Below are 71,795 nucleotides of genomic sequence, written 5' to 3'. Positions count from 1 at the left end.
ATTGAAATAAGTATTTGCTCTTTATTTTTGTTCCTCTCATTAAAACTCTTCGTTATTTCTTGTAGACCTGGTTCACTTTTTCATGGTCTAGGCATGGCAGATCTATTAAAATACACCTGCTGCTTTAGGATGTCACTCAAAATTACTTGTTCCTTGTCAGATACAACAATAAAATCCACTTCTTGTGAACATGAAATTTACTGTATCATAAGTCTGCTTAATTGGGTTGTATAAATATTGCAAGTTCCAAAACTGTAAAATTCATGTCTGTGTATCAGGACATCAGTATACTGTGTGTCCATGTTTAACTCCAGGCTGGGAGCATGGATTCCTAACTAGAAAGCAAATTTCTACCATTGCTACTTTTTCTATAAAGCAACATAGATTATTCAAAAGTACAGGGCCATTTTATTTGGATAATCTGTAAAAGTGGACAGATAATTCTGTGTGTTTAATCTAAACAGATGTTATCTTGTCATATGTAAAGATTACATACAGATTCTAATGTGTCTTCCTCATATAAAGCCCACGAACAAGGGACCCCGTGGGGTAGGCGAGAAACCAGCGACCCTGGAATTAGACCCACATGTGTCCTGGTCCCATGACCTACAACTGTGAAACCTTTTGGCACGTGAGTTGTCTGAGCATCAGTTTCTTCATCTGTGAGATGTAATTAATAACACACATACATCAGTGAGTTTAGGTTTCAGTACATTCTGGGGGCCTCCTGAATAATCCTTTATTGATACTGTTTACTTCTGTCCCCTGTGCAAGTCTCAGGCTGAAAGGAAATTAACACTTTGTAGGATTTCACCACTGTATGCTTAGCGAGTTCTCGTCACATGTTGTCAGCGAATGTAAGAGAACCAGGCTCCTGCCTTCTGTATCCCTGGCCCTTTTCCGCCAAATGTCACATTCACCAGCACAGGTACAACTCAGCTAAATTTCCCCACAGATCACGAATATTGCCTTCAGTGATAATCGTTCTCAAGGGTGCTTCCCACCACATCCTGTACATATTCACACACACGGTAACTGGAACGTACCAGGGGAGGGATGAATGGGGGACGGATAAGTGACCCCCTGTGCTATCGGATGTCTTTCTGAGTATCAACTACTAGAGTTCTAACTCCTTCACTCTGCTTTGGATGATAGGCACACAAGCTAACTAAAACCAGAAGCTTGAGCTCCAGCTCAGCGGATGCTTTCAAAGACTTAGATGACCACATGCCATTTTAATAACAGTGTCTACTAACTAAATAGAGGTCCATGTGGCCTTTTCACATTCAAGATTATTTGCTTTCCCACAAAAGCATCAACTAACTTAATTATGGCTACAGGAAAAATTACAGTGGGTTAAAGGAAGAGCTTAAAATAGGATTTCAATCAACCTGAGAACTGAAATGGAAGATAGTTATTATATAAAGAATATCTAAATATTCAGTTCTGTACTCTTTTTTTTTTATAAAGCAAAGTGCTTTTTTTTTTTTTTTTTAAAGCTTATTTATTTAAGAGAGACAGAGACAGCATGATGGGGGAGGAACAGAGAGGAAGGCAGACAGGAAGTTCCACGCTGCCAATACAGAGCCTGATGTGGGGCTTGATCTCGTGAGATCACGATCTAAGCCAAAATCAAGGGTTGGATGCTTAACAAACTGAGCTACCCAGGTGCCCCTGTCCTGTACTTGTCTGAATTTTAAGCGGGGGGAGGGGAAGAGACCTATTTATATCAAATAAGAAACATTGGGGTTTTTTTTAAGCTAAACATAAGCTTTATGTAATGAATCCAGATTTTAACTATGGAATAGCTTGTCAGCAGTTGGCCCTCTAATTCAAATTAATATGTTGATGAACCTAAAATATGTGGCTTGGAGGTTGAAATAAACATTCAATACCAAAGGAAAAAGGAGATCTTTGAAACCCATTTTTTCAAACACTAGCATGTATCGTGAGAAATTGTAGCAAAGAGAGAGGAGATGGGTAGATAAAGAGATTTCTCTTCAGTTTGCATGCATCAAAAGAAGAAATGATGGTTTGCATATAACCCAAACTAGAAATAAAATAGTTTGGAGAATCTTCTCTCATAATGGCTCTTTTAAAGAATTTTAAATAAAAAAAATATTTCCTGCCTGTTGCTAGCTAGAAACCTGTCAAATTAATTTGTTCCGAGAATGGCCTACGTGCTTTATTACCGCAGCAAGAGACATTAGAGTTTCAGACAACTTATTATTGAAACGGATATCTATAATGCTAATAGGATTATGCCTGCCCCCCCTTTTTTTTAGACTAAAGTGTTCGTAAGTCAAATAACTTAAGGCTGGGGAATATCCAGAACATTTTCTAAATACCAAAAAGGGAAAATTGGTGCGATTAGGCACACTTCCCGAGATTAAATTTATCCCCTCCAAGTTTGATTATTTCACTCCCAGAAAACCTGAATGACTCTTCTCCAGTTCCTTAGAAAGATATAATTATCAAAACTCCACATAAGAATAGATTTTTTTTTCCCAAATAAGGGTAATTACTCCCAGAAACTTTTCTGGTTTTCTTTTATTCAGATTTGATTCAAAATGATATTTGTAAAGGTAACACAGCCATCTAGTGGACAGATTTTTAACAGCTGATTATTTTACTTTTGAGACGTTTTAAGTTTGTGACCGAAAAACTGAAGCCAAATAAAATACTTGTTTTATGACACGTGGTTATATTTGTCATGCATCATACGGTGGTTGAACATGATTATAAGAAGTAGAGGGATACTTGTAGGGGCAGTGGTGTTTTTTTAGACAAGTGTTGTGTAACATTTCCAGACACAGATTTCTAACCACCGTTGCCATCCCCACACACTCATTTAAAACCAAGTTGTTTTACCAAAATGTGTACATAAAAGTGATAAGGTTGAACTCAAGGGTTTGACTATAACTGTTTTTATGCGAGAAATTATAGATGGCATATGGTTGCTGCACCCCCCTACCTTCTGGTGCCATTTTTTCTTCCCTTTCTTGTCTTTGCTAAGCAATGCATCACTGCCTTCTCCTTTCTGCACTGCCTTCTCACAGTTACTCTGCCGATGTGAGCAAGTTGTGCCCCCAGAAGGTTCTTTGCAAGAGCAGCACCTGGTCCACAGTCATGGGCGGCATCTTCTCTTCTCCTCCTCGTCTAGGCTTTGCTTTGAAAATGCTCTGTGACAACTCCTTCCTGGTAATCTCAAATTCCAGGGAATTGAAAAGTTGCTTTCTGCCAGTATCTACCGCACAGTCAGCCCTCTGGTAGCCGAGGGGACAAGGCTTACAGAGGACACATGTGAACTCAGTCAACTGGTTTATGATAAGACTTTTCCCTTTTCCAAACCCGTGCAGAGCAGTCTATCTTTGTGAACAACTAAAAAGCTAAAAATACCACAGTTAATTCTTTTATATAAAGAAAAGTGGCATTGAATAGTGAAGATGAACACGAGACCAGAAGTCGAAAGACGTGAGTTCAACGCCAGCCCTGATACGGTTTACGTGTGGGAATGGTGTAAATCAACCGTGGCGACTGCTTGCTCTTAAATAAAATGGGAATGACTAATAACCAATGCCCTGCTGACCTTACGGGACTGTTGTGAGGAAGAAGTAGCAAGGTAATGTGTGAGGAAGTGTTTTACAATAATGGCAAAGTATAAGGCTTTATTTCCTCTCAAGTCGAAATTAAAAGCTCTTTGGTAAACGTGGATTTGTCATTTTAATATGCAGCTAATTTGCCCTTCCATTTAATTAATTAGCATGTAGGATAATTGCTTTTCTGTCTCAAGTTTTTAGTCTTTGCTTTACAACCTTGTATAGTGCGTCTTCACATTATCCCCATTACGAATGTAGGAAAATACAGCTCAGGAAACCAAAACCATCGTGAAGGAGGGATATTCTGCATTGGGTCTGCCTGGCCCATTATATAAGCAAACCTCCGCACCTGTTCTGATGTGTGGCTCCCTCCCTGACACATCCAATCTGCCCGTTTTGGCCTACGTTTATGTCACGACTTTTTACAACTCTCAGCCTCTCAGGTGTGACATCCCCCTCTGCTTGGATTTCCCTTTGTCCAAGTCTCCATCTGAAACCCCTGCTCTTTGTTCTTCTCAGTCTAATGATCACCTCCTCTGCTAAGCCTCTCTCAAGACTCGCCTGCAAGAGTGTAGATACCGTAACTACCTAAGGAGCAGTGGGTGCATACACTCTTAGCTCTTGTGCTTGTTTACCTGTCAGAGCTTTTCAGTTTCAGAGACTCTGTCTTATTCATCTTCAATTTCCAACCCAGGCACCATTGCGGGGACCAGGTGTCTCATACATATTTATAATTGCTGTTGATTCCCAAATAAAGCTGTAGTATTATTTTACCATGGTATTTTTACTGAGGGAAAAAAATGAAACATTTAAAGAATAACCTACCACTTCTTTTTCAGAACCTGAAGGATGTTGATTCCAATTTGCACTGGAAAATGGGAGGCAGAAGCTGTTAAATAAAAAAGAAAAATGGATTTAATGTGAAAATATTAAAATATTGAGTAGTATCTGCAGTTAGTGATTACAGTGGATTTGTCTTGAGCCTTGATGTTCATAGTGAATTAAATTCAAGCATCATATTGATTCTTCCGTTGAGTTTTTGTGTAAATATACATGGTTTTGTGATCAGCCTGTATCCTAGAGTTACCATGGATACTGCAAAGTTTTCATTTATTTGCAACCATTTCAGGGGCCCTCCCGAAGAACCAATTGTTTTTCTTACAAAAGTAGACTGTCTTCCAGAAGAGGCTCTCCACATGTCCATGAATCAGTAGGTAGGCTCTATACTGGACAGTTGGTAATGTTTTCTGCACCCCATTAGACCAACTCCCCTGTAAACAAACAAAAATACACACACACAAAGAAGATATTTTCTGAGATATACCAGATGTGTTTCTTGCTTCTCAAAAATCACCATCCGAGAACATTTCTAATGGGATCTTAAATGCTTATTTCAGTGGGGAGCCTGGGTGGCTCAGTTGGTTAAGTGTCCGACTTCTGCTCAGGTCATGATCTTGCAGCTCGTAAGTTCCAGCCCAGAATCAGGTTCTGTGCTGTCAGCACAGAGCCTGGTGCCTACTTAGATTCTGTGTCTCGCTCTCTGTCTGCCCCTCCCCTGCTTGTGCTGTCTCTCTCTTTCAAAAAATAAGTAAACATTAAAAAAAATTAATTCAATGCTAATTTTAGTATACTTAGCCTAGATTATTAGCACTATAAAATAGTCTATAAAATACTTAGACTTTGATCAAGACCCCCACAGTGAGCACTGTGCATTCTATTATCTTTATGGCTTTAGTTGTTTAAAAGACAGAAATAAACGTTAGTTAAGAATGTTACAAACATTGTAAAAGTGGGGAAAAATGTCTCCACATGACCCCTCAGAACTGTTCAGCTTGATTTACTTTTAGAGCTTCTCTTATTAAGCACATGTACTATGTATATGTTGATCTAGAGCAAATATTTCCGGTCCTTTATTACCCTAAAAAGAAAACAAAAAAGCCTCTTCTGTATTACTTTGAGCAAGACCAAGTGAGAGTCAGGACAGACGTTAGTCATTCCTAAGACAGATGGCACACGGTCTAGTACCAGCTCCTTTATCATTTTGTCCATTTCTCTTCATCATAAAGTGGCATTATCAGTGGTTCTTGATCATCGGAACTTTGAAGCCAACTTTTTAAGAATAGTTGTAAAGGAAAGTCAATTAAAAGGATACTTGACAATTGCCAAATGTCAATTTCTTTCTACAGAGCAATGTTGATCCAATATTAGATTTAAAAAAAAAAACCAGCAAGCGGTGAACAGTGAAGCACTTATTGAACATCTATTATAAGCAGTTTTAGTACAAATGTGTGTCCATATTTTACCATCTGCAGAAATGAAAGATAAAAACAACCCAGTATTTCATGATGATCGCTCTAATATGGTGGCATTGGGATGTTTGTAAATATCACAGAAACAGATAGAAGAGCCAGAATTCATGTTCAGAAACTTGTGAGTCATGCCTGCGGATTCCAGATTTGTTACTCCTACAGCAAAGAGGCATGGAGAACAAATCTTTTTCCTAAGATGTGTGTAAAGTTAAGCTGCATTTGTGCACACTCTGGGCCACTGGAAACATAACGCATAAATTCTCAGGCAGTTTATTATTTAACCAGTGAAAGCGCGCTCATTTTCTGATCTGTTATGGTGTGTGCATGCACAAATAGGCTCCGTAAAGCTTGGCAGAATGAGTATTAATCTCCTGTTTAAATATGGTCTTTTTAGAACTTAAGAATCTTGCCTATTTTATATGTTTGGCATCCTGAATTTCTCCCAGGAAATTTCACAGAACATTGTCAATAGCGTATTCCTACCTCCCCCCCCCCTGATTTCCCATTAATTACTGGAAACATGTCAAATTCCATAGAAGCACTCCTCCTCAAAGATGCTTTGAGAAGTTAATGGATCTCCTCTCAGACGCATCCCTGACCTATGCGTGTTAGCACACCCAGGGCTGAGGGTTCTAGGCTACCTCAAGCTGTAGACACATTGACAGAACCCACAGGCAGAGACCTGAACGACTATGCTGCCCTCTTGCGGAATCCCACCTCGTCGTTTTCCCCGCGCTGCCCTCCACTGAAGGCTTTGAGGGTTCTCACCCTGGAGCTACTGCCTCCCTGCAGAGTGCCAGTCAGGTCGCTGGGTGTCTGAGCAGCAATCGGTTCTAGTTTCTGCTTCCCAGAATCCTTTGCAACTCCTACTGCGTTCTTTTCTCCAGGTAGTCTGCTTTCCCAAATAGATGTTCTCCTCTAGTCTCTTTCAGTTGCAGGTTGGTGCCTCTGCCACAGATTCTCCCCTTCCCAACGTTCTCTCTATCCTTACCCTTGCCCAGGCAGAATGAATGAGTTAGTGAGACAGTGTCTCCACTTCTGTTACCAAATTTACCAGATTAACAGTAACGGCTTGTTGTAATCCTCCTCCCACTAACCCCCTTCTTTCCACCACAACCGTATTTAGTGCCCCTTTTCTGCATTCACACAAGTAGCATATTGCCTCAGTGCCTATCAGAGAGCATTTTTTTTTAGTTTTTTAAAATATTTTTTTTATTTTTGAGAGAGTGAGAGAGAGACAGAGCACAAGTAGGGGAGGAGCAGAGAGAGAGGGAAACACAGAATCTGAAGCGGGCTCCAGGCCCTGAGCTGTCAGCACAGAGCCCGACACGGGACTTGAACTCACGAACCACGAGATCATGACCTGAGCCGAAATCGAGCACTTAATCATGACCTGGGTCAGAGTGGGACTGAGCCACCCAGGCACTCTAAGCATAGTTTTTAATAGGTACTCAAAAAAGATTGTAGAGTTGTGCGTGGGAATTGGATTCAAATTCCATCCATACAACATATGTAGTGTGTGACGTTGGGGCCAACCTAGTAGACTGCTCTGTGGCTCACTTTGCTCATCTTTAAAATGGGGATAATAAAACTAAAGAGAAAAGGACAGTGCGTGGCACATAATAGGAACTAGGAAATAATAGTTCCTGTTACACCTTGTGCAATAAATGTAGGGACAAATGAGAGACCTGTTATCTGAACTTTTACTCTCTGACGGGCTCCCATGAAGCTTCTTGACTTCCAGACAGAGGGGTCAGTTTGTTAATTCAGTAGCTTGACTTTCCGAGGACCCCAAGTCATCTCAACCACCCTGTCTCTTAGTATGACCCATAAGCTCCCTTGGTATGTCTAGGCTACGCCGAGGACCTTGAGTGTTCTACCCTACAGCGCTGCTGAGCGGCGGTTTATCTGAATGCTCTTGTTCTGGGTTACTGAAGCCCATGGGGTTATCCCCGCACCTGCAACGCTGCGATATTTTGAGACTGACGTCCCAGAGACGCAGAGGCCCCCCAACCCAAACCCTCAAAGCGAGCGCCTTGTCCCTCCCAAGACACCGAAGGTGGACTAAATGGGAGGAAAGGGCAATGACAAAGTCAAATGTAAATCCAGTAGTTCAAACTTGAGTGGATGGCGGATTGACAGTGTCAGGGACAGAAAACCTGGGAGGCAGAAAGTGATGATGTGACTTTAGCAAATTTTGTTTTAGATTCTGAAACATTTTATCTTTTTAGCTATTGGGGGGGGGAATCAATGGAAAACAAACTAGGAATAGAACTAAGCAAACGTCAAAATGACGTTATTCCGAAGAGTAACATGATATATATCAAACATTAAACCATAGAATCATGTGAGTACCTTAGAGATGTTATGTAATTCAGATGACATCAGGATGAAGTCAGAATGTAGAACAGTAACCATTTTTGAGATTATTATTTACTTCATTATTTTACTAAATCATTTCCATTCCTTTCGTCGACATAGGCTCACCCATCGTTTCAAAATGGTGTCACTCTTCTTGTACTTTATATATTCACACCGTTGACGATAAAATTCTTCTGCCAAATACTTTCCTGCCATTTTTTTTCTTTTCTTTACATAATTGGTCTTCTCTAGACACAATAAAGTGTTATGCTACCTTGCAGCCTCACTGTTAGGAATGAAGAAAGAGGAGAAAGTGCTGGAAGGCCCACACACACCACAAAAATGGAGAGCATCCAGATCCTAGAGGAAAGGTGAGTGGGGGTCACCTGTGATTGCGTCTTGTATTGGCACACTATTCACACCTACTCAGTGCTTCGGTGTGATCTCTTGAGTCCTGGCACTCCTCCACATGGTTTTGTGGAATGAAGGCCGTCTCAGCCTGGGAGATGTTATTTCGTGATGGTCATTCTTTTTCATCACGGTTTTCTATTAGCAGTGTTATCAGTGAGCACACTGCCTTGGTTTCTCTCTTTCAAAAAGTAATGATGAATAACGTGAATCAGCCCCCGCTTGGCCCTAATTCTTTACCTCCCTGTTCTGCAGATATTTTTTTCTAAGCTTTTTCTCTTTATCAGCAAAGAGTCTGAAGCAGACACAATAAAAGATATGTAGTTACCTAAGTTGGACAGAAAGGGCACCTAGCAGGTCCCTGGTTCCACTTCCATCAGAACAGACTCTAACCAAGTATTTTCTTCAAAATGAGAATCAACTTTTCATTGCAGTATCTACAGAATAAAATTAAAATGCAAATAGATTGATTCATTGTATAATTATAAGTGCTTTCTTTTTCTGCTTCTTAGGAGAAGATTTAATGTTGATGCTTCATGGTAATTTGAACACCTTTAATTGTTTTTTTAAACGAATGAGGAAGTTCAGACATTTTGGAGTAGTAGCAAATCAACCTAAAATACTTGGTCAGAAAAAATAAGAAAAATATAAAACACAAGTACTTCTCTGACCAAATTATTTTAGGTTGGAAATTTCTTTTTTTTTTCTTTTTTTTTTAAGTTTTTATTTAAATTCCACTTGGTTAACATACAGTATAGTATTAATTTCATGTGTACAGTATAATGATCAACCCAATGCTCATCAGTATTAGTGCATTCCTTAATCCCCACCACCTATTTTACCCATCTCCCACCACCTCCCTCTGGTAACCATCAGTTCATTCTCCATAGTTGAGTCTGTGTCTTAGTTTGCTCTCTCTCTTTTCTGCCCCTTTGCTCATTTGTTTTGTTTCTTAAATCCCATATTATGAGTTAAATTATATGGTTTTTATCTTTCTGACTTATCATATGTAGCATAATACTCTCTAGCTCCATCCATGCCATTGCAAATGGCAAGATTTCATTCTTTTTATGGCTGAGTAATAATCCATCGTATATGTATACCACATCTTCCTTATCCATTCCTCAAGTGATGGACAGTTGGGTTGTTTCCATAATTTGCTTATTGTAGATAATGCTGCTATAAACATCGGGGTACATGTATCCCTTTGAATTAGTATTTTTGTATTCTTTGGGTAAATACCTAGTAGTGCAATTGCTGGATCTTGATGTCGTTCTGTTTTCAATTTTTTGAGGAGGTTAGAAAGTTCTTAAATAAAGCAATAGGTTTTAGGTAGGAGAGCAAGATCAGGATCAATTTAACCGTAAGAATCTCCAAGCTGCTTCTTTTTATTTCTTTGATGTAAACCAAAGGAATAGTAACTGATGGTGTCTGCATGAACACAGTCACTGAAAACTTGAACGTAAGTATCTCGAAAGCCCTAAGTGTCATTATAAATACCCTGTGCTTTTTAACCCTAATAACTCCATTCATGGGTAATAATCCATTCATAATATTTAATAGAGTAATTATTAAAGCTTAGGAAAATGTGTGACAGGTGCACACAATATATTCTTACTTTAGATTTAGTGACAAATGAAATAGTAGCTACCAGAGAGGAAAAGAGAAACTGTACCTTATGGCTTTAAAATTAAAGTCTACATCAGATGCAAACAAAAAATTCAGTTTGTCCTTCAAAGTAACACACAGGCTGTCTTTATCAATTTGTAATATTTTGTTAAGATTTGAACATTTCCAGGCTTCATTAGGAATTTCTGATGATCACGTGCATAGTGTGTATAGCCCCCTTGCTATTTGAAAGCTTAGCTCTCTAACACGCACGTGTACCTAAATGAATTTTCCTTAATACCCAGAAATAACTAGCCTACTCCTGGCAGGTAATTGCCAGATCCGGCCGAACTGATTGGCAATGACCACTAGATGGCAGCAAGAGAATAGTAATTTCTATCTTCCTCCCCTTCCTGGGCTAAGCATTCTTAAGGTCAAACTTGCCTTTCATAATGGCCCAATTCTGTCTTTGCAGCCAAAACCCTACTTCAGATGAAGTCTTGTCCTGGTCTCAAAATTTTGATAAGATGATGAAGGCCCCGGCAGGAAGAAACCTTTTCAGAGAGTTTCTCCGAACAGAGTACAGCGAAGAGAACCTACTTTTCTGGCTAGCCTGTGAAGACTTGAAGAAAGAGCAGAACAAAAAAGTAATTGAAGAAAAGGCCAGAATGATATATGAAGATTACATTTCTATACTATCACCAAAAGAGGTAAAAATCTGGAAAATATTGATGTGGGCGTCTTAAAACCAAGGCTGAACCTGAAGGGACCTCTGTCCAAACTGGGTATTGCCTAGGGTGTGAACAGGCTTCGAGGTTTCCCTGGAGAGATCATTTAGATTCCACTCTGAGAATCCACCTACACATAGGTCTGAAGACTAGATTTCCCCTCTCTGCTCTGGTCATTCGCCTCTGGCTGAATCGTGTGGTAGGCCACTTGTTTTCAGAACTAACATTAGGAAGCCTGCCAAACACAGTCGGCCTAATACCGTCACTTATGCTAAAGTGGTAAAGAAGAACTCACGGTGGGGACGTGCTTCTCAAAGTGTGGTCCCCAGATCTCCTGTATGAAAATCATTTGGAGCATGTGTTTGAAAAGCAAGTTCTTGAGGCCTACCCAGGACCTTTGAATCCAAAGTTTTGGAACTAGAGCCCAGGAATCTGGACTTTGAACACGCTGTCCACATACGTACTAGTTTGAAGACTTCTGTAATAGGAACTTTTCAAACAAAACTAAACAAAAGCTGCCATGTTTGTTGATACTTATGATAGAACTGTTGCAGAATCCATGATGGGCCTTTGTGACCCTTTAATATTCTTAGCCGAGAGATGGGTAATGGGTATTCTAGTTATCCTATTTTTGCCATTGCCAAAATGTACCTAATACAGGGAACATTGCAAGCGACCAGATGAACACTTTTCAATTAACTTTGTAAAAATCAATTTGCTCCCAGGGTGCCTGGGTGGCTCAGTCGGTTAAAGCCTCCGACTTCAGCTCATGTCATGATCTCACTTTCGTGGGTTCGAGCTCCGTGTCGGGTTCTGTGCTGACAGCTCAGAGCCTGAAGCCTGCTTCCGATTCTGTGTCTCCCTCTCTTCCTGCTCCTCCCCGCTCATGCTCTGAATCTCTCTGTCTCAAAAATAAGTAAAACATTTAAAAAAATAAATTAAAAAAATTAATTTGCTCCTGAGAAATGCTTCAGTTTCCATTGTTAAAAGCAGAGAGGGATTGATGAGGGGTGTAGCCAGGCCTCAGGCCTCAGGAGTACACAGTGACAGAGTCCCGAGTGCGAATTTGAATGGAGAGGTTTCTAGAAGGCCTACTGCTCTCCACACCAGCTTCTCTCTTTCCTGTCTCTTTCCTGACCTGGTACCTTCTGCTCCACTCTCCTCTCCTGTGCGGTGTGCGTGCAGACATTTATAGAGTCCCTTAGAAATTGACTGTGCTCATCGATTCATCGATGCCTCATCCAGCCGGGGATGTGCCCTCCCCCTCCTCCCTCCACCTTCCATGCCTCACCTTGAAATCTATAAAATGAATTGGTGTCTACTTTACAGTCTCTATGTTTGGAGCACTATATAAACTGTTTCACTTCTAACGAGGTATATACCTAAGTTAAGTTCTTACAAATTTGTTACTTCAGTTACAATTTCCATTGGTATCCCAGAGGACTCCAAAATAGTACTTTGTAGAGACAAAATGAGAAACCTGGAATTGGATACACAAAGATTGTCCTATTTTTTTTTTATTTCCCGCATCAACATAGAAAAGTATTCACAGAAACAAGGTGGTGAGAAGTTTTTCTGTAGCCTCAATACATTTATTACTGACGCCACGTTTGTGGTTCTAACACCATTGCACTTCTATATTCCAGAAATACATTCCTCAGGTTTCTAGTCCATCTAAAACCCCAGCATCTAACCAGTTCTACCTGGATTTTATTAGCATATTAATTTCATTCTCATTTTTATTTTAATATTGCATTACATGGCAAATATCTCAAAGGATCCAAAAGTGCCTGAAAATGTGCTTCTTCTCTTGCCCATAATTAGTGTTTGGGAAGATGATCTAGCCCATTTCTGTCCCCAGAATAGATAATACAGATCATCTGAAAATGCTAAATGGCTTGATTATCTGGCTCATTTTTTGCACTATCTATGATGGTGTTGTATTTTAAAATAATGTTGGCAGAAAAAATATTCTCCATTATTAAGTACATGCAATTCTTTTACAGTCTCTATTTGCTAGTTTTTATAAGAAACACTTTCCCACTGTCTTCACACTTCTGATTTTCAGACGCCACCGATTAATGGAGCTTTGTAAAATACACAATTTTCACACAAAATTACTTCTTCTCTGGGCTGTAGTTGAAAGCTATCTTAGTTGTTGATTACTGACATATAAACTAAGAATGAGTTTTCATTCTTTTTTCAAAGATCATGGAGTTTTGTTTTAGCCTAATTTCTTTATTTTAAATATGAATTTCACCAAAAAGTCTAAACTATTATTTCCTGATCAAGATAATTTCCATAAATTAAGTGGACTGATATTTAGTATAACAGCCATATATTTTTTTCTCCTTTGTCTATCTCTATTTGGGGCATTCCCCACTCTTTAATATCCCCAAAATACTACACAGAAGGGCGGAAGTGAAATTCACATTTTTATCAATCTGGTACGTGTGTGCTGACTTATAAGTGAATCCTGACAGAGGATCTAAATTACTGGCGTGTGAGCCGTGCCTCCTCTAGCCACCAGATTGTTCCTCTCGTAACAAGACAATTACATTTAATCATTGTTTAGCAGCAAAAACAAACAAAGCAAAAGTAGCTACCTGCAGTTATAAAAGACAGTTGTGTAAAGGTTATATGTCAAGCCACGGTGCGGATACATTTAGTCTCGAACCGTGACCTGGCTCACTGACACACCTAGAATATCACATGCCCTTTCTAGCGGCTGCACAGCCCTTTCTAAACTATCACGTCTCACTGGCCTTTCTGCGCAAAAACTTCTCAGTCTCTAATCAGCCACAAAACATTAATAACGGATGATACTGAGTTATCACCCTTCAAGTTTTGTTTTCCAACGCTGGAGAGAACACATGTCTATCAAGGGAGCCGTATAGTAGTAAGGACACTGAACTCCTCATTCGAGTGCATGGGATTCTGTTTCTGGCTCTGCTTCAACCTAATTGTGTGGCCTGGGATAAATTAGTTCACTTCAGAGATTCATGATTCAACAGATTTGTTTGCCAGAATAAAGATAAAAGGGGACACAGAATAGTAAACCAAATCCAGAATGACAGCCGGGAAGCTCCTGCACCACCACCTCGTTCTCTCCACCACATGACTTCGATAATCAGTCCTGGTTCTTACTGTTAAAACCAGATTCAACCTGAGAATCCCCTCAGCACAATATTCAAAGCAGCCACAACAGACCAATTGGAGTTAGGATCTATTTCCCACTTGGGGGCTAGATAACCTGGCCTTTCCACCTCTGGTATCCTGTAACTGTTTGTACCTACTCAAAATATTTTTTAAATGACTATTTACTTTGAGAGCACACGTGAGGGGAGAAGGGGCAGAGAGGGAGACGGAATCCCAAGAAGTCTCCATGCTGTCAGCGCAGAGCCCAATGCCAGGCTCCATCCCAGGAACCGCACATGAGATCATGACCTGAGCTGAAATTGAGTCGGATGCTTAACTGACTGAGCTACTGAAGCGCCCCTCAAAATGTTCTTAAATAACATGAATATTTGAATCGTTTATAAAATAATGACAAATAACTAAAACATTGTTAGGATTCCATTCTTAACTAGAACCTCATTTTTCTTCACTAGACTCTCAAGTAACCTTAATTTGATTGAGTTATCATACTCCTCTGTTACATGTAGAGAAATCTACATTCTTAAAACTATATATATATATCTTTTTTCTTCAGAAAGCCAGTGCTCGAAATTACAGTTATTTGAAGAGCATGTTTTATGCATTTTAAATGATTTGAGTATTATGTTTTAAATAGATTGCAATCAGAAGACAATTTAACTCTCATTTCTGGGTATAGCATATGTTTCAGTAGGTGAAAGGGCTACATTTTAAATTTAAAAAAAACCAGAATAAATAGCATTTTTCAAAAGTAAATTTTCTATGTGATGTTCTCAAAGAGAAAATAAATGGGGGTAGTAAAGAAGAGTTTAAGATTAATATTAGCTTTGCTGCCGATTGCGGATACTCATAACAGCTTATATTTACTGAACATCAAAAAGACAAACCTAGCAAAATAAACGTTAATAAAAAGTCTATTCGGGGTGCCTGGCGGGCTCAGCTGGTTGATATGCATGTAACTCTTGATCTCGAGGTTATGAGTTCGAGCCCTATGTTGAGTATAGAGGTTACTCAAAAAATAAAATCTATTTTAAAACGTCTATTTAAAAGCTATTATCTACTATAAACAGCATTGAGCTATTGAATGAATACCTAAGTATAAATCTTCAACAAATGTGAGATATCTGACTTGAAGAAAACTCTGTGCCTTCAGTTTTTTACAGATGTCTTTAGTGATGCATTATCCTTAACCTGGGCTGTAATCCAGACCTCGTACTGCGCACCGTCTTTATGACACTAAGCAGCGACGTCCGTGCTCTCTGACCTCAGCTTCCTCATTTTGTAGAATAATGGCATAAAAAAAGTTCAAAAACTGGCTAAATCTCTGACTTTCAGGCTTTCTCCCACGGGGATTTGAAATAGTAGTAGGAGTTATTTGCTTCTGATTTCATCCTGAATTGCTAGTTGCTCTCTGGGAGAAAAAAAAGCAGTAAATCTATTTAAATTCCCAAATTATCTAAAAAGTGATGCATATGTGATAGACATGTGGATTCTGTGTGTGCAAGTAAATGCCTCTTCAAGCAAAATTTTGTGAATTTAGAACTTTTCAGTGACTTAGTTTTTCTAAACAGGACTAAATTTGACTGTATTTTCCCAGATTCATTTCTTTGGGCATGCATACTATCATTCAGCACATGTTTAACTATTTCCTCTGAGCCAGGTACTGGGCTAGATGTTGGAATATGTTAGTGAACGAGGAAAACACTGGCCTATCCTTTACGGAGCTTACATTTTAGGAAGACAGACAAATCATGTCAAAAGCAAGTAACTGAAAAACTGTAATAAACATTTTGATGGGGGTGGAGGTCAATAGTAGAGTTTAGAATAGGGGTCGTCAGGTAAGGTCATTCTAAGTAGGTAAAATTCAAGTAGATACAAAGTCTGAAGACACTGTATTTGATCAAAAAGGTGTCATGATATGGTCAATTATTATTATTAATGTCACTTTACATTGGGCTTACATTTTGTTATTGACCAAATGGTCTCATATAGGTGATTAAAGTAGGAGCCTCACAAGAATCTATTAGCCACCAGGACGGAGGGCGCTATCTTACAGCCAAAGAAATGGATCTCAAAGAGTTAACTGTTGTAGGACATCAGAACTGTGTCTGTTAGAAAAGAGATTACAAGTCCAAGCTCTTCTGATTCCAAAGGCAATGCCCTTTCAACGGTAATATGCTGACCACTAGTCCCATTGCCTAGTATTTTCTTCATGACACTACTGTAGATTTCTATAAACCCAGCTCTCGAATTTGAGACAAAATGAGAAACAACAGCCATTACCCCATGCCTGAACTCTCCCCGAGACAAGCAAGATAACTTCCCCATCGTTTGGGCCGCCGGGAGTATGGTTCTTACACTTCATCCTGCCAATGACCTTTGTTCCAAGAACTAAATTCCAATACTCTTACTTGCAACATATAACCATTTTCAGTGGATATAGTCAACACAAAGTAATATGACTAAAAGTGCACATACATAGATGATGTACATTTGTTAAAACTGATGGGAGAATCAGATATTCTTTATAAAATTTAATATGAGAAAACCAAATTTAGTTAAAATTAAAAAGAACATCTGCAGTAGCAAAAGCTATCACTGGTAAAATTTAATAGAAACTTATAAAGGAAAAAAAAATAAATCAGAATTTTACTTAGAAAACAATCGTAAATAAAGCTACTTTGGTAAAATTAAAAATAAAATGAGAAAAAAGTGGAGAAAAAACTTAGTCATGTTATCTAAACAAAGTGTTCAAGGAATTAACCCTGACTGATTCAAGAGGGTCTCCACAAGGGAAAAAAAACTTCAGTGAAAATTCATCAATTTTCAGTATAATTGTGTCCAAAATGTCCATAGAGTCGTTATTTCCAATGCACCTTGATGGCTGGAATGAAAAGGCAGGGTCAAAACTTAGGATGCAATATTCACATACCTCGATGTTCTGCTCCACTGGGTAGGAAATCTGGCAGGATTAAGTAGGTGTACCACTGAGTTTGGTCCAAGCTTTCCCAGACCACACTAGCAAGATTTGTCATCACTCTCTCCACTTTGACCTCCAGTGTCTTGTTGAACCTGTAGCTCTCATTGCATTTTCCTCCCAACTAATTTGTGGAGTCACCAGCGGATATTTGTCTGTTTGCAAGCCACTTGCTTTTCCCCTTCTTGTCTCCTGCTCCCAGTGTGAGCGAATGCTTCTGAGTTTCCCCAGGCCTCTCACAAAGTTATGGAAACCTTTGTAACTAACTGCACCTGCCACCTCTCAACAACTGCCAGTGTTTCCAGCTAAAACTGATAGTTGAAAGTCGCCAAGCCCATTGGTGCTGGCTTGTGCCCCAGCTCCCAGTAGTAGCTCTTTTCAACCCCTATACTGCTGCCACTGCCCCCCTTCCTTCCCTTACCCACACGTGAGTCTCAGAGGACTGAGTAACAAAGAACTCCCATTGCCTTAGGGTAGCTCCAGTCTTGTGCTACTCAACTTTCTCTTCCCTTAGAATGAGTTCTTTACAGGAAACTCCTCTCTCCCTTAGACTTTGGACCCCAGATTAGATGGGATTATGAGTCTTCCAGTTGTGCCTGAATCCTAGCGTGACTGTGGCTTGGGCCCATGCTGGGATCTACCCCCACTAACTTGTATTATAGATGTTCCACAATCTGAAGCACAAAGATGCCACCAGATGAAACTATAGATTGTTACACCCATGGGGTTTATCCTTGTTATCTGACCTCTCTTCACCTCTTTTGACTGACAACCTTTCCAAACAAGCAGATATCAAGGTAAATCTTTTATTTTTTAAATAGAAATAGCAAGTGAGTTTTTGTTACAGGCCCCTAAATGTTGAATGTACGGTACTACTTTCTCTATGATCTTTCACAACTGTTTTCAATTTGCAAAAAAATAAAATTATGCAATGAAAACTCAAGACCTTTAATATTTAATAATTCAAGGTATTTTATTTCTGTATTAAGTAATATGTTCCCAGCTACAGTTAAACTATATTTAATTATACTGTTATTTAAGAAGTAAATGGTCTTCTTTCTTTGTCACTAATCTAATATTTCCTTCTCCATTGAAACAAAAAGTTCTCAAGTTTGAAAGGAAGAGCAAAAACATTTACAGAAACAGTTGAGTGTACTTGGTAATATTTCACCTTACCATAACACCACTTTGCAGTATATGATCAGTTTAAACAGTGCCAACATATTCCTATTGAGTAGAAAGACAAACAATATTTTTAAATAAAAAGCTTAGAAAAAAATCTGTATTTTTTATTACTTTGGTCTTGGTGATAACCTTAGATGGCAGTAACAGAGAATAAAACCTAAATGATCCATTTCCAAAACTTTTTTTTTTTTTAAAGAATTCCTTTAAGACAATAAATAGAGTTCAGCCAAGAGATGTTTGATTTTTTTCTGTAATGCCACAGAAATTTTTCTGGATCACCATTCCCAACAAAGCTTCCCATAGCAACCATCTTTGGGGTGTATCAATCCACATGGGCCATAGAGCTCAGGAATCTGGGGACACCAGATGGAATATGAGTTACTTCAGTCATTAGGACTGTCTCAGACCCCAGGCTCAATCCAAAGAGTGGGTGGGAAAAGAAGCCAGAACCAAAAAGTCTTTTGCAAAATGCTTGGGACAAAACATTTAGGTTTCAGTATGAAAGGTTTGTATAGACTTGAGTACATTGCAAGACAATAATATGGATCACGATACCCTTATCCGTGTTCAACAGTGAGTTCTGAGGAAACCAGTCAGGACAAGTCTGTGACGGTCTGCCTCTCAGATTTTGCTACCCTGTCCTTTCAGAGCAGAGCTTACTTCTGTTCCCCAAGCCTGCCCTCACTGCTATGTATGTGTCCTCAGTTCCCTTTCTAGCACATCCTATCAGCTCCAGCAGACAGGATCAGCATATGAGGGGAAAAATAATGCTGTACTGATTATGTGTATGGGTATTCCTAATTCCTACTTACATTTCTCCTTTCAAAGACTCTACTTCAAGCAATTGTTCTACTTAATCTTTAGTACAGAGACCTTCAGATGTATTTCTACTAAGGACTAAATAGTTCCTGTGGCTGGCCAGGCACACTAAGACATGGAGCACACCTGCCGTGGTTTTGCGGGACTACACCCTTGCACCGCATTCCTGGTTTCTTACTTTGACACGAGGGACTTATTGGGATGTAAAACAATAAGGAATCGGCACCCAAGATGCATTCTACTATTTGCCAGAGAACTACTCTCTGCCAGATTTTTACCTTGCCCCACCAAGAGAGTTACCCCAGCAGTCACATAGTAGGACTTAAATCTGCGTTCTGGCTAGCGAGTTCTTTGGGGCCTCAACAATGAGCAGAAATTGTCAGAAACAAACACACAACCAACCAACCCTGAGTGAAATGCATAGGAAAAATAAATCTAAGTAAGTCAAGGTATCTGTGAACTAAATTTCTGGTTTAAGACAAGTTGCTTTTTGTTTGTTTTCATTCAACTTTTGAAGAAAAGTATGCAAGGTGATGTAGCCTTTGAAAAGGTCACCTCCAGATTTTAGGTAGTTGGATTTAACTCTGAAGTTCCTCTGAAATGTCACATACCTGTATTTACTTAATTGAGATCTTTCGGAAAAAAATTTATTTAATGTATCTGCTCTTATTTCTTTTTAGGTCAGTCTCGATTCTCGAGTTAGAGAGGTGATCAATAGAAATCTGTTGGATCCTAATCCTCACATGTATGAAGATGCCCAACTTCAGATATATACCTTAATGCACAGAGATTCTTTTCCAAGGTTTTTGAACTCTCAAATTTATAAGTCATTTGTTGAAAGTACTGCCAGTTCTACTTCTGAATCTTAATTTTCCTTAAAAAAATCATTTTGGAGGGCTGGGATGGGAAATAAAAGCAGCTCAGTAACACCAGAGGCTGAGTTCTTGGAGAACCACCGTTTAGCATTCCTCAGGCTACTGTGAAAATACAACCATATGGTCTTTGTCTCCATTTTTATCAAGGTTATCCATGGTTGAGTTTGGAGAAAATACCACATAAAACAATGAATTGCCAAATTAAGTTTGTTTTATTCAACATTCATTCTACTTGCAAGCAAACTGTATTTGTAATCCTCGTGTAACCCCCCGAGGCTGCATGTACAAAGTAAAACTGCTTCATTGGCCACGTAGCTGTTGTAATATTTAATCCAATGGCATAACTTATATCTGTGTTTAAGGACTTTTGTGCAATATGGTCTTATAGAAATAATTGCCAAAAAAATTGGCTGTGGTTTGCATTTTTAAATATAATCTAAGACAGAAAAAGCCAATTTTTTTAGTTGTAACAATGGTATTCAACATGCTCTATACTGTGTTCAGTACACTTATTTTGAAGCCGATATTTCTGTACATGGAAAAAGAGCTATTTATCTCTGTTTGGTGGGAAATCCTGATGGGGGATTCCCCTGGTTGTTCACTGCCAGAACTGTGGCATTTTCTTTACAGAATAGTTTGCTATGTAAAAAAAACAAAACAAAACAAAACAAAACAAAAAATTAAAAACCCAACAAACAACAAGTAAGAAGAAGAAAAGAGAAAAAAAGCACAAAACAATTTGAGGATATTCTATCTTAATGATAAAACAAAGAGTGATCATTGTTTTTAATTGTAATAGAAGACAGTTAATCTATGTATATATCAGCTGTCCAATACTGTAATTAATTTATTAAAGACTGGCTCTCCAGTTCTAAAATGGTTGTGTAAAGTATGTACTTCAGCAAGAAAAAAAATACTAAGCTCAATAACTTAGTTTTGGAATATAAAAAAGAAAAAGATTTAATAAAGGAATGCCTACATGTAGCATCATAAAACATTTTGGTGAAGTAGCATCTGTCCTATGGCATATTTTCCTTGAAAGCGAAGTCCAATGAAAAGCTAAGTTTTTAACTGAGAAAAGTTTTAAAAGGGTTACGAAGAAGATAATTCACTACTTCAGACCTTAACTGTTTTCATAGTATCTTCAGAATGACTTATTTTAAAAATGTTAAAACCAAACTATTAATACTCATCCATAATTGAAAGGCAGTACAGTGCTCAAATCTTCTAGCTGCCATGTTATTTTTTATAAGTACCACTAAATCTTTAAGACAAAATACTTGCCTGACATTGGCATATACTTTTGACATTGAAGAAAACAGTATTCTACCATGCACATACACAGAGAAGTCACTGTCACATTTATATCAAGGTGTTACATTTGAATATTAATATCCCCTGGAGGCTATTTTTTTAATCTTAAACTTAATAAATATAATATTGAGTAACCTAACATGAAAGTTTTAAAAATATTTATATCCACTGAGAATACTGGGCCTTATATTAAGGATGATATTAAAGTTATAGGTTTTCTTTGTCATTTTTTAACTACCTCTCATTTTTTAATTTATTAAACATTTTTAAAATAAACAAGTTTGGGGTTTTCTTTTTAAATTTTATTTTACTTGAAAAGTTGGCATCATAAGTTTCTTTTTCCATAAACTTAAAACATTTCAAGAATTGTTTTTTTAAGTGAATTTGATTTTCTAATTTATATAGAATTCAGGAGATATGGTTAAAAGGGCTATTATCTATTCCCTATGCAAATATTTTAACTGTTGCAGTGTTTGACAAAATGGGATTTAAAAAGTTGCAGAGTAGAAAACAAGATGTTCTGTTTACACTGGCGTTGCTGACTATCCTATCATATTCAGCACTTTTAAATACATTATTTATGAAAATGTAGTTAAAATACAAGATAGAAAATATTTATAATAATTTCTTTTAACAAATGCCTGTTTCTGTCTGAAAGTGTTAGTGTGTTAAGACATACTTTATCAATGTAAAAAGATATTTACTATTTGAATAGTTTTCAGTAATATGGCAAAGAAAGATAGCTATGAAGATGTTTACAGAAAGTCCTATTTTTTCCGAGAGTGAAGAAGAACTAAAAGAACCATCACTTCTATTGTGAAGTTCTATTGTTCCCAAATTGTTTAATTTTTTCTGGATTAGAATTGAGTTTATTATGCTTCTATGATGTATACACATATATGTTGTAATATCATACTTGTTACTATGTTTGAGGCACAATAAATTGGTGCACATGACTAGAAAATATGTAATATACTATGATACACAGCACGCGTCTTTTTAAATGTAGACTTTATATTCTTGTTGTTACTATATATGACGGTGACCTGCTAGTCATAAGTTATCTTTATAAGATACTTTGGACTACTAGATGAATTGTCTGTTTGACAATACCTTTAATATTTTACCAAATGTAAAAGATAAGGGCCCTTATAAAGAGTCCTAATCTCTAACCTGGGCATTTGTAGAATACGGACTTTGAAGTTAGTGTATCCTTTTGAAACCTGATTAGGAAGTTGTGTTGCAAATGATTCTAGAGCAGATGTACACATCAGACATTGGTAACCACGTTATGTGAGCATTTCTGCACTGAATTCCTACAGAAGGGGGGAGGGTTTCTCATCTAATTTCAAAATGTTCAAAGTTTCTACCTAAGAGTATGTATATCTGCAACTCTACCAATTTTTAAAATATGGTATAACTCCTTCTGTTTTAATTACAGAGCTGTAATTAACAAAAAGCCCTCAACTGGTGTCTATGCTACCGTTCCAAGAGCACAATATTTGTTATGGTAGAATTTGATTTTTCCTAGTGAATATATTCCTCCCAGGGGAAAAATTAGCACTTTAGAAGGTACACTCTGTGTTTTAGATTGTCAGGATATCTTTGTGTACTGTTAAAAGTCTGCTACTGCACACAGAAATAGCTTAGTGCTCTTTCTATAGTGCCTAAATTCAGATGTGTCTATAATGGAAAGAAAAATAGAGGACATAGATTATATATAAATACATGTAACTAAATTGGAGAGCCAGCCTTCTTCAGAGATGGGCCTTGTAACATAGATCACACTAATAATGGCTGGAAGACACTTCTTCTTCTTTACTCTGGATAATTGTTATTATGTTACCCAAAGGTAATATAGATGTCCCAACAGTGTTATAGGGCAGCTCTAAGCACAATGGACGCACTGGCATATGAACAATAGCAAAACACAATTTTGATATCAACGTTACGGAGTGCAAAAATCAAGACCATAATATGGTCTTTTTTTTTAATCTTAAAATATGTACATAGGATGACCAGTTCTGATATTTGGTCATGGTGCATGGGGTGTTTATTAGTATCCTTTAATGCTGCCTAGGTTCTTACTTACAGAATGAAATATATATCATATATTTACCTGATAGTTCAGTTTTGCAAAAGGACTATAGAAATAGGTAAATAATACTTATGTATTAGGGGCAAAAGTACATTTTCACCCCATTAAGCGGATTTAAAATAAAACCTGATTCTTAATTTTGAACTTACCCATTTTGTTTCTATACAGTTTTAACATACTGGAAACAATCTCACATTGTAACTGTGACAAATTACCTTTGCAAAAAAGACAACATATCAGATGCTTGGAGGAATAAATATACAAGAAAAATTTTAAATACAATCAGAAAATAGGAAAATAAGAACTCTTTTAAAAGCCACCTACAGTTTCTTAGATCTTAAAATGCCTATAGATAGAACCCCAGCAAACATTAATTTTAAAAGTTTTGCACTGGATACATTGCCAATTATCTTGAAAGGTGGTAAAGATATTTTCTTGCCTGTGTATTTGTATTGACAGCTTAGGACCCTAAATTTCAAAATATTAGTAAGCATTTATATTTGCATGCTCTTTTGAATTTGTTTTAAATTTCTGACCAATGTAAAATGATTATTCTTCTGAAAAAATAGTATTTAATCTGTAGAAATTTTAGTTAGTCCTTATTTGCTACAACTGCAAATATTTATCAATAAAACTGATAACCAAAAACTTGGCTTCCCGTCTGCCCTGGAACATTCTTAATAGTATCCTTCAACACATGATAGTTCACCGATAGATACTGTTCCAAGTGCCAGGGTTTTAATTATAAATTTGATTTCAAGCTACATGTCTGTGTCATGTGGCTTTGGGCAAATACTATAGTGAACCTCTCTAAGCCTTCTTCAATAAGAAATAAAAGACTCTATTTACAGGGTGGGCGGGCATGAGAATTAAATGAAGCAAACATGGAAAGAATGAAGTGTTACATATAACATTATTATTTTATCAGTGTTCTCCAACTCAGTAACTATTCCCATTTCAAGAATGGATGAATTAGATGCCCCTGTAATACACTTTTCTTGTATTCTTTTGAAACCATAATTTAAAATCTGACTTAATTATTCATCCAAAAAATTAAAAATATAACCTGGCCGCCTGAGTCAGTTAAGTGTCTGACTTTGGCTCAGGTCATGATCTCATGGTTCATGAGTTTGAGCCCTGCATTAGGCTCTGTGCTGACAGCTCAGAGCGTGGAGCCTGCTTCAGATTCTGTCTCCTCTCTCTGACCCTTCCCTGCTTGCACTCTCTCTAAAATAAATGGATATTCAAAAAATTATTAAAAAAAAAAAAGGAAAAATACAACCAAGCTTATTTTAAGATGAAGGACTATATGAATCTTGTTACTGCTTTGTTCAATAATGTGATTCACATTCATTCTTTTCAGTTCATGAATATCACGAATCTACCATCAAGAAGGTGTTTCTTTTAACACACACACACACACGTGTATAGAAGTGTGTATGTATATCATATTGTAGGTTTAAAATAAATTTTTAAATAAATCATTTGAAAATTTTATTTCCAAAGGGAAAAAACAGTATCCCCAACGACAGGAAGAATATAAACCTCATATAATTTGCCAAATAAATACGTGGAAGTAAAGCTAAAACTAAGTTATGATAGATGGGCTATTAGAAAACATGGATACTGTCATGTAGTAGAAAGCATCCTACTATGATTTTTTAACTCATTTTACCATGAAAATATGAAGATAAAAAACAGTGTGTTCATAAAGTTTCATTAATCCTTTTATTTTAGAATAGTTTTAGATTCAACAAAAAATTACAGAGAAGTTCCATATACGGCACATCCATTGAGACACTTGTCACAACTCATGAAACACTGATGCATTAAGTCACACTTTCTCAGATTTTTTTAGCTTTTACCTTGTATCTTCTTTCTGTTCCAGGATCTCATTCAAGATACCCATTTACCTGTCCTGTCTCCTTAAGTTCCTCTAAGCTCAAACATATTTTGTTGCTGACCTTGACAGTACTGAAGAGTACTGGTCTAGTACTTTGTAAAATGTCACTTAACTAGAATTTGTCTGATGTTTTCCCCATGATTAGATAGGTGTTAGCAATTTTTGCAAGACCATAGAAGTAAAATGCCATATTACCTTCATCATGACTTATCACTGTTAATATTGACCTTGATCATCCAGTTGAGGTAGTGTGTGTTAGGTTTCACTGCCATGAAACAATACATTATTTAATAGGTTTATGTTAGCGGTGAATTCACTGGACATTAATGCTGAGCTTAAAAAATTCTGAGCAGATTCCTCAGGCCTGCTATTAGGTTCTGTTAAATGACAGCTAACAAATACTATGAACAAAATAGAATAAACTGGAAAGTGAAATAGGAAAATGAAACTCCAAAACTGTTAGCTTGAACATTCACTTAGCGGAGGTGAAAATGATTTTTTACCCTTGAACTACCTTTACCTTATCCTCTACATCTTTGGGTAGTAAGGATTTTAGTTTAATCTTCATAAGAGGTAACTTAAATTAATAACCATTTTGCTGAGTGTTTTTCTATATTGCCCTCAATTGAATAATGAACACTGATTATTGAAATGTCATAAAGGACTTGATTTTTCCCCTTTTGCTTTAACTGATTTGTCGTACAGTTCCTCGTATATGATTTTAGGATGTTTGGCAAATATAAAAAAACATTTAAATATGTTTGGTTCTGTAAAATTTATCATACTGAATGTGTGCCATATTTTACTACCATGTTCATTGTACTTAATCATTTATATCCACATTTTGTACTCCACTAGTATCAGTGGACCACGAAGAAGTTCTGAATGCATGAATGCAACCTGAGACACCATGCTGGGTTATTTTGCAATGTCAGAGTAACTGTCGGTACTTATAAATTGAATAGGTAATCCAGATTATTTTCCTCCAATTTAAGTTGTTTTGAGTTTTTCTTCCCCCTGTCTTTGAATCTATTTTATCATTTTACCTATGTACAAATAAAGGAATTCCTGAAAATGCTAGAATCGTCAACATGTAATAATAGAATTTGAGCATGACAATAATGTAAGAAAATTCAAAAGTTTCAACCTTTTCTTTTTGAGTTTTCAAAGTAGTCAAACTACAGCTGTTTTCATTTGACTATTCTTGTGGAAACCTATGGATATTATTGTAAAATACACATGCATTACACTTTTTAAAAATGTTTTGAATTAATAAAGAATTCACCAATGTACCCTTAGACAAGTTACTGTTTCTTCATTGGTGTTTAACACTATAGGAGTAGAAGATACATTTATTTATATTACCTAAATTGCTTATGCTTCTGAGGGAATATAATAATTTCTGGCTTAATTCTTTATAGTGTTCCAAAAGGTTATTTGCTAAATTGCATTTTTCACCTTTTATAAATAATAAAGTATATTCTTGAAATGACTTGTTTCGAGAATTCAGCGGAGAGGTTTATCACACTGAGTCCAAATGACTTCCACCATTTATATGGTTTAAAAAAAAATTCAAAGTTGAGTTTAGACTTGGGAAATAACTATTTCTAATAAAGATTAAAAAAAAAAAAACAAACCGACCTGATCAGTCCTGTTCTATACTCGGATCAGAATTAAAATAAAATGGGTTCCAATCACGATCTTAAAGAACACTTTCATAAAGTAGTATGGCTCGAATACACCAAGTGAAAAGAATAATTGAGATAACTAGTTGGAGTTCTTAAGTAGCAAAACCTATTTCTGGTCTGTATTATTTGGAGACATCTCACTCCTCCACTTCGTAGAGCTCCGGAACGAATAGAGGCAATAATATAAACACATTCTGCAAGAACTTTATACCTAACCTCAGTTGTGTTGAGTAGGCGACTTAAGAATAAGTCTACCTTGTCAAGGGCTCCTGTATTTACCATCTAACTTTCTTTTAATCAATTGCAAGCTTTTCCAGTATTTCAGCTCTCTCAACAGTGAAAACATTTAGTAGACCCTGCACAAACCGGGTAGTGGGAGTTCCCAGAGTGAGCCAGCACTTGAATTCCTTAGGGCTGTCTTGATTATATATATCCGTCCCTCTGGTGGGTGTGGAAAGGTCTTTAAAGAGAAATGCCAACCATTACACCAATTCACTTCAGTATCCCTGGCACCTCTCCGCTATCTGAAGGTTTTTGAAGAGAGATGGATGGAGGCAGGGCTAACGAAGGTGGGGCTACGAAGGCTTTGCTGTGCTGTCGTTTATGGGAACATGGAATCGCTCAACCACTTTTAAAAGTAGCTAGCGAGAACTAGGCGTGGGAATGGACCGGGTGAGGACGGAAGTCGTTCGAAAGCAAGCCAGTCACGGCAGAGGACAGGAAAGCCGATTTTGAGAAATCACTCTCACTGGTCCTTTGGGGACACTAAGTACTGTCTCATTAATACGAGCCTTTACCCACCGCCGAAAAGAGAAACATGAGCCGGAAAAAAAGGAAGAGGAACACACACACACACACACACACACACACACACACACACACACCCCCCCCGATGCCCATCCCACAATTCTTTCTTGGAGACGAAAGCCAGGCGGAGAGGAATTCCGTGGCCGCGTCCTCAACGCCGGTAGCGGACTACACTGCCCTCCGCTGCGGTACTCGAAATGCTCATTCGGTGCTTGGAAAACAAATCCTCGACGTCAGAAAACCGGGTGGCAACCAGAATCATCCCCCTTGCCGGCCAACACACCGCCCTGGTGCCTTCGAGGCGTTACGACCGCGCTCCTTCTAGCGGGCTCCCGGACTCACCGGACCGCACGCCGTCCGCCCCCTTCCGGCCTCCGCGCCCGAGGCGGCCTTTAAATGCTGGCGAAGTTCCCACCGCGGCTTTCCGGAGGCCCTTTAACACCGGCGCGTGCGCAGGGGTGGGTACGGCCACTTCTCGCCGGGTTTCCAAACCCCGCGTGGTGTCGCGAGATCCGCGGTCCGAAACTTCCGGTTTGGTCCGCCCGCGGGGTTGCGTCTTAGCTATGCGGTCCCGGCTTCTGTTTAGGACTGCTCGGTGTCTTTGGGCGCGCCGGGCACTTGGCCCGGCCCGCCGGCACCTCAGCTGCGGCAGCCTGTCGCTGGAGGAGCTGTTCGCCCGCGGCGGGCCCTTGCGGACCTTCCTGGAGCGCCGGGCAGGGCCCGAAGCCCGGTTGCAGGTCGGGGGATCTGAGCTGCTGGCGGCGGCCAAACTGCTGAGCGAGAAGGAGCAGGAGCTGCGGGAGACCGAGCATTTGCTACAAGGTGAGGGCCGGGCCCAGGGGAACGGGATTCAGAGTCGATTCTTGACTCTTCGTTTGCGTCGTCCGCTAAGCCGCTGGTCGGGTATCCACACCTCCCCGAGTTAGAAGTTCGTTACTCGGTTGCAACTCTTTTTGGCTTGGGTCGGAGGTCAAGGCATCGTTGTGTGCGTTCTGACCTCATCCTCTCCTCTTTGAGCCCCTGTGCCTCTTGGGCAGAATGCCCCGGCCCCTTTTACAATATTTAAGTTTATGGACTGCCTACTTGCCGGAAGATCTTCAGCTCACCAGGGACAAATTAGGGACTGTCCCTGTTACGTGCTTGACAGCAGGGATTTTCAGGGACCGCCTGCGATAGTATTGAGAGGTGCGTGCTAAAGCGAGACTTTGGGCTCAGAATCCGAGACCTAGAAATACGCCTTTTTAACAAGTTTCCCAAGTGAATAATGTGCATTCGAATGTGGATGTGTCCTAAGTTTCTGCATTTCTACGGGTCCCCCCTCCTCCACCACCACCATTGGACCACACTTCGGTTAGCTTGACTCTAGAAGAGGATGTATTCAGGGAGAGAAAATTAATACTACAGCTGAAGAGAGAATAGGAAACACCGAATAAACACCTAGGGAAAGCAAGGAGAACTTGTTGGGAAGGTCTTGTGTGACGAGAGGTCCACCCGTAGAGGATATTAATAATAGTTTAACCTTTATTGGTTTTTGACCATACTTCAGGCTTTGCTTAATTATTTTTATGTATTAATTTACCCAGTTCACATATCAAACTGTGAAGTTAACCTCATGCCACTAAGAGGAACACAAGGCATAGAGGTAAAATAACTGCTCTAGCTAAACAGCTTTTAAGGAATGGAGTTTGGACTGGACTGACTTCAAATCTCATGCTTTGAACCCCCTTACTCTTTGTTAACCAAGGAAGAAGAGAAGTGAGGGGAGTGGCAAGTTGAAACATTTTGTAAGGGTATGAAATACTAATCTAAAAAGGTTGATGTTTACCCTGTTGGCAGAAGGGAGCCTGCTGAAGCTTTTAGATTGGGGAGTGAATGACAGAATGGCTTTCTTGCTTAGAAAGCTTGCTGTCTGGTAGTTTGGAAGTCAGCCTGGAACGAGATCGCAGATGCCATAGAAAACAGAAGACTGATTAATAGTCTAAGTGAGACTTAAAAGAGAGTCTAAATTAAGTGATTTAAGAGAAAAGGTGGATGCCCAGAGTTGGGGGACAGAGGGGAGGATTAGTTAACCATACTAGGAAAAGTACTTTAGGAGAATAATGAAATTGATTTCACAGCTTAAGCCAAACTTAAAAACCCAAGTTGATATAAGGGTTAAATATTTTAAAACTCAATCTGAAAAGAAGTAAACAGAATGTTAGAAAATTGTTACTGGCAGAACACAACTCAGCTTAAAGATATAAAATATCACTCAGCAGCTCCTGAGTTATTTTATGTCAGACACTACAAATTACCCAGAAAGTATAGAACTAGTTTTTAGAAGCTTGCAGCCTAGTGAAGAAGTAAAAATATATGTGGACAAGTGCTGGTTTTAATTTAGTGCTTGTTTTAATTTCTGCAATAAAGAGCAGTGTTATAAAAAGCAAAAGGTGGCATTTAAGTGAATTCTGAAGAGAATGCAGGAGGTTGCCAGACAGTACAAGAGAAGGGGACTGAAGGTGGAGGTGACCAGCAAGAAGAACAAAGTACCAAATCAGAAGATAAAATGTAGCAGGGGCACAGAGTAGGTATGGGAGTTGATAATGTAATAGAAACTTGCAACAAAGAAATTGGATTTGTTCCTCCAGACTGTGAGAAGTTAGTACATGTTTTTAACAGAGAAGTGACATTTAAATTTTTTTTTCATGTTTGTTTATTTTTGAGAGAGAGCATGAATGGGAGAGGGGTAGAGAGAAGGGGAGACACAGGATCTGAGCTGGCTCCAGGCTCTGAGCTGTCAGCACAGAGCCTGATGTGGCACTCGAACTCACAAACCATGAGATTAGGACCTGAGCTGAAGTTGGACACTTAACCAACTGAGCTACGCAGGTGCCCCGAGAATTTACATCTTTTTAAGGAAAGACTAATGTTGGTGTCAGTGTTTGAGGATGAATTGAAGTATTCTCCAGGGAGCCTAATGGCTAAAAGGAAGGTTGTTGAACCTGTGGGCCACACTCACAAAACATCCTAACAATAGTCAGGTGGCTTATGTCCTGAGTAGGGTGAAGAAGAGAAAGAATTCTAAGGAAAGTCTTAGGCTTCTGGGTTCAGAACTTGAATGGTTCTGTTAACTAAGAGATGAGAATATAAAAGTTTAAAATTTTTAGGGAAAAAGCTGTTTTGTGCTGAATAGGCAGCCATTTGAAGCCAGGAGTGCCTGTAAGGACATTCTGATAAAGAAATTCAGATAAAGATGATGGTCTAGAGAAAATACTACCGGCGTAAGAGAAAAACTGAGCCTGAATAATCGTATGAGAACTCAGCATATACTTGACAAAGTAAAGCTTGGAAGCAGATGAGAATACTCAGGAATAATCGGTAGAGACAGAAGCAAGACACTAACAAAGGCAGAAATAAACAGTTTTGTGGGGAGCAGGCAGAAGGAAGTTATAAAAGATCAGGAAACAAAAGGCAGAGCTCTGGAACCCTGAACAAGATGAATGAAGCTGGAAACACCAACTCAAATGTCAGGTGAGGGATTGTCAATACCAGACTTAGAAAGGGCTCATGTTTTCAGCTCACACTGAAATACGCCTTTAGATTTGGCAGTTTTACCATGGGTGATTTTAATAAAAATGATGTCTTTAATATGATCATGAAGTCCAGTGTGACAACTTAGAGAAGTAAGTGAGAATTAACAAGAGAAATAATAAACCTGGCATTTAATCTCCAGGAGTTTGGGACAGAAAAGAGGGGGTGACAACAGGTGTTCACTTGAAGGGTTGAAGAGAACAAGAACCTTTACAATGGAGAAAACTGGGGGGCCTGGATGGCTCAGTCAGTTAAGTAGCCAACTTCGGCTCAGGTCATGATCTCACGGTTTGTGGGTTCAAGCCCTGCATCAGGCTCTATACTGACAGCTTAGAGTCTGGAGCCTGCTTGAGATTCTCTCTTCTCTTCTCTTCTCTTCTCTTCTCTTCTCTCTCTCTCTCTCTCTCTCTCTCTCTCTCTCTCTCCCTCTCTCTCTCTCCCCCCCTCCCCCTCCCTCCCCCCCCACACTCTGTCTCTCAGTCTCTCAAAAATAAGTAAACATTAAAAAAATAAAATATAAGGGGGAAAACACATTTTCCTCCTGTGGAGGAGAAGGCAAGCAGGCATGTGATAGGTGCCCAGGAAACATGTTGATTAATAATAGTAAATGAGGGGCGCCTGGGTGGCTCAGTCAGTTGAGCGTCCAACTTCAGCTCAGGTTATGATCTCACGGTTCATGGGTTCGAGCCCCGCATGGGGCTCTGTGCTGACAGCTAGCTCAGAGCCTGGAGCCTGTTTCAGATTCTGTGTTTCCCTCTCTCTGACCCTTCCCTGTTCCTGCTGTCTCTCTCTGTCTCTCAAAAATAAATAAAAAACAAAAAAATTTAAAAAAGAATAATAATAGTGAGAAGGAACTAGTGTATTTCCATTGCCCTAGAATAACGCCTCAGTCTACACCCTTCTGCGAACAGTAGCCAGTGGCCGCCCGTGGCGAACGGAGATGGGCTGTAAGGATGAAGTAACATGACAGATTTCACCTGATATAAAAAATAATTTTTGATATTTTAAAGTACATGTTGAAACGATAATGTTCTGCACATACTGGATTAAATAAAAATGTAATGTTAAAATTAAATTACCTCAAGACTTTATTTCTAATACCCTCAGCCTTACAGAAGACTGCATTTCAGATGAAAGGCACCTTAGAGGTCATCCAGCCCAGCTCCTTCACTCTTCTCAGATAATGGATGTGTTGTCCTGGGAGAATCTTAGTGGTTAAACTAGAACTAAAATTCATTTTTCCTTCTTCTAATTCAACGCATTTGCCATTTCACCACATTTTTTCCAGGCAGAATTCCTGCCAGAATAATTTCCTGCCTTTCTACCAACATTCTGCAGAGCTGCTTATCTCACTGCTGCTGCCATTTTCTTCCCTTCAATTAATGCGTCTTTCCTTTTTCTGCCCGTCCCAAAAATAAGTGCAAAAACAACCCTTTAGTGTGCTACCATTTTAATATTTAATCACAAAGTGTTTAGATTGTAATTCTTTGTGAGTTTTCTCTCCTAGGAAAATATAAAGAAACTAAAATTTCCTAAAACCTTACATATTTTTATCTCCAGTTCCTACTATACCTGGTACTTGAGTGAACAAACCTACAAACTGATACAGTGGAAGAGTCTGATCTTTCAACACAGAAAACTATTTGTAACAGCTAAAAAAAATGTCCCCTCTCTCCTTTCTATAGGTTGCATACTGTCTATAGGATAGAGAAATGAGGAATTATATTTTGTAAGGTAAATATGAAAACAAAGATGAAATATGAGAGTAATAAAGCAAGTTGGGTGGGGGAGTACTTCATATAAACCTTCTTTAAGTATTAGGGAGGATCTGAATGTTTGGTGGGTACTTTATATTAATGAAATATTTGCTAAAGAGAATAACATTCTATTTTTTATACAATTTTTAAATGTTTGTTTATTTTAGAGAGAGAGAGAGAAAGAGACCACATGAAGTGGGGAGGGACAGAGAGAGAGGGAGACACAGAATCGGAAGCAGGCTCTGGGCTCTGTGCTGTTAGCGGGGCTTGAACCACGAACTGTGAGATCATGACTCAAGCCAAAGCCAAACTGTGAGATCATGACTCAAGCCAAAGCCGGATGCTTAAGTGACTGAGCCACCCAGGCGCCCCTCTATTTTTAATTCAGTTGTGGTTTAACTGATGGAAACATCTATCCCCTTCTGGTCTGACTATTCAGTGAATCCGTTGTCATGTAGTCTAAGTTGAAAACTAAAACCGTATTTGTTAATACGAATATTTCATGGAGGCAGAATTATAGAATAGTTTATAGCTTCTTTATATTTTTCTGTAGATTCTTTTTAATCTTACTTATGTTTCTGTCATCAGGAAAAGAGTTTGTTGTTTTTTAAGCTACATGCTAATGAAAATGAATGCATAGAAAGCTACTTTTACTTAATGGCAGTTATTAAAAGGACAAGAAAGACATTTTTCCCTTTGGCTACAATAATAAAATGAAGACCTTGAATTCTGTTTAATACTAATTAAGGAAAACTTAACCTATTGCCTTATTTCTGTAGATGAAAACGAAGACATAAGGAAACTTGCAGAGAATGAAATAATTTCATGTCAAAAACAAATAACTCAGTTGAAGCATCAGGTATGGTATCTGTGCAAAGAATAAAGCATTTGTGCTGTGACTTCTGATGAATTTTATTTTAAGTTGATAAAAACAACTCAAGAACTAACTAGCTTGTTAGTATTTAGAATTATAAACTTTTCCAGAGCAGGAAAAAGCATGCTCCATGGGGTGCTATTTTGATCACGATCAGAGGATCAGAGAGCTGTGGAAAGGTGACTGCCATGTTGATAGTTTTCTGAAGCGCAGCAAGATAAATGTCAGTATTATATTTCCCCTCTTGGTTGTTTGAAAGAGGTGAGGGGAGGCGGTGAGTAGAGACCGTCACAGAGCAGTGGCAGATTGTGAGCTCCTTGGCGGCAGAAGTATTTGATCTGTGTCTGGAGCTATGAGAGCGCCAGAGCCAGGGCGGCCCTCGGGCTTGTACAACTCAGTTGTACCGCTCGGGTTTCACCTCTGGGGAATATACAGGCATTAGATGAAGAGTAATCATCATTTTAAATCAGACCCACTCTTTGCTCTAGATTCTGTAAAGCAGAGCTCAAAATTTTATAGTAGTTCTCTCCTAGGAGGTAAGTAGAAGAACATGCTGTGGTGAGGAAGGAGCCCAGGAAAAGGGGGCCACTTAACATAAAGATTCCATCTCTTCTCAGTCAGAAATGGAACTCATCGGAAGGTAATGTCCTTACCACGCATTCCAGAGGGAAAGTTCCACTATGAAGTGAAGTCTCATGTAACTTGCTTTCTTCCCATTTTCTGGTATTTTTATGAAATAGAATGACACAGGTATTAAAGGTTTCTGTTCATTGATTAGTAGTTAACAAACATGTAAATTCAATCATTTACACAAGATCTGAATGATCACGTTGTACTGACATAGGATAGAGAGATGGAAAAGTAGTTAACACCTCTCGCTCCCAACCAACACAAAGTGCGATACCTCAAAATGCAGGCAGATCTGGGTTCAAATTCTAGTTCTTCCACTTTCTAGTTGTGTGTTCTTAGGCAGTTAGATTGTTCAACTAAACTAAGCTTAGTTAAACTTAGTTTTTACATCTTAACTAGAGCTGTAATACTATCCATCCCAAGATTGCTTTAAGAATAAAGTACATAAAGTGCTTCAGAGTGCTTGTGATGTACTGAGGGACCAGTCAATGTTGGCAGCTCTTCTTATTTAACTCCCCTAACCAGAGAAGCTTTTCTTCTGTATCCTCTAATGAGTGCACACGGAGGTGTAGCGGAAAGAGGACTGATCCAGGCGCCGCTGCCAGAGCGCTCATGCCTGCTCTGCCGTAGCCAGCCTCTTTCCCTTTAGCAAGGCATTTAGTCTCCAGCAGCCTCATTTTCCTTTACATGTAAAAGGGCCAGATCATACATCATCTCTAAATTACAAATTTCTCTTCCAAATTAAAGAAGCTTAAAAAATATAAACATACAATTTGAGTTTGTTTCTTTCTTTCCTGCCATACTAGGCTATAGATTTTAAAAGCATAAGAATTAGAACCGTTTTTTACATTCTGGACACAATAGTGTCCTGTGCACAACAAGCTCTGAATTATTAACCAAATAGAGAACTGACATGATGTTTTACATGGACACCAAAAAGAAGCAAAATAGACCCGTAAATTTTAGCTGGACCTTATGGCATTTATAATACAGTTGTAACAATAATATTTTTTAGAAGTTATGCATTACTATATTGGTTCTAATTGGCAAGATGGTTGAAGGTTAATCAGCAATATTGTTTGCTTAGAGAAACTTTTAAGTAATGAACTATTTAAAATACTGCATCTAATCATTTAGTGTTTTTTTAAGTTTTAAATAATTTCTAACTATAGGAGGGGTGATATTTTTGTATTTACAGATTATCTTACTTTTGGTTCCCTCAGAAGAAACAGATGAAAATGATTTGATCCTGGAGGTGACCGCAGGAGTTGGGGGTCAGGAGGCAATGTTGTTCACCTCAGAGATGTTCGAGATGTATCAGCGATATGCTACATTTAAAAGATGGCATTTTGAAACCCTGGAATATTTTCCAAGTGAAATAGGTAAGTACACTGTTTAATTCGTTTTGGGGAAAGAACAGATTTCATTTATCTCCATGTGTCCTAGAATGACGTTTGGAGAGACCATGACTAAGCTTTAGAATTTATCAGTAAGGAAGTTTACCTGATTTTATGTTCATCATTCACTTAATCATTTTGAATGCAAACATACCTGTTTTGAAGAGGCCTATAAAATATTATTCATTCACTACTCCACCACTGAATGATTAATGGTCTTTTAACCGTGGTCTTTTAGACATGTTATTGAATCAATTCATTAATACCATAAATGCTTGTTTAGTAATTATTAGCAGTAAAGGTATTAAGTATTAAAACACTGAATATCATAGACTTGCTAGTTATTTCAATGTTTCTACATTCTGTATGCTTATATTGTTTTGTAGCTCTTTTAAGTATATTTCAAGATGGTGTAAGTGATGATCAATTGTTTATAAGTGGCAAGAATAACATTGTCTTCTCAATATTTTCAAGGTGGTCTTAGACACGCATCTGCCAGCATTGGGGGTTTAGAAGCCTATAAGCACCTGAAGTTTGAAGGCGGTGTGCACCGAGTACAGAGAGTGCCAAAAACAGAGAAGCAAGGCCGCATCCATACCAGCACCATGACTGTGGCGATCTTACCCCAGCCAACCGAGGTGACACATAAGTCTCTCTTCCTTGCAGTCCTGGGCCCAGCACAGTGCCTTGCCCCTAGAGCAACCACTCACTTCTCTGAACTGAATATCTCCTTTTATCATTTGGCCGTTACCATGTATTTTGAAGGTTTTTTTGAGAATTTCTTATCTCAGTCCAAAAAACTATGATTTTACAATAGATGGTAGCGGTTAAAGATGTATACATATCTAATGATGCACTATTTATTAGTTTTTGTCACCACTAGGTTTTGTTATCTTAACACCGTCTTGGGCCGCCTGGCTGGCTCAGTCAGTTAGGCGTCCGACCTTGGCTCAGGTCATAATCTCACAGTTCGTGGTTCGAGCCTCATATTGGGCTCTATGCTGACAGCCTGGAGCCTTCTTTGGATTCTGTGTCTCCCTCTTTCTCTGCTCCTCCCACATTCATGCTCTGTCTCTCAAAAATAAATGTTAAAAATTTTTAAAGATTTTTAAAAAGACCATCTCAGGAGGAGAAACAATATTACCCTACTTTAAATAGGATTTAATACTGATTACCCTTCACAATGATTTTTGCTCTGACTTTCCCAAAGTGTTAACAGCAAAAATTCTACTTTAACAAGGGCTAACAGAATTGCTACTTCATAACCCAGTCACATGAAAATGCAAATATATACTGGGTGCCTGAGTGGCACATTAAGCATCCAGCTCTGGATTTCGGCTCGGGTCATGATCTCATGGTTCGTGGGATCGAGCCCTGCTTTGGGCTCTGCACTAACAGTGTGGAGCCTGCCTGGGATTCTCTCTCCCTTTTATTCTGCCCCTCCTCCCTGCACCCTCTCAAAATAAACAAACAACCTTTAAAAAGATGGAAATATATTATTACAGTGCTCATAATGAGTATACTTTATTGTCACAAGCAAATTCTCAACCTGTACATTTGTAAAATAAATTAGTTGTTTTGCTTACACCCCTTCAGCTGAAAGTGATAGGAAATTTATGACTTTTCAGGATGAAGTATGAATGATTTGATAAAGTTTAATTGAGGGTTTAACTTTGGGGAAAGGTGCTAGTTGACGCTCTAAGTTCCTTTCTTTAGATGGACTTTTGTGTGACGCCTAGATGAGGCACAGAACAGTTAAGGGAGAGCCTGATACCAGTCACTTTGGTTTAAGCATCTTGGAGACAGAAGTAGTTGTTCAGGAAAAGGTGGATGAGAGTCCCTGTTTAGTGCTCCCAGCAGCCGTGCAAGGGAGCACACAGGGAGACGCAGGGCCCGTGAGTGGCAGGAGGCCTGCTGAGACAGCATGTGGACGTGCTGCAGAGTGGTCTGTAGTAGTTCATGATGCAGAGCGCTTTCAATCCGAGGCTTCTGACGCTGACTTCCAGGACAGAGCACTATCCTGGTGCCAGAACCCAGCTATGTATGACTTCTGGCTTCTTTGCCTTGTGCTGTTTCCATCTGCCTGTCCTCTGCCTCCAAATATGTCTAAGTCTCCCTTTATTTAAAATTAAACAAAATAAGCCTTCCCATGATTCTGAAGCTAGCACTGTTTTTCTTCCCTGTGTTAGTCTTTTTTTTTTTTTAATGTTTTATTTATTTTTGATGCAGACAGAGACAGAGCATGAGAGGGGGAGGGGCAGAAAGAGAAGGAGACACAGAACTGGAAGCAGGCTCCAGGCTCTGAGCTAGCTGTTGGCACAGAGCCCAACACGGGGCTCGAACCCACAAATGTGAGATCTGACCTAAGCCAAAGTCGGAGGCTTAACCAACCGAGCCACCCAGGCGCCCCTGTGTTAGTCTTTTTAAACTCAGAAATAACCCACAAAAGCTCACTTTAGTTCCTATATTCACATTTCTAGTGTTAGCTAAATTCTTCTGTTCGTGTATTAAGGAAGAGGATAATTAACAGAGAAGTACAGTTTTTGAGGGTTAGGGAGGGTTTGTTTTTGTCTTGTATTATATTTTGATCTACTTTTCCAAAAAATAGTAAGTTTTAAAAAATGGCATCCTTCCAACTTTTCTAGTCTTAAAATTAAAAATTCGTATAATTCTATGACATGTAATTTTACTTATAAATAGATAGTTCTTGCCTTTGGACAGTTTGCACACATGTGATATTTTTAAATCCCAGTCTTGCCTCTTCTGTATAGATCAATCTGGTGATTCACCCCAAAGATTTGAGAATTGATACCAAACGAGCCAGTGGAGCCGGAGGACAGCATGTAAATACCACAGACAGCGCTGTCCGGATAGTTCATCTTCCAACAGGTGTGCCCTCCTTTCTTTAACATAAAACTTTGAAGAAAGAAATCAAACTCTGAATAACTTGACTAATTTTCCACTGTGATAGATCCTCAGTTACCCGAATATATACTACTAAGGATTATTACTAAATACTTTCTTTAGATTAGAATCCTTAGATGAAACTCTGCAGGATAATTGCAAAAGCCAGGAAGACAGAGGGATCGAAGACCAGAGAGTTTCCGTACTGGTGATGATGAAAAGGTGTGGACGGTCTTGCAGGTAGCTTCCTCAACTTTGTACCTGGTAAACATCACTATTAAAAGAAATCCAGGGTGCCTGGCTGGCTCAATCAGTAGAGCACATGACTCTTGATTTCAGGGTTGTGCGCTCAAGCCCCATATTGGGAGTGGAGCCTATTTAAAATTTTTAAAATTTAAAAATAAATAAAATCATCAGAATGGTCATTATCATGGGTTCTTCTTTATCAGAAAGTGCTCAAAATCACTAGTTCCTAGCTTTCTTGAAGTGAGGAGGACATGGACTCCTTTGAGAAAATGAGAGCTTGGACTTGCCTTCTCAAAAACATGCTCACATGCAAAGTTCTGCCCATGACTTCCAGGCCTGCTGCTCCATAAAGTCCATCCGCAGACCTCCAGCAGTTCTGCTGTAGATAGGCAAGGGAGCGATCTCTTAAGTATTTCTTAAGTCTTCAGTATACTATTAGGTGGAACTAAATGTGCTGGACAGTTATTACTGCGGTTGATTTACACGTGACAAAGAGCAGATGGATAGCAAACTTCAGTTATCTAGAAAGGATACAAGAACCTCTTAACTCTGATCTCAAATAGGCATTCACATGGATCAGTAGTGTTTACCAGGAGTGATGGATTGACAGGTTTTTTAAAAAATTTGAAGAAGCCCCAAGTTAAACTTTAAGATGATGTCTTATGTAATACATATTATGTAAACAGGAATAAGAAAAAAAATGGATGAAAATCCTCATGAAACTATTAATAGCGCCTATCTCTGGTAGTCGACTTTTTTATTTTTGTTTCTGTGATGAGTAATTATTACTTTTAAAAAATTATGGTGGCTAGCTAAGGGTATGGGAAAACAATCCTTTTAAATGAGTAATGCTTTTTGTTTAGTATGTATGCCTTCAATATGAATTTGCACTGTGGCTCAGGCTTCAATTTTTAGTTTTCTGAGAACTCTATAAAAGTTATGTTTCGTTCATAGTCTTCCTTTTTTATTAGAGTTCTATTTTTTCTCCTCATAAAGGAAGAAGAAAAAGAAGGAAAAAGTATTCCTTTATAATAAACGAAGAAGATTTTTCTATTAAAACTCTTTCTCATAACACTATTCAGGTGTTGTTTCTGAATGCCAACAAGAAAGATCTCAACTGAAAAATAGAGAGATGGCTATGAAAAAGCTACGTGCAAAACTGTACAGCATGCATCTGGAAGAAGAAACAAATAAAAGATACAGTGCTAGGAAGATTCAGGTAAAACTGAATTAAAACATGCTCTGAAGGGGGTGCCTGGGTGGCTCAATCCATTGAACGTCTGAGTCTTGATTTAGGCTCCAGTCATGATCACAGGGTTTTGGGATTGAGCCCTGTGTCAGGCTCCACCCTGAGCTTGGAGGCTGCTTGGGATCCTTTCTCCCTCTGTCCCTTTCCCACTTGTGCACTCTCACTTGCTCTCTCTCTAAAATAAAAATAATTTTGGGGCGCCTGGGTGGCTCAGTCGGTTAAGCGTCCGGCTTCGGCTCAGGTCATGATCTCACCGTTTGTGGGTTCAAGCCCCGCGTCGGGCTCTGTGCTGACAGCTAGCTCAGAGCTTGAAGCCTGTTTCAGATTCTGTGTCTCCCTCTCTCTCTGACCCTCCCCTGCTCACAGTCTCTGTCTCTCAAAAATAAATAAAAACCATTAAAAAAATGAAAAAAATAAATAAATAAAAATAATTTTTAAAACGCTGTGAAAGATAAAAATATTCTTAGATAACCCAGTTTTTATATATGTTAAAATTGTTTCAGTGTATTTGTTAAAATAAGAAAAAATTCAAGTAGTTCAACAGAGAGTTATATTTGTTTTACAGTAATCTTAAACCTCTGCCCTGGTTTCTCTATTCAAGGGCTTGTTGTTTTCTCAGATTTTTAAAAATGTTTTATTATTTATTTTGAGAGAGGGAGAGAGAGACAGAGTGTGAATTGAGGAGGGGCAAAGAGAATCTAAAGCAGGCTCCGGGCAGGGCCAGGCGTGCCGTTCGAATTCATGAACCTCAAGATCATGACCTGAGCTCTCAGACACTTCAAAGACTGAGCCACTCACCCAGATGCCCCTGTTTCTCTGATTTTTAACCAAAGTTACTAAAAAAGGAATCCCCATTTTGAGTCTTTTGAAAATTTTGGAAGTTTGAAAGCAAATTAAACTTACTTTCTTCCTGTTTGGTATTTAATTTAACAGCCACCTCGCCCTGTATTAATTCCTTCTTCTGGAAATTCATCAGTCATCGCTGAAAATGACCAGATTAATTCACAGAGACTCTGTGTGTGTGTGTGTGTAGCTACCATTTGAATACTAACTCTGTGCTAGTCTGTATGTACACATCATCTATGTGTAGTAGGTATTATTTGTCTGTATTTTGCGGGTGGGTAAACTAAAGTTTAAAGTTGAAATCAATGTCTGAAAATCATAGAGCATTGAAATAGCAGAGAGAAGATCAAATGCCACAAATCTGTCTGACTTTAAAGCCTGTATTCTTTTTTTTCTATTATGTTCCCATGTTATTTGAGTATTCAGAATGTTTAAAACTTGGTTCTTATATTCTGTTTCAAGTTATAAATCAAGAGCTTAATCTCCAAGTAATTTAAGTTTGTATGTTTAGTTGCCTTGAATCTAACTATCTCATGTCTTTATATATGTGTATAGGTTGGAACCAAAGGAAGGTCAGAGAAAATAAGAACATATAATTTTCCACAGAACCGGGTAACAGATCACAGAATCCACAAGTCACTTCATGATCTGGAAACTTTTATGCAAGGGGAGGATCTGCTGGATGAACTTGTACAGTCATTGAAGGACTATGCGGATTATGAATCTTTAATAGAAATTATTTCCAAAAAACCTTAAATTGATTTATTATTAAAGATTTTTATAGCTTATGAAAATTCTACCATAGCGAATTGTATGTAAATACTAGTGTTTTCTTAAAAAACATGAGTTAACACAGTTGGAAGTAATGGAAGGACATTTATTTGCTCAAAGTTCACTGACTGAAATATTGATTTCATCCAAAAACACCTTACGGAAACATGAAGGGGAATGTGGACCAAGCGTGTTGGCACCCTGCTGACACATGGTCCAAGAGCACCCTGGCTGCTGTGCCCTGGGTGAGAAACAAGAGCAGAAGCCTGTCCCTCCACCACCCCCTCCTGACAAAGCTTAACATGGTGCCAAACAGGTGCGGCCGCCGTGCCACGAAGCAGGACGATGAAGGGGAATTTGTCGCCGACAGGCATCTATTTGGTAACTGGCACAAACCCCCACATGCATTACCTAGTTTCCACAGTTGGTAATGTTTTCATACATTCTTGGTGTTAGAAGTTAAAAATATTGCTACATGTCACCCTTACATATTTCCACCTGCATTGTTAAAAATAAGGACATTATTCTACTTAATCATTTATTATCACGTGTAACAAAACTCAGTTATTCCCTAATATTTTCAAATACCCAATTCAGATCCAATTCTCCCCCAAATGTCTTAATTGGCTTCCTCAGACCAGGATCCAACTACGGATCCCACAAAGAAGCTGGTGGTTAGAACAGCCCTGCCAACTGCTGCGATGAATTTTCATTTGAGAAGTTCAAGCTAGTACAGTGCCATTTAACTTGTTCCTCAAGTCACAGTACTTCCTACACACTAGAAGTTAGAGCTTAAGACTCAGCTAGTTTCGCATACTCCCTCCCTTTCCTCTGACCCAGCATTTTTATCATTAATACAAACGAAATCAGCCAAGTTTGAATGCTCTGATGTGCCGAGATGTATTTGATTCTTCAAAATACACTGACAACTGAGAAACATGCCTTCACTCTTGTGAAAGAATTTGTTATTGAAAGTGAGCTTAAAGCTAACTCAGTATAATCATTTTCTCTTAATAATTAAAGTTTATTTATGGTGAGTGAGAGCACATGTGTGTAAGCACAGCAGGGGCAAGAAATAGGCGGAAAGAAAATCCCAACCAGGCTCTGGGCTGTCAGCCTGACTTTCAGGACTCAGTCTCAAAACCCACAAGATCATGACCTGAGCCAAAATCAAGAGTCCAACTCTCAGCTGACTGAGCCACCCAGGTGCCCCTAAATCAGTAGAATCGTTATCAGTATTTTTTCATCCTAAGATTTAAAAGAAGCCCAGTGGCTCTTACTTTCCACAGGATTCCTGGTTATGAATAGCTCTTTTCTGAGAAGACAGACTCCAGAGAACTGGGGTCTAAAACGGAAGGAAACCTGGGAATGTCTGCTTGAGGCTAACAGCTTGGTGCTGAGGACACCACCAAATAAAAAGGGCTTCCTGTGCTTGATAAAGAAACAGGAGAGGCAGTCCGGCTTCAGCTCAGTTCATGATCTCCCGTTTGTGGGTTTGAGCCCCACAACAGGCTCTGTGCTGACAGCTGAGTCTGGAGTCTGCTTCAGATTCTGTATCTATCTGCTCATGCTCTGTCTTTGTCTCTCAAAAATAAATAAATGTTTAAAAAAAAAAAAGAAACAGGTGGGGCGCCTGAGTGGCTCAGTCAGTTAAGCATTTGACTCAGGTCATGATTCCACAGTTCGTAGGTTCAAGTCTCGCACTGTGCTGACAGTGCAGAGCCTGGAGCCTGCTTCTGATTCTGTGCCCCCCTTTCTCTCTGTCCCTTCTGCACTTGTACTCTCTATGAAAACTAAATAAACATTAAAAAACAACAACAGCAGTAAACACTCCCCCATGGTTTTTCCATGGCGTGTGTACTCCTTACTGCTAGGAAGAGTAGTAAATTCATTGTGTTTAACTAGAAGGAGAGGAAGGGGCGGGGGAGGAAAGAAGTACAGGAAAGGTCGGTGACCCCATAAAGAAGAGAGAAAAAGGCTGGAAATGCTGACTCTAGTTTTGGAAAACATGAAATAAACTAAGAACTACAATTATGAGAAAACCTCTAGTAGATAATAAATGTTAAATTTATAGTAGTTACAAAAGGTAGGATTTCCAGAGACATAAAATGACTTAATTATTAAGGTTATATGACTAAAGGGTTAAAGAATTAGAAGACATTCCATTAATCCTCCATACTTACATACATAAATTTAAAAGTATATTATTGTGAGGTAATGTGTTTCCTCTTTCTGAAGTCAACCTGTATTAATTAGTGCAATTTCCTTTAGAGCCCTAGCTTGTGCTAACCTTCAGAGTAATTTATTGTCTCCTCTTATTACTTTAAGAAGTAGCAGTTTTACTATTTACTGAGAAAACTCAGTAAAGATAGGTTATCAAATACATCGGAGAATTTGAATTTCCCTCATAACAATCTCTTCATGAAGGACACTCTACCCTCACAAGCACATTTGATGAAGACAGCTTTCAGTGACCCATGCAACTCAAGAATACAAGACATGCAGTTCCTGCATAAGGCCCATGTAAGCTTGTGTCTCTCCGTTTGGTTCTTTTAGGTCTTTTGGGTTTCCTTGTTGAATGAAAGGGATATATCTACGTTACTGAATATTATCATGTATTATTAATTTCTCTTTACCTCTTCTAATAGATAATAATTAGAAAAGTTGGATTGAGATTGTGAAAGGTCTTGAATATTGGATTTCATTCTGTAAACAAGGGAAGTTATTAAAAGTTTGGTTATCCCCTCACCCATTCCTCGCCACTTGCTCACTCCCTGCCCCATGGGAAAAGGTCTGATGGTTATACCAATGAAGGTGGAAAAGAACTTTGGATCAAGCTTTAAACTTCCTGTTCATTGGAGCATCACAGTTGGTTAGAAAAGAAATCATAATACCTAGGTAATTCTAACAATGTAAGTTTAAGAGATGTATCAGTAGGTATATTATAAACACATGCAGAGTACTTGACAGATTCTGGTATGAACTGACACTGGCTTCCATTTCACTCACTAGTTACTCCTAGATTCACAAATACAATTTGTGGAACCCAGGGAAAGAAGGCATGAAGCCTACTGGAACCCTAACTCTAACATCTTAAGGGCCTCCACATCTGTAGCTGTCTGCACAAACAATGCATCTACACAATTATCTTCACTATAAACCATGCATTTTTTTTTCTCTCCACCTAGAATAGACTCTTGGCTTCCCTCTGCAGACAGATTTCAAAGTCCAAGCGAAAGGACACCCTAACTTCTAGGCAGAATTAACTGCTTTTCGTTGGCAATTCCACAGTACTTTACCAGAGCCGGATGACAACATTTATGGCAAGGCAATAACCTCATTGGTTCACCCCAGTCTCAGGACTGTGTGTTTAATGAGGAAACAGGAAAGAGTGGCTCAGGGACTAGAACAAGTGTGTTTTGCTAGACCTCTCACATCGTCTCATTAATGGACAAAAATTGTTTTCTTCATTCTTGTCTTCTCAGGACCAAACATGCTACAACAGGCATTAAACAGAGGTCTAAAAGGCAGTTATATTGAAAATATTTGTCCAGAAATCTGATATATTATTCGTAAAAAAACAACAGAACTTAATTTCAAAGTGACCTACAACAGCAATTAATCAAAATGTATTCAGCTGTAATAGCAATTTTGAAGATGCATAAACAATCACTATGTTTAAAATTAAACTTGTCATATTCCTCCATAACGCATTTCTCCCTGTGTGATCTGTTTCTTTAATGGCACTACCATTCTTCCCCTCCCTCAAATTTAAAATACAGTCATCTTTCATCTCTCTTCCTTACGCGCAGTTCATTGCTAAATCCTATCTCCTTGACACTCTGATCCTCACTGATTCTATTACTACTGCTCTTGCCCACGGTTACTTGTATCCTGGATTACTTGTATGGTCCCCTGACTTCTCCTTTGTCCAACCTGCTCTCTAGTTCAGATAACACCTACTGAACAGCCAGATTCATCTTCCTAAAAAAACAAGACTCTGATCTTGTCGCTCTTGCTCAAAAGAACGGCTTTTGCTTATCACGCAGGAACTTCCTGAGTTCCTACTGCCTTCCAAATAAAACTCCACGTCTTAAGTGTGCATACAACTATATTCATATCCAGCATCTTTTGATATTGGCCCATTTTATTCACTACCACCCTGATGTCACATCAAATTCACTTCTTCTGAGAACTGCACTTGCACTTAAGCTGTCCCCCATCGTGCTCTTCATGCCATGCCACCGTCCTCAGTCCTTCAAGACATTCCCAGCAGCAGTGGTTTTCATCTGGAGACAATCCTGCCCACAGGGGACATTTGGCAATGTTTGGAGACAGCAAGAGTTGGAGGCTAAGGCTGCTGTTAAACTCCCTACAGTGCACAGGACAGCCTCCCACCACAAACATAATTATCTGGCCTAAAATGTAAACAGTGCTGAGGTTGAGAAACCCTGTCCAACAGACTATTCCCTTATCCTGGCACATAAAAATAACTGTTCTCTAAAATTTCCCAGTGTGACAAGATGTATTTGGTTTATCCAGTGTTGCGTTATAGTTACATCTTACACACCTTATCTCCTTCTCTCTATGCTCACAACGTTTTTATTCAGAGATCGTTTGCTGAGCATCTGTTCTGTCTACGAGGTGGCCGGCCCAGTTATTTCCACATACTCCCTAACGTCTTGCATGCTGTAGGTCTGCAGTAAGAATTTGCTGAGGGGCACCTGGGTGGTCGTTGGCTAAGCATCCAACTTCAGCTCAGGTCACGATCTCCTGGTTCCTGAGTTCCAGCGCCACACTGGGCTCTGTGCTGGCAGTGTGTGGCCTGCTTGGGATTCTCTCTGGCCCTTCCCCTTGTGTGTGCATCTCCCTCTCTCTTTCTCTCTAAACAAATAAACTTAAAAAAAAAAAGAATTTGCTGAAAGAGGGCAATTCTCTCTATACTTCATTTTGCACCTAAAAACTCAACAGACGAAAGAGGTACATAACATCTGTTAATATCTAGTAAAATTCAAAATGGCCCTTCCTAAATTTCTGACTAAAAATGAAATTAACAGGTGCTCGTGAATCTACTGACCAAGATATTTGTGAAAAATATTTCAAAATAATTTCAATAATCTAACAGTTAAAATCAACATTAAATAATTTAATAGGCTGAGACTTTGATAAACTATCCCAGTATGCAATACAATATGCTTAGCTATGTATCTTGTATTGCTGCAGTAACTCTAGTTTTCCCAATAATAGATCTTAGCTTTTTCATGATATAATAAATAATCGCTGGAGAATACCTTTCAAACAGTGGTTAAGATCCAATACAGTCCAGGTGCTTAATTTAATTAAACTCTTCCTACCCTCAACTTTCATATATTTGTCTACATCTGAAAATTAAATAGGAATAGAGATTTCGAAGGTCAAATGGGGAAGTAATGTGAAAATGAACTAGAAACAATCAGGCCTACAGCAAAGGAGTAAAGTACAAAGACTTATCCAGTAGAACAGGATTTGCAGGAGCACCTGGGTTGCTCAGTTGGTTGAGGGTCCAACTTTGGCACAGGCCATGATCTCATGGTTTATGAGTTCAAGCTCCACACTGGGTGAGCTGTTGTCAGTCAAGAGCCAGCTTCTGATCTTCTGTCCCCCTCTCCCTACTCCTCCTCCACTCGTGCTCTTTCAAAAATAAACATTAAAAAAAAAAGAGAGAACAGGATTGGAATTTTTGCTTATGAGCTGTGTAGTTCTGTGAGAATTAACTTTTACGTGCAATAAAAAAAGTTTAATAATGCCAAGGTTATTGTGAGAATTAAAGACTAACAGAAAATGCTACTATAGAAGACAAAAAACAACTACTATAGTTTTAACATCCATTCACCAAATCACTCGCCTGCTGAAATCCCTCCAACAACTACCACTGCAATGGGAAGAAACTCTAAACTCCACATGTAAACCTACAAAATCAAACAGGATCTAGCTGCCATGTCTGCAACCTAATCTCCTCCTCTAGCACTGACTCTGTGCGTCCTAGACGTCCTTATCGCCTTGGAACAAGCCAAGCACTTTCTGTCTCTGCCCTCCGCTTACTAAGCCGACCTTTTGCACTGCCCACTCAACAGGCAGATCTTGGTCCAAAGCCTCCCAGACCCTCCTAACCACCCAGTCAGTAATCAGTGCCCCTACCGCCCACTATCTACCCTATAACCTAGTTTTATATCGCTTTTCCCTGAACTAAAATTGTTAACTGTCAGTTTCTTTCCTATTAGTATAAAAACTTGAAAGACGAGACTTTTTGTCTTTTCTATCTCCAGGACCTAGCTCGAAGACGAGGCTAAGGCACGCGAGTGGCACACATCACCCAGATGCAAAAGTTAAGGGGATGCCCAAATTTCAGTGATCCAGGGAAATCTGAATTTAAAGCAACACTCTCAAAGAGGAAAAGTAATGCAAAACACCGTGATGAACTATCATAATTACGCATAACGCCGGGGCCCACCCAGCACGTGCACAATTCATCCTGATCCCCGCCCTCACTAGGACTTGCCACCAATGTACCTGCACGCTTACCGGAAATCAAGCGTTAACCCTCCCCTCCCCTCCACTCCCCGCAAGACTGCAGAAAAAGCTAGAGGGAGAACCCAGAAAAATAGAGACTAGGGATCGGACTTCTTGGAGCTCACACCCTGTAGCTTCACTGCGCGGTGGCCAGAAAGCTGACTGCAAGGAATGCACTGTTAAGTGCACACTCGGGCTGAAAAATTCAGGACTAATACTGTGGGGCTGGTTGTCAACAAAGGCTTAATACTTCGACCCATTGCGGACATCACTAGAAAATCACTCCCTTGGCCTGAGGCCCTCCACTCTCCTAAAGAGTGTGGAGACTGGAGTTCCCACGGCAGGACGTTTTATAAATGTATTTATTTTGTAGCAGGACTGCAGTCTCTCGCGCTTGACCTAAGGTAAATAAACCCGGGAAAGCGCAGATACAAATTTAATAAACTTAACGTCCGTACAAAGTAGCGGTGGCTGGAGAACTGTGGTTGAAAATACAAATAAATATGCTTACAACAAGTGATTGTCCCACCGCGGGAAGGCCACAGGGACACGCATCCCACGCGAGACCCGCGGTGCGCGCGGGGAAAGCACACGGAACCACCCACCTCGGCCCACCCCTGCGCCTGACAGAAACGCCGGGACCCCTAACGCGCAAGCGCCAACCCGCCAACTCCGGGGCCACCGCCCGCCAAAGACGCCTGCGCAAGCGCTGAGGGCCGAGGGAGGGGCGAAACTGAGAGGGAGAGAGGAGCGCGCCTAAATCACAGAGAGGCGGGCTAAGTGGCTACGGAGTGCTGGGGGCAGGGCTTGTCTTCCGGAAAGTCTGGGTTCCCGGACGACCGGAGTCGCCGCTCACCAAACACCCACTTGTGTGCTGATCGAAGAAAGTCGGCTACGCTTTATAACCATTGGAAATCTTCAGACAGAGGCCGGAGCTGCCGTCAGGATGAAATTAGTACTTGGGAGACGACCTGCTCGCAAGACGGAAGGAAGCTTGGCCGGTGCACGCATGCGTGGTAGGCTACCTCCACGTGCGGCCGGGCCGTGGCCTCCCAGCGCCGTGAGGCCCCGCCCCCAGGCCCGCCCCCTGCCGCAGCATCTTTCCGGACGCGCGGAGCCGGCTAGAAGGAGGGAGGTTGGGCCTCGCAGCTCGGCCCCGCCTCTGCCGCCTCTAGTTGGGCGTGGGTGAGGGCGCCCCCTCCCATCGCCTTCCTATTGGAGCGCGCGTGCGAGCAACGCACCTCATTGGGCCGTACGGATTTGGGCACCAAATTCAAAGATTTTAAAAGTACCAGCTGGCGCCTTTTAGGAGATCCAGCTCCGTCAAGCGGACGGCCTTATCCTCTTCTGCGGCAGCTGTTCCCTCACCTGAGGCAGAGCCCCCCCCACTCTCACTGGCATGAGCCAGCGCCCCTGCCGCTGCTCTCCACGGCCACCTTCCAGCTCCTGCTGCTGCAGCTACAGGGACCTGACAGCCGCCGGCCCCCCTCGCCCATCAGACAGTGAGTGAGGAGAGGGTGCGGGAGCACGCGTTTCTGGAAGGGTATGCGGGGTTGGGGGGCGGCTGCGACCGAATCCGACAGCCTCCCGAGTCCGGGAGTGCGCCTCACGCCGGGGCGGGCGGGCGGCGGCGGTTCCTGCGGCCCCGGGGAATCCAGGTCGGGGCTCCGGGAGGGGGAGGCCAGACGTGCCGAGGCGGGTGGCAGGCCCGGGTCCCGCCTTCCCGGACGCCGACCCCGGCGGGGGGGGGGGTGTATGACGGTCCCGGCCTTCCTGGGCGCCCCTTTTCCCCTTGCAGGCTCTACCTCTCCCTGTCCCCACCCGGCTGGAATAGGCGCCAAATGCCCCTCCCCTGCCCTCCCCTCCTCTCCCCCCTCCCCCACCCCGGGGCCCGGGCTCTGACTGGGCTCGCGGGCCGGCGGCCCCCGGGGTCCGGCCGGGCCCACAAGCCCCACTTCCTGCGCCCCTTTTTCGTGTCCGCCCTCCATCCTCGGGGCCGCAAGGCAGCGCCCCAGGGTTTCGCCGCCTCGTTCGGGCCGGCGGGCGCGGGAGATCCCGCTGGCTTATCTCCCGCCGCCACCCGGCCCGCGCCCTGCGGGGCCACCGCCCGACCCCGCAGGATTTGCATGGTCTTCCCCCCCACCCCCACCCCCACCCCAACCCTCCCGCTCCCGCCAAATGGAGGGTCCCCCTTCCCGGGCCGAGCTCTCCTGGGATGTTCACAAAAATACCTTTTTCTTTTTGTCTTCCTTCTCGCCTTGGCCCAGGAACTCGTTCTCGAAGGCTGGCTGGGGTCATGGGGGAGGGGGGAGCCCTTTTTAATACAAAACCGTGAGTTTGCCCTCTGGTACCTGTTTTCCCCAGAAACGCAGAATTGGTGATTTTCTTCCTGCGCTCCCAAAGCCCTAGATGGGCCTTTATTCCAAAACTCGGATGCAGTGGAAGGCACCCCAACGGTCATCTTTACCCGCTTTGTTGCTCTCTGAAAAAGAGATCCAAATGCATTTATGTTGCCTTAGAAATGATCCCCCCAAATTTTTTTTAGTTTTATTTTGTGGGATTCGACAATCCCTGAAAGATGCCACTTTCATTACAAAAGGAATTTCGAAGACTGGAAGAAAAAAGAATACCCAACTTTAACAGGCTTAGGTCTTTTCTGGAAGACCCTCCATCCTAAGGCTCCCTGTGAATTCTGAAGCTCTCAATGGCTTTAAGAAGTGTTTTTGTATTTTACTTAGTTCCAGATTGCCTGGGATTACCGCCTTGCTCCTCAGAATATTTGCTATCTTCAAGAATCTTATCTCCTGCTTACAAATTTGAGGAAATGAGATTAAAAATCTATTGCATCCAAGTACTTTTGAAGGCAGACTTTTCTAAAATTTTCTTAGAGATAATGGCTGATATGCAGTGTGTGGCTGCAAGCCTTATGGATCTCAGATTCCTAAGGCCTAGCCATGTTTAACATTGGGCACATGGTGATTCTTTTCTAGGTATTGGTGATTGTAGAACTTAATCATTCAACATTGGGATAGCTGTAAAACTTTTTAAGCATTGTAAGCCTATTTATGGTATTTTAGTATGGAGTGTCACTTCTGCCATGAAAGGTTAAATGGAAAGTCAAACTTCGTAAAATTAACTACAATACTACCTTTTCATCATTGGACAGTGAGTTGAGTAAGTGATGTTTAAAAAATGCAATAGATTGAGTCTTCACCAACCACATGAGGCAGATATTAGTACCTCCATTTTAGAAAAAATGAAAGGAAATGTCACAAATCTAGTCCAAAGGCTGAGCAAGTATTTTTCCTTGAAGATGGAGCTGATTCCTAGGAAAAGTATATAATCTGTAATACAAAATGTGGAATGCATTTTGCTACTTTTAAAACATTCATGATTTGCCATAAAAGGATTACAAAGGCATTTGGTTTAAAATGTGATAAGAATACCATATGTGATGGGACTCTGCCACACATTTAGTCCAGTGTTAAGTTCTTAGCTCCGTTTAAACATTAACTGCCTCAGTTTTCCCCCAATTCAGCAAATGACACTTTATAGCTAGATACTCAAGACTTAGACCCCAAGGTATATTTTTTTTTACCACTTTCCTTCATTCACATCCAAAGCATCAGCAATTTCTGTTGGCTTTATTCTCCTAAATACATCTCCCATCCACCCACTTATCTTCATTTCCACTGCAGTCATCCTAGTATCAGTTACCCAGACTGCCTGGACTCCTGTGATCTGCACTTCTAACTAGCCTTCCCCTTTCCCCTAGTACCTTCCTACAGTCCATTCTCTACACCTGCCAATGAGCTTTTTAAAATGTAAACCAGATACCTGAACTCAGAGCCCCTCAGTGCTCTTTATAATAAAATCCAGTCTACTCTAAAATTCTGCAGGCCATTCTACTCTCCAGCCTTAAAGCATATTACATAATTTTACATTTTAAGACAGTCTACAACCAGCATTCAGATTTTGGAACCAATGAAAGGAACTAGAGTTCGTTGGAGAAATACGAGAGTCTATGGCTGGAACAGGGAAAATAGAAGATGAGCCTGAAGCATTTTGTTGTGCCAAAAGTCAGAGATGCTCCAAAAAACAAAATAACGGAAGTATTTCAAGTGGATGTGAACTTACACAGTGATGAAAGCTGAAACAATCTGAGCAACAACATAATGTAGTATTGGATTTTAACCCCCAAATCTATAAACCTGTATGTATGCTTTTCTTATATATATACTTTTACCTCACTTTCCAGGATAAGGTGATGGAATAAACACTGATACAGTCAAGAAGGGTAATCTGTCTCTCTTAACTTCCTGTGAAATTGTGGGCAAGCTACGTAGCTGAGCTTCAGTGTCCTTATTTGTAAAACTAAATAAATAAATAAACTTATAATAACCTCTTCACCCTACATCAGAAGGTTGTGAGGATCGAGTGAAGTTGTAAAATCCTAAACAACTGTAAGATGTTTGGGGGCACCTGGGTGGTTCAGTCAGTTGAGCCTCCGACTTACGCTCAGATCATGATCTCATGGTTCCTGAGTTCAAGTCTCACATTGAGCTTTGCACTGACAGAGCTTACTTCGGATTCTCTGGTCTCCCTCCCTCTCCCTGCCCCTCCCTGACTTGTGCTCTCTCAAAAGTAAATAAGCATTTAAAAACAATTTTGGGGTGCCTGGGTGGCTCAGTCAGTTGAGCACCTGGCTCTTGGTTTCGGCTCAGGTCATGATCTCAGTTTGTGAGTCTGAGACCCATGTGGCCCCACATTGGGCACCACACAGGTAGCGTGCAGCCTGCTTAGGATTCTCTCACTTTTCTCAAGATAAACTTAAAAAAATTTTTTGAGCAATTATAAGATGTTTGAATCGTCATTAGCTCTAAATTTTAAAGAACTTCATGTTCAAAGAGTGGAGTTGAATGGAAGGAAGGGTGCTACGAGATAGTTCAGTAACTGAACTCTGCTTAATTCTTGAGGCAAAAACTAAATCTGTCTTGGAATTCATCTTCCAGGTGGAAGAGAACCCCTCAGTAATTTGTTCTAGCATTATGATTAATGTTGGTGCTAGCAATGTTATCTTTCTTTATTTGCTTTTTATATGCTTGAACTTAGTTTGAAGTGAGTTTTTTAGAGCTAATCCAGGGTTTAGTGGAGTTCTGAGGTATATACTATGTTTTTCACTGTGTTAAATATTGGGAATTTAAAGAAATTACTTTCCTGCAGGTGCCCTTTTAGTACTTAAAGGTTTTGCTCTAAATAAAAACTGTAAAATTTAACATGGATGGATTACCAATACTCAGTACAGACTAAACAATCCAACATACAAGATAAATTGTTACCTACCTTTGATTGGCTTGCAGAGGCAACAGTAGGTGTAGAATACATTTGAAGCATATACTATTCATATACTCTGTCTTCAATAATACCAAATAATGTTCCTGAACCTATCTACTGTATTCCTTCCCAGAATTGCACTTTTGTTCAAGCTACCTTCAGTGAATGCTCTTTCAGCCTCTACTGCCTGACAGAATCCTAGCCATCCTTTAAAGCACTAGTTCTCAACTGAGGAATTGGAGACATTTTGACACCATGCCTCTCTCCCCACCCAACATTTGTCTGACTGGTGAAAGGAGACATTTTCTATTGTGCTACAGGGAGTAGAGACTACTAATGACATCAAATGAGTAAACCCTGCTAAACATCTGTAAAATGCACAGGACAGCCCCCAACAACAGAATTATCCAATCCAAAATGTTAGTAATGTGGAGATTGAGAAATGTTGCTGTAAAGATACTATATTAAGTGCTGCTTGTTCATTTGTGGCTTAGCTGATTTCTTAGTTGAACAAACAATTGCGTAGTTTGTTAATAGTATCACAATTTGTTTTTCTCTTTTATGCTACTTCTAAGTAACAAGTACGTTATCTTCTCCAGTTACTTAAAACAGTTGAACAGTAATGCACAGCCAGTGCCTTGCCACCCTCACATTTTTATATCTTGTCTTACACCGATTATAGTTCATTCTTATTTACCAAATCCTCTGATTGGTATCTGAACTATTCTTCTGGCTCTTTGGTTAATTAGTTATGAGAAGTCTTCCTTCAATAATTGAAGATTGCAGTCTCTAGCACTTATTAGGCAAGATAAGGGAGATATCCCTGTGCTTGAGTTCATTATCAAGTAGGGTAGACAAATAACTTTAAATATATCAGACTGTCACCCATACCACTGATCCAAATAAAAGTTAGAGATGAGAGCTCTGGAACTTCCAGGAGATTTTAGCTTACGGGTATTTAGTTTGTTGACTTTAGTTCTTTCTCTAAGCTTACCTATAGATTTCTTGATTAATTATTGTAAAGCTTATAATAATTGCTAATGCTTAACTCTTGATAAAAATATTTATTACTTTTAACAAAATTATTTTAACTCTTACACATTCCTCCTCTCCATTGGTCTTAAACATGTTTACTGTTATTGGTTTGAGTTATGCTTAAGTCAGAGCTAATTTTAATGCCATTTCAAGTCCAGAGAAGTAGAAGTGTTTTGTGATTATTATAAGGGTTTCTCTGACTTCAGACCACACTCAGTGCATCACATTTCCTTATTTGTTCCATAAGCACAGATATTTATTAAATAGCCCCATTTTCCAATATTTTTTACTCATACAGACTCTCTAAAAGTCAAATGTTACAATTATGCAATTATACATAATTGTACAACTAGACTGTTTTTAAGAATAAGATCTATGTACTTACTAAAGGATTTAATTAGTATTTCTTCATTGTCACATCTCAGTAATTAAACTTGGATAATTTCACAGCTATATAGTGCTGAGAGAATGCAAAGTAATTAAGCCTCTGTATATCCCAATATATGAAGTACAGATGTGTGACATTTCTGTCACTTAGTAAATGCTTTGTTTTGTTTTTTGCAGGTCGTAAAGAAGAAAGTTCTACTCTTTCTGTCAAAATGAAGTGTGATTTTAGCTATAACCATACTCATTCTGGACTTAAATTAGTAAAGCCTGATGATACTGGAAGACAAGGTTCATATACTCCTGCATGTTTGGAAGGTTCTTATGAAGACTGCATTAAAGACTATGTAAGGTTATCAGATATTGGGTCACCAATTGCGAGCCCCAGGATTGTAGAACTTGAATCTGAAAATGAAAACAAACTCTTTCATAACAAGGAAAATCAACATGTGCAACAAATACTTGATAGTTCAAATGAGATAGAAGAACTAGAGTCCAGTGCACCTTATGAAGACAGTGGCTATACTTCATTTTCCCAGCAAAGTGGCTTCAATGAACATGAAGAGGGTAGCCTTCCCTTGGAAAATTTCAATGACAGTCCACAGTCCTGCCTGCTTCAGATGCAAAGCCCAGACCAATATCCCAGCAAAAATTTGCTGCCGGCTCTCCACTTTGCAAAAATGGTTTGCTCAACATTAAAAAAGAATGCCAAACGAAACCCTAAAATAGATTGGGAGAAACTGAAAGAATGTATATTCAGTGGAAATTTTGGACTACAGAATATAATTGGTAGGAAAATGGGCCTAGAATATGTAGATATACTCAGTGAACTCTTTCGAAGGGGACTTAGACATCTCCTAGCAAATATTTTAACACAGCTCAATGATATGGACTTAATCAGGTAAGTCTGGTTGCTTTGAGTGTTAGTGTAATCCATTGAACATTTGTTAGACTCAGCACTACCAGCTCATGCAAAGACATAAGAGGGAAGTCTTTTACATTGTTTAATTGAGGTGATGACTGCCTGATGGCTGGTATTTGACGATTTGTATGCCACTAAAATGAAAGAAAGATAATTTTTAAAGTAAGCATTTAATCCAGTTACTTCAAATTTCATATTTATACATTAGGAAACTGTTAAATTGGGATTTTTGTTTCTGAAAATTACTAATATGTATGTGAGCTACATCATACCTACTTAACTATAAAGCAATAGCCTACTTCTGGTGTATAGATCTAGTAGTCTTTATGAGTTGTCACACTTGAGAGTATGAAATAGTTGCTGATGTTTTTAGACCCTTTTTAATGTAGGGCTCTCCTAGGTTTGACAGTGATTAAAAATACAGAAACCCACAAGTGGATCCGATTGTGACTGTTTTTTTAGAAACCTCATATTAATTACCCTTTCTTCATTCTACCAAAGATAAGTTAGGATGAAGTAACAATTAAGATAATTATAAGGACTATTGGTTTAGATCCCACTTAACCAGGTGTGTTTTGGGCATTTTTGGAAAATTTTTTTAGAGGTACTCATCACTAGTCTTTATGAAAAATAGCTAAAGCAAAACAGAAGTATTAATTTTTATTGTTGGCTACCTTCTTGAGGGATCGATCATTGGCATCACAGTTTCTATTTTTGTTAACAAAAATGGATGTTTGAAATTAATGTCTACTAATAGCAGTGTGTCCTAGATTATTTTGAGATGTGTCTATAACTTTTATGGATACCAAAGAGCTAACACAGTGTCATATATACAATGGGGACTACTTATATTTGATGTTTGCAGATATTGTGAAAAAAATGAAGGACCAGGGAATGGTTGCAATGGTTCTTAAACATAGATGCACTTAGAATGACTTGATAGGAAGCTTTTAAAAACAGGACCCTGGCTGCTATTTTAAGCCAGTGAAACCCAAATGCCTAGGCATGGGACATCCTTAAATCTTCAGTGCCATAGGCAATTCTAATGTATAACCAGGCTTGAGAAGCACTGCTAATAGAAATTTCTTTTTTGCACTGTTAAGTGTTTCTGAATGTTCATTCCTCTGACCTCTTTGTGGTGCCTTAATAGTTTCATTTTACTTTTCCAGTGTGTCTAAAGTGAGCACAACTTGGAAGAAGATCCTAGAAGATGATAAGGGAGCATTGCAGTTGTATAATAAAGCAATAGAGAGAGTTAAGGTAAGTCTTTATAGTTGATGTTTTCATTTTAATATATTAGAACATTACATTAAAATATAATAACTCATGCCCTTTACCTTTACAAATGGGGAAAATAGGACAAGTAACAGGTAACCTGGAAATCCTTTACATTCACAAGGCACTTCAGCTTTTCACTAGAACTCATTAAAATTCAAAGACCAGGGGAAAGGAATTCCACCAAAGTCATTATTTCTTGGGTTCTTTGTAGAAATGGAATGTCTAAAAGTACAAAACGGAAAATCTGTCAGTTCTCTAATAATGAGAGTTGACCATATAGCTAATTTTCATTACTGTTTGTATTTTTTCAGTTAAGTTATCAACATATTGAACATTCTTAGTGTAGAAGAGAATCCATTTGCCAAATTTAGGAGATGTTTCTGAGAATTTCAGTACATGATTGGAATTTCAGGCCTAACGGTTGGCAGACTGGAGTCTAAATTTTGGTGCTTCTACTTACTAGCTGTATTACTTTAGACAAGTATGGCTTAAATTCTCCAAGTTTGGTTTTTAACCTAAAAGGTTGTTTTGAATCCATACATGACACTGAAGTGATACTTAAACATGACTGTCATCATTTATTGGTGACTTTTTGTTTTGGCTTTAGTGCTTTCTGACAACTTCTGGTCTACAGTTTCTGTCCATCTTTGTGAATAGTTGTATGTGGCAAATGCCTGATTGTTGAGAATACAGGAGGATATTTTTTAAGTCCTGTTAAAATATTTTTCTTGATTAGGAAAAGAACATTAAGTTTTCACCACATGCTTCAACCAGAGAATATGTTATGTTCAGAACTGCATTAGCTTCTGTTCAAAAATCAGCAGCCCAGGCTCACCCCAAAAAAGATGCTCAAACCAAGTTATCCCATCCAGGTGATCAGAAAGGTTCTACTTACAGTCGACACAATGAATTCTCTGAGGTAATTTTTTGTTTGTCAATTAATTAGAAACTTATGGGGCATTTACTGTTAAAAGGATTTACAGTAAGAAATGGAGAACTTTAAATTTAGTTATAGCATAATTAGAACTACTAGGGAATTATTAATGGAGACATTATCTTTTGTCCCCCTTCATTCTGCTCTCAAAAATGTTAGAAACTAAGAAATAATTTATAACTCAAGTAATCAAATTAGGAAGGTACACAGATGTCTTTCTATGCAAAAAATAATAGATACCATTTGACATTATTTATGACTACTCAGTGATGTTGAGATCTTTGGAAATGCTAAGGAAACCTTGATTTTAAAATTTTACCAAGCTTGTTTCACAATTGCTGCCTTTAATACCTACGGACCAGAATTAAACCAAAAAAGGCCAGCTTTCAGAAATTGAAGCCCTCCTATTATACCTTCAAATTATTGGGTAATGTGTATTATAAGTTCTACCCAACTCATGGATAATTTGGCAAGCTTAATTGAAAAAACCATAATCTTACCCTAGAATGCATCTTTGAAACGTTGACTGGCTTCATGTTAGTAAGTATAAATTACAGTGAAGTTTAATTTTCTAAGTGTTTATTACATAATGACTAATACAACATGTAATGATTCAAAAAGCAGTTATTGAACATCTGCTCAATAATCAGGTAATTCATGGATAAGAAAACATGGTACCCTTCATAGCCTTGTAATCTAGAATGGAAAATGGCTACCTAGAAATAAATGCCATATAATGTGACAAGTGACTCTAAAAAGCTCTAAGTGAAAGAGCAACCAACTCCTAGTAACACTAGGAAGACTTCACGGTAAAGGTGACATTTAAGTTATGCATTGACATGTAAGTAGCATTAGGAAATAGTCACTGGGCCAGTTGACCACTGATACTGTCTCACTCCTTGAACAGTGAGCTCCTTGAGGGCAGGAATTGACTTATGTGTGACATTGGTCCTTTATTCATGTATTGGGGAAGGCTCAGAGATGCCCTTATTGTTTTTACCAACTAAATTACATTCAATTCTTAACTAAAATTTGCTTATGGATTTTATTTCTAGGTTGCCAAGACTTTGAAAGAGAATGAAAGCCTCAAAGCCTGTATTCGTTGTAATTCACCTGCGAAATATGATTGCTATTTACAACGAGCGATCTGCAAACGAGAAGGCTGTGGGTTTGATTATTGTACAAGGTGTCTGTGTAATTATCATACCACCAAAGAATGTTCAAATGGTAAACCCCTAAAAGCCAGTTACAAAGTAGGTCCTCTGCCTGGTAGTAAAACAAGCAAGAAGAATTTACGACGATTGTGATCTCTTGTTAAATCAATTGTACCTGATTGTGAAGGTTAGTTAGGATATGCTAGGTTTTAATTTAAAAACAGTAAATGTATTGTGATTTCCAATTTTCTGTTGAAATCAACGTAGTATGTGAGATTTCCCCCCTTGAGTAAAGAGAATATACAACCTCTTAAAATATTTTACAATTTAATTTGAAAAAGTTTAAAATTCTCCGTATAAATCAGAAAGTTTAAATGTTTTAAGAAAAAGGAAAAGTAGTTATCTGATATTTGTAATTCAGGGATAAAATAAAATTGATTCAATTTTTATGGTAAAAGAAGACCATGTAATTTTACCTAGATATCTTAAATATATATCTTGTTCACCATCTATTAGCATTTGAGACATTTTATTTGCCCTACCAAATTAACAGCTATTGAAATAACTTCTGGAGTCTGTTAATTTAAATGTTTTGTCATCTTTAACCTCCTTTTCAGTGTGTACATTTCCTTAAAAAGTACCCTTTGTGAAATCTTGCTTTTTTCTATTTGTAAGTCTGTACAAATGTTTTAATATTTTTGTATATATGTAAATACTTTTGTATATTTTTATGTCAAAGTAAGAAAATAAAGATCTCTTTTGTATATACATGTAAATGTAAATTTTGTACCTGTTATGAATAAAATTGTTACAAGCTTAATAAATAATGTGAATCTGTTGATAAACATTTTAATCTTAGAAACAGCTAAATAAGGAAGCTATATGAGACTGCATTGTAAAGTAAGGATATTCTCTTTGACTGCATTCAGAACACTTGTTCTAATAAGAGCCCAGGACAAGGATACGTATTTTTTTATTCCTTAATTCTAAAGTTGAGTCTATTTTGGTTTCAATTATGAATATGGTGAAATTCTAGGAGTTTGAACTCAGACAAAAAGTCCTAAAGATTTAACGGTGGGCCTCAGATTCTAAACAGCTACAAAAGACCCTCAAGGCCTTTCTTTGTTTGCCTTTAATCTCAGCAGGAGCCTAAAGTTGAGGATTTATCTTAAATGGATTTATGGGTGTGTCTTAAGCAGCTTTATTGAGAAAAATTGACAAAATAGATAACATTCAAAGTATAATTTGGTATTTTGATAGATTTTTTTGATGTATAATTGAAGCCATGGCCACAATTAAGGTAATGAATGTCAGTATAACCAAATTTCTTCCTGCCCAATTTTTTTAATCTTCATTTTTTGAGAGCACAAGCTGGAGGGGCAGAGACAGAGACCCGTATCTTAAGCAGGCTCCAGGCTCTGCTCTGTCAGCACAGAACCCAAGGCAGAGGTTGAACTCATGAACCCTGAGATACGACCTGAGCTGAAGTGAGATGCTTAACCAACTGAGCCACCCAGGCGCCCCCTCTACCTGCCCGTTTGTAATTCCTACTATCAGTCCCTAGGTAATCACTCTGTCAGTGTTGATTAGTTTGCCTTTTCTAGCATTTTATATAAATAGAATTTTGCCAGACCTTAGAGATTCATCCATTTTGTGTGCACCAGTAGTTAATTCATTTTTCTTACTATGCAGTATCTTGTTAGATATACCAGTTTGTTCATACATTAACCTCTTAATGGACATTCACTTCCAACACCCCCACCTCGTTGTTTTGCTATTAGAAATGAAAATCTTGGGGCGCCTGGGTGGTTCAGTGGGTTAAGCATCCGACTTCGGCTCAAGTCACAATCTCACCATTCGTGGGTTCCAGCCCCACATCGGGCTCTGTGCTGACAGCTAGCTCAGAGCCTGGGGCCTATCTTCGACTTCTGTGTCTTCCTTTCTCTCTGACCTTTCCCTCACACTGTCTCTCTCCTAAAAATAAATGAAAAATGAAAAAAAAAAAAACCCATGAGCATTAAAAACAGATCTTGTAAAAGAAGTATACAAATCTTTATAAGGTAAGTGGTATGGTTTTATTAAATAGTGGAATGCTTGGATTATATAGGTAAGTGTATGTTTAACTTAAGGAAATATCAGAATTCTTTCCAAAGTAGCTATAGCATTTTACATTGACCAGCAGTGTATAGGAGTTCGATTTACTTCATGTTCTCAATAAAATACTTGGTATAATCAGTCTTTGTAACTTTAGCCATTGTAATAGATGTGTAGTAGTATATCATGGTTTTAATTTACATTTCCCTCATCACTAATTATGTTTAACATCTTTTCGTGTTATTTGCTATCCGTAAATTTTCTTTGGTAAACAAATGACTTGAGTTAATTTGTTTTATTATTGGTATTTGAGGGTATATACTCTGGATCGAAGTGTTATATCAGGAGGTAGCTTATCTTTCATTTTCTTTATTTTTGTTTTTATTTATTTTTGATAGAGAGACAGAGCATGAGAGGGGGAGGGGCAGAGAGAGAGAGGGAGACACAGAATCAGAAGCAGGTTCCAGGCTCGGAGCTAGCTGTCTGCACAGAGCCCAATGCAGGGCTCGAACCCACGAACATGAGATCATGACCTGAGCTGAAGTAGGAGGCTTTAACCAACTGCGCCACCCAGGGGCCCCTATCTTTCATTTTCATAGCTGTGTCTTAGAGTTTTTATTTTGATGAAGTCCAAATTATCAATTATTTGTCTTTTATGGATCATATATTCCGTTATATATCTAAAATCTGCCTAACCTAAGAGCATACAGATCATTCTCCTATACTTCTATAAATTTATAGTTTTCAATTTCACATGTAGGTCTATGATCCACTTGAAGTTAAATTTTGAATATAGTATAAGAGGTATGGACCAAAATAAGTATCGATTTGTTGACAAGACTATCCTTTCTCTACTGAAATGCCTCTGCATCTTGATTACAATCCATCTTACAGAAATATGAACTATTTCAGGACTTGCTTCTGTTTAATTGATCTTTGTCTTTGGAGTTCCAAATCCACACTGCCTTGATAGCTAGCTTTAAAATAAGTTTGAAATCAGGTAGTGATGTTATTGTTTTTCTTTTTCAAAAAAAAATTAAGTTCTAAGTTGTCTATTCTAGAGTCCTTTGCATTCCTACATATATTTTATAATTAGCTGGCCAGTTTCTACAGAAATACCTGATGGAATTTTGGCTGTGATTGCAATGAGTCTTTAGGATTAGATTAGGAGAGAATTGACATCTTAGCATTGTGTTTTTCAGCCCTTGACCACAGTACTATTTACATCTTTAAAAATCTTTCTTAGCAATGTATTATCTTTTAACTGTATATGTCTTGCACATCTTGTGTCAGATTTATTCCTAAGTATTTTATATCTTAATACCATTATGAGTATCTGTTTTTTGGGTTTATTTACTTATTTTGAGAGACAGCAGGGGAGGGGCAGAGAGAGGGAATCCCAAGCAAGCCCTGTACTGACAGCAGGACTCCATCTTCATGAACTGTAAAATCATGACCTGACCTGAAATCAAAATCAGACACTTAACCAACTAAGCCACCAGGAGCCCTGTAAGTGGTATTTTTAACTTCAATTTTCAACTGTTTGTTGTTAATATGTTGAAATGCAATTGGTCGATTTTGTTTCCTACAACCTTGATAAACTCAGTTATAATTGAGAGTCCTAATTAGATTTTTACTATAGATGATTTTGTCTTCTGAAATTTCTTTCATTATAGTCTATATGTCATTTCTTTCTTTTTCTTGCCATATTATACTGGCTAAAACCTCCAGTAAAATGTTGAATAGAAGTAAAAAAGGAGACATCCTCACCTTGTTCTAGATGTTAGGGGGAAAAGCATTCAGGATGATGTTAGTTGTAGGGTTTTCACAGATCCTCCTTAACAAGTTGAGGAAATTCCTTTCTATTCTTAGTTTGTTGTAAGTTTTTAGGAAGACTGGATGTTGGATTTTGCCAAATGTTTTTCCTCCACCTATTGATATGCTCATATGGTTATTTTTTTTTGAGTTTTTTATATGAATTTTACAGATTGATTTTCAAATGTTAAAGCAACCATGCGTTTCTGCAATTAACTTCACTTATGCATGAGGTATCATTTTTTAGATGTTGTTAGGATCAATTCACTACATATTAATATGTTTTGTATTATATTCATGAGGGATATTGAGCTGTAGTTTTCTTACAATGTCTATGGGACATATTCTCTGCTTTTCAACTTTCTGGATATTTGTGTAGAATTCATACCATTTCTTCATTTATTGTTCACTACAATTCTCCAAAGAAGCCATCTGTGTCTGTAGGTGTTTTTTTTTTTATGGGAAGGTGTTTAAAATGTATAAAATACAATTTTTTCGGGGGTGCCTGGGTGGCTCAGTTGGTTAAGCCTCTGGCTTCAGCTCAGGTCATGATCTCACAGTTCGTGGATTCAAGTCCCGCATCAGGCTCTGTGCTGACAGCTAGCTCAGAGCCTGGAGCCTGTCTTCAAATCCTGTGACTCCTTCTCTCTCTGACCTTCCCCTGCTCACGCTGTCTCTCTCTCAAAAATAAATAAAAACATTAAAAAAATTTTTTAAATACAATTTTTTCAATTGATATAGGACCATTCAGTTTGTCCATTGCTTCCTGGATGAGCCTTAGTAATTTATGTCTTTCAAGGAATTTTCCTATTAATCTTATTTACTAAATGTATTGGAATAAATTGGTCACAATATTACCATATTATCCTTCACTATTTGTAAAATCTGTAGTCATGTCCATTTCTTTCATTGTTGATATTGGGTGTGTCTTATTCCTTTTACTCATCAGTTTGATGAGAGGTTTATCACTTAGATTGATCTTTTTAAATAATCAGATTTTTAAATTTTTTTCTTTTATTTTGAGAGAAAGAGAGAATATGAGTGAGTGAGCGGCAGAGAGAGAGAGGGAATACCACAAGGTCCAGAGATAAAGAGAGAGAGTGTGGAGTCTGGAGTGGGGCTCTAGCTCATCTGAAGTGGGACTCAAACTCACTTGAAGCAGGCTCTAGCTACCTAACTTTGAGATCATGACTGAGCCGAAGTCAGATGCTTACCTGAATGAGTCACCCAAAAGCCCCTCAAATAATCAGTTTCTTATTCCATAGGTTTTTCTCTCTTTTTTCCATATAATTGTTTCTTGTTCATTTGTTTTTGTTTACTCTCTTCTGGTTACTTTGAGTTTAACTTACTCTTAATTTGCTAGATTCTCAAGGTGACTGACAACTAAGATCATTGATATGATCTTTTCTCTTACAGGTGTTTAGTGTTATAAATTTCCCTCTAAGTTTTGTTTGAGCAGCATATCACAAATTCAGATATTTTATTTTTGTTAATTTATAAATGCTTTATAATTTTCTTTTGAATTTATTTTTTTGATCCACAGGTTATTTAAAAGTGTGCTATTTAGTTTCTCAATATTTGAGAATTTTCCAGATATCTTTCTTTTATTGATTTCTAATTTCTTTTCATTGTGGTCAAAGAAGTTACTTTATTTTTCTTGAATCCTTAATTTATTGACAAACATTTTATGGCCTAAAATATGCCCTGTCTAGGTAAATGTTTCATATCTATTTGAAAAGATGATAAAGTTTGCTGTTCTTTGGTGTAATGCCTTAATTGTTTTTAAGTGTGTTTATTTTGAGAGAGAGAGAGAGCATGTGAGCAGGGGAGGAGCAGAGAGAATGGATCCTAAGCATGCTCTGCATTGTCGGCAGGGAGTCTGACCTGGAGCTTGAACCCACAAAGCATGAGATCATGACCTGAGTCAAAACCAAGAGCCACCCAAGCACGCCTGGTGTAATGCCTTATAAATGTCAATTAGGTCCACTTGGCTAATAGTGTTTTTGTGTTTTATATATCCTTTCTGATTTCTAGCTACTTGTACTATTATTGAGATATGGGTATTGAAATCTCCAACTGTCACTGTGGATTTTGTCTATTTCTTTTTGTAAATCTATCAATTTTTTTGCTTTATGTATGTTGTAGCTTTCTTACTAGCTACACTTAGAATTGTTATGTCTTCTTGGTAAAATAACTCTCTTTGTCGGGGCATCTGAGTGGCTCAGTTGATTAAGGGTCTGATTCTTAGTTTCAGCTCAGGTCGTGATCTCAAGGCTTGTGGGTTCAAGCCCTGCACCAGGCTCTGCACTGACAGTGCAGAGGCTGCTTAGAATTGTCTCCGTCTCTGACCCTCGCCTGATAGCATTTACTCTCTCTCTCTCTCTCTTTCTCTCTCAAATGAATAAATATAAAAAAATATATTCCTTGGGGTGCCTGGGAATATATTAATATATATATAAATTAATACATATATATATATTAATTTAAAAAATATATTCCCTGGGGCACCTGGGTGGTTCAATTGGTTGAGCATCCAACTTTGGCCAGGTCATGATCTCCTGGTTCATGGGTTTCAGCCCTGTGTCAGGCTGTGCACTGATAGTTCGGAGCTTAGAGCCTGCTTTGGATTCTGTGCCTCCCTCTCACTCTCTCTGCCCCTCCCCTGCTTGTGTGCTCTCTCAAAAATAGATAAATAAACTAAATAAAGAAATAAAAAGAATGTTTATTCCCCTTGTCATTTTAATGTGACTTTCAAATTCTTGGTTATATCTTTACTGTGGAATATACATTGTCTAGTATTAAAATAGGTACTCCAGCTTTTTGTTATTGTTGTTGTTGTTTAACTAAGGTTGCTGTGGTATATCTTTGCCATCCATTTACTTTTAAATTCATCTTTGTCTCTGTATTTGAAGTACGATTCTTCTGGGCATCATGTAGTCATGCATTATTTTTTAATAAATCAATAATCTCTGCCTTTTATTTAATTGGAATAATTAGACCATTTTCATTTAATGTGATTATTGATATGGTTAGATTTTACTGGCTTGATATTTGTTTTCTGTTTCTCATCTGTTCTTGTTTCCATTTTTCTCTTTTTCTGCTTTCTTTTGGGTTGAGTATGTTTATGATTTCATTTTATCCCAACTTGTTACTTAATTAGCTATAATTTGATTTTGTTTGATAGTCCACTATAAGGATATACCACATTTTGTTTGTCCATTCACCAGTTGATAGACATTTGGGTTGTTTTCACTTTTTGGCTTTTATGAATAATGCTTCTATAAACCTTTATATATAAGTTTTTATCTGACCATATGTTTTTGATGGGTTTATTTGTGGTTGGAATTGCTGAATCACATGGTAACTCTGTGTCTAATTTTTTAAAGATTTTTTTTAAGCTTACTTATTTTTGAGAAACAGAGAGCACAAGTAGGAGAGAGGCAGAGAGAGAGAGAGAGGGAAAGCGAAAACCCCAAGCAGACTCCATGCTGTCAGTGTGGAACCCGATGTGCGGGTCCATCTCAGAAACTGTGAGATCATGACCTGAGCTGGAATCAAGAGTCAGACATTTAACCGACTGAGCCACTCAGGCTCCCCTGTAACTAATTTTTCTAAAGAACTGCAAAACTATTTTTCACAACAGATGCATGATTGTAAATTCCCACCAGCAATATATAAGGGCATCTAATCCTTTTTTTTTTAATAATCTGGATGATTTCTATTCATTTTTCTTTCTACACTTCCACTCAATCTCCAGTGCTGTGTTGAATAGAGATAACAAAAGTTGATCTCCTTGACTTCTTCATGACCTGAAGACATCCCTCTCCCTGTGTCACCATTCTGTACAGGGGGTTGGGAGACAGACAAGTTGTCCCTTTAGTTCACAGATCCTTATATTGAAAAAAAAACTGTCCTGTATTTCAAGAATATGCCTACGAAGCCTCATTTACACCAAGACCAGAGTTAGGGAAGATTCTGGATTTTCAGCTGAAGCTATAATAGACTTTTGAGAGTTTGTGGAGAGGATAAGTATAATTTTCATGTAAAAGGGATGTGACTGTTTTAGTCGGCCCCTAAAACATCCCCCAGTGATTCCAGCTTCTTGATATTCACACCTTTGCTTTACTGTACTGTATCTGGTTTGGTCAATGTGACTAATAGCAGACAGCAGAAGAGATGGCACTTCTGAGACTAGGTTGTAGAAGATGCTGTGATTTTTACCTCTCTCTCTCTCTCTCTCTCTCTCTCTCAGGTCACTCACTAGGGGAAAGTCAAGTGTGAGCAGCTTCTGTAAAGGCCCACATTCTGAGACACTTAGGACTTTGGAAAGTCCCAAGTGAATAACGGAGGCTTCCTGCACATGGTTAGGGCTGAGTCTTCTTGAAGGCGAGTCCTCCAATTCCAATCAAGCCTTCAGACAATTCTAGTCCCTGCCAACATGCTGAGTGAATCATGCACTAAACCTCTCCCAGATTCTTGACTCCCCCGCAATCTGTGAGGTAATAAACGTTTGTTATTTTGTGCTTGTAAATTTGGGGATTTGTTATGCAGTCATTAATAACTATAGGGAGTGGGCAAACCTTTCTAGGAGCATTGGGCAAGAGAAAGATGAAGAGAAGGCTCTTCTCACACCCTTTGATTATCTATATTAATTAATAAGAAGAAGATCAGGTCTTCCCCAGGACTGTAAGGCACATCATTGCTTGGTCTGACATTAATACTGTCATGAGCACAGGATGACGGGCCACCTTGCAGCTGTGTAAATGTTCCTTAAGGAAGGAAGCCATGCTCTCAGGCCAAAGTAGGTTTGGGACTGGTATGATCACAAAAATGGACTACTGTAAGTCTGCTACAAAAGGGAGAATAAATACATTTTAAGATATTGTAGTTTCATCATTACTGTGATATCTATACTGTTAGCATATTAGCAGTGAATCCTAGCTTGCCTTTAGCCAAGTTTTGTGTTGCAGTGATGTGGCACCTGGCATTTAACACTTCCAAGTCCTCTGACTAGGAAGTCTGTCATGCCCAGTTCACACATCTTGAGAACCTGCCAAAAAGGTCACATACAAGAGAAAACAGTGATAGTTCCTTTACTATCCGTCATTCAATAGTTTCCTAAACTCATAATCTTATTGAGACTTGTTTTGGTATTGTCCACTTTCCCCCAGATTCTGTTTCAACAATGTAAACCACACACCACCACAAGATGGTGCTCTTATAACATCATACTTTTGAGTTTGTTCATTCATGTGAAGTTTAATATAAAAATGGATGAAACAGTATGACTGTCGTTCTAGGCAATCTGTGTTGTCAGATTATAAAACAAAGCCCACACCATAGCGTGAAGCAAGGATAGGTAGATACAAACTATTTACTTTTTGGTCTCGAGTAACAAGAAGAGGTCTTGCTTACCTTCAACATCTCTATCCATTGTTGATAAGAAAGTCTAGATCTGTGCTGTTCAGCGCAGTCGTGACATGTGGCTACTGAACACTGAAACATGGCCCATCCAAATGCAAGTGGAGATTTACTGTAAATGTAAAATATGCACTGGATGTTGAAGACTTGGTATAAAGAAAAGTAAAAAATTCCTTAATAATTTTTATTCTGACTACTTGTTGAAGTAATGATATATGGCACACACTGGATTAAATAAAATTCTGTGAAAAGTCATTTTTAGTGTGGCATCCAGAACATTTTAAATGACATATGTGGCTCTCATTTCTATTGAACGGTGTTGCTCTAAGATCACATAGCAAGTAAGTATCAGAGGAGTCTTTTCTGGCCTCTTAACCTAAACAGGTCATGGTACAGGACGCTAATACCCAGATCTACCATACCTTCTAATAAGTCAAATTTTAGACATGGAGATGAGAAGACATTTACTAGGGGAAAAAAAGGAATAGAGGTCTAAATTGACTTGGATAATGTTTTTTAGAACTCCTATCACTTAGGGTTTTGTCTTAAGTTGTGCCTCAACTTACTTCTGCCCCCATCCTTACTCCCAACCTGACAGGTAACTGTCAGATACCAACACAGGTTAGATCTTTGTATTTCATCACCCAGAAAATGCTTAATTCGTATTTGTGGAATGGATGAATTTCAGGAAAAACTGGATGGATTCAGGCTGATTTAGTCAATGGAATGCCATTGAACTTGGACTTTGCCTCCACATCAGCAGTATCACCTGTGATGACCCTTTTCAAAAGCGTCTCTGCTCAGTTTCCTCAGGAAAAAGCTTTTCCTTTCTTTCTGAACTTTGAGAGGACCTATACTTTGAGGTTTGTTAGCATTCTGCTAATGCCTTTTTTGTCTTGGTTATTGGGGTTTATTTTTTGGCCCAATATTCCTTTACATACTGTATATAGATGAAAATGAATAAAAGGGCATGAATCCAGCTGTATCTTGTCATTTGATTCCAAAAGTATTAAAGAATAGACAGTGAAAGGAAGTTACTGTCATTTGGGTAAAAGCGGAAAGGAACCACCCCTTTCTCGTAAGCGCTGATGGCGAAACATCCACTGCATTTTGTTACTGTAGTTCCTTCTATGCTGCCAATATGCAAGGGAAAGCTCCACCAATAAGCAGAAGAAGCCACATGGTCATATATTAGATAAACCTGGTTTAGAATCTTGACTTTACACTTACTATTAACATTGGGTGAGATAAAGTCACTTTATTGCTAGAAAATAATTTTGTTAAAGCATGGACTAAAATTTTGTATGACTTCAAAGCTCACAGAGGTTTATAGTTATTCCCTTGTCTGTTTATTGAAAAACACTTATTCGGGTGTGGAGTTTGGTGAGTTCCTTGTAGATTTTGGATACTAGTCCTTTTTCTGATGTCATTTGCAACTATCTTTTCCCATTCTGTCAATTGCCTATTGGTTTTCTTGATTGTTTCCTTTGCAGTGCAGAAGCTTTTTATCTTGATGAGGTCCCAAGAGTTCAGTTTTGCTTTCATTTCCCTTGCCTTTGGGGATGTGTCAAGTAGGAGATTGCTGCGGTGGAGGTCTAGGAGGTTTTTTCCTACTTTGTCCTCGAGGGTTTTGATGGTTTCCTGTCTCACATTCATGTCCTTCAGCCATTTTGAGTTTATTTTTGTGTATGGTGTAAGAAAGTGGTCTAGTTTCATGCTTCTGCATATTGCTGTCCAGTTTTCCCAGCACCACCTGCTAAAGAGGCTGTCTTTTTTCCATCGCATACTCTTTCCTGCTTTGTCAAAAATTAATTGCCGTACATTTGTGGGCCCAGTTCTGGGTTCTCTATTCTATTTCATTGGTCCATGTGTCTGTTTTTGTGCCAATACCATACTGTCTTGATGATGACAGCTTTGTAGTAGAGGCTAAAGTCTGGGATCGTGATGCCTCCCCTTTTGGTTTTCTTCTTCAAGAGTACTTTGGCTATTCGGGGTCTTTTGTGGTTCCATATGAATTTGAGGATAGCTTGTTCTAGCTTTGAGAAGAATGTTGGTGCAATTTTGATGGGGATTGCATTGAATGTGTAGATTGCTTTGGGTAGTAATGACATTTTCACAATGTTTATTCTTCTGATCCATAAGCATGGAATGTTTTTCCATTTCTTGGTATCTTCTTCAATCTCTTTCATAAGTTTTCTATAGTTTTCATCATATAGATCATTGACATCCTTGGTTAGGTTTGCTCCTAGGTGTTTCCTGGTTTTTTGTGCAACTGTGAACAGGATCAGTTTCTTGATTTCTCTTTCTGCTGCTTCATTATTGGTGTATAGGAATGCAACCGATTTCTGTACATTGATTTTGTACCCTGCAACTTTACTGAATTCACTGATCAGTTCTAGAAGGCTTCTGGTGGAGTCAGTTGGGTTTTCCATGTAGAGTATCTTTGACTTGAAGTTTGACTTCTTCTTTGCCAATTCTGATGCCTTTTATTTCCTTTTGTTGTCTGATTGCTGATGCTAGGACTTCCAGCACAATCTTAAACAACAGTGTTGAGAGTGGACACCCCGGTGAAGAAATGGACAGAAGACATAAACAGACACTTCTCCAAAGAGGACATCCAGATGGCCTATAGGCACATGAAATGATGCGCAACATCACTCATCATCAGGGAAATACAAATCAAAACCACACTGAGATACCACCTCACGCCAGTTGGAGTGGCTAAAACGAACAAATCAAGAGACTATAGATGCTGGCAAGGCTGTGGAGAGATGGGCACCCTCCTACACTGTTGGTGGG

At 38.9% G+C, this 71,795-nt stretch overlaps 3 protein-coding genes across 10 annotated transcripts in view; all 3 read left to right on the top strand.

Moving 5' to 3' along the window:
* The window catches only part of RGS17 (regulator of G protein signaling 17), a 27,551-nt gene extending 6,088 nt beyond the window's left edge, over nt 1-21,463 (top strand). Inside the window, exons 2-4 of the mRNA XM_029944006.1 lie at nt 8,551-8,640; nt 10,761-10,995; nt 19,831-21,463. Of these exons, the coding sequence (XP_029799866.1) occupies nt 8,551-8,640; nt 10,761-10,995; nt 19,831-20,019 (514 nt within the window). The 3' untranslated portion in view covers nt 20,020-21,463. The remainder of the gene's footprint in view (nt 1-8,550; nt 8,641-10,760; nt 10,996-19,830) is intronic.
* A 6,903-nt stretch (nt 21,464-28,366) lies between these two features.
* Nucleotides 28,367-43,015, top strand: MTRF1L (mitochondrial translational release factor 1 like). 6 transcript variants are annotated; one of them, XM_029944002.1, is made up of 8 exons: nt 28,637-28,657; nt 33,091-33,139; nt 33,942-34,021; nt 35,890-36,048; nt 36,538-36,701; nt 38,835-38,952; nt 40,296-40,432; nt 41,861-43,015. In XM_029944002.1, exons 3-8 carry the CDS (start codon nt 33,988-33,990, stop codon nt 42,059-42,061), a joined length of 813 nt encoding a protein of 270 aa, XP_029799862.1. In that variant the 5' UTR covers nt 28,637-28,657; nt 33,091-33,139; nt 33,942-33,987; the 3' UTR covers nt 42,062-43,015. The 6 variants fall into 6 exon arrangements, 5 of the variants coding, with proteins under 5 accessions (XP_029799859.1, XP_029799860.1, XP_029799861.1 ...); XM_029943999.1 differs by lacking the exon at nt 33,091-33,139 and having other exon boundaries at nt 28,367-28,657; nt 35,865-36,048; XM_029944001.1 differs by lacking the exon at nt 33,091-33,139 and having other exon boundaries at nt 28,573-28,657.
* Nucleotides 43,016-49,998: 6,983 nt separating this feature from the next.
* On the top strand, nt 49,999-60,340 carry FBXO5 (F-box protein 5). 3 transcript variants are annotated; one of them, XM_029944592.1, is made up of 5 exons: nt 49,999-50,127; nt 55,559-56,279; nt 57,470-57,560; nt 58,315-58,497; nt 59,568-60,340. In XM_029944592.1, the coding sequence occupies exons 1-5, from the start codon at nt 50,025-50,027 to the stop codon at nt 59,817-59,819; spliced, it is 1,350 nt and encodes a 449-aa protein (XP_029800452.1). In that variant the 5' UTR covers nt 49,999-50,024; the 3' UTR covers nt 59,820-60,340. The 3 variants fall into 3 exon arrangements, with proteins under 3 accessions (XP_029800452.1, XP_029800454.1, XP_029800453.1); XM_029944593.1 differs by lacking the exon at nt 49,999-50,127 and adding an exon at nt 52,909-52,922; XM_029944594.1 differs by lacking the exon at nt 58,315-58,497.
* The last annotated feature ends 11,455 nt before the right edge of the window (nt 60,341-71,795 follow it).

The sequence above is a fragment of the Suricata suricatta genome, chromosome 7 (genome assembly GCF_006229205.1).
Source record: "Suricata suricatta isolate VVHF042 chromosome 7, meerkat_22Aug2017_6uvM2_HiC, whole genome shotgun sequence".
NCBI lineage: Eukaryota > Metazoa > Chordata > Mammalia > Carnivora > Herpestidae > Suricata > Suricata suricatta.
The sequence above is the reverse complement of the archived record's forward strand: the minus strand, read 5'-3'. Positions and strand labels throughout refer to the sequence as shown.

What these genes read in the sequence shown, in the direction of transcription:
- FBXO5 (XM_029944592.1), top strand. Translation starts at nt 50,025, where the DNA reads ATGAGCCAGCGCCCCTGCCGCTGCTCTCCACGGCCACCTTCCAGCTCC. An exon ending in AATGATATGGACTTAATCAG is followed by an intron (nt 56,280 to 57,469) that starts GTAAGTCTGGTT and finishes TTACTTTTCCAG; the next exon opens with TGTGTCTAAAGTGAGCACAA. An exon ending in AAGCAATAGAGAGAGTTAAG is followed by an intron (nt 57,561 to 58,314) that starts GTAAGTCTTTAT and finishes TTTCTTGATTAG; the next exon opens with GAAAAGAACATTAAGTTTTC.
- MTRF1L (XM_029943999.1), top strand. Translation starts at nt 28,399, where the DNA reads ATGCGGTCCCGGCTTCTGTTTAGGACTGCTCGGTGTCTTTGGGCGCGC. An exon ending in ATATTTTCCAAGTGAAATAG is followed by an intron (nt 36,049 to 36,537) that starts GTAAGTACACTG and finishes AATATTTTCAAG; the next exon opens with GTGGTCTTAGACACGCATCT. An exon ending in ACAGTGCTAGGAAGATTCAG is followed by an intron (nt 40,433 to 41,860) that starts GTAAAACTGAAT and finishes ATATGTGTATAG; the next exon opens with GTTGGAACCAAAGGAAGGTC.